A 72,089-nucleotide genomic window follows, 5' to 3' on the forward strand; every position below is an offset into this window, starting at 1 on the left:
ACTTAGTATAAATGTAGATATTTGACTAATATGATTCTTATAAATATTTATACAAAAGCTAAACTTTTAGTATACATTCTAACAAAAGTCATGTCACATGCCCACATAAGATGTCACCCACAGCTACTCATATATATATCTATATCTATATATATATATATATATATATATATATATATATATATATATATATATATATATATATATACCTCTTGTGCCCAACTGAGTGAGCAAGGTGCTAAGAAGTGCACTTAGTTGTCCACAGAATAGTTCATGAGAGATAGCATCATAACACTACTCTCTCGTTATAGGTAAAATAACAATTAATTTTACTATGTTATATGAGCATAATATTGAATTGCGAAGCAAGTGCATAAGTCAAAGAGATGAGCCAAAGAGATTCGTAGATATGAGAATTTTAAAGATAGATATGTGGATATTCAACTGATAGATAAGATGAAAAATAAGGATATTAAAAAGTAAGTATGATTGTATTTATTGAGAAAAAAATTAGAGAGGTAGATAATGACAAATATGATATTAATGATAATAATGATAAAATTTATTTAAATATAGATGAGGATATAGTAAAAGATTAAGTCCAATGATATAAGAAAATTTATGACTGACCTTAATGGAAGAGATTTTTCAAAAAGTATCCAAATGGATAAAGTTATTATTATCGCTAACTGAGCGATTGAAAATTTCTTATTGGTAAATATATTTGCTATATAGTGAGAAGATAATTTTGGAATATTGGTTGTGAAATAATGAATCATTTGTATTTTTAGATTTATCTTAATAGTCGATAGAAAATTTGTATAACATCAAATTGATCTTTTTAAGGATTATTTGGTTCGAAAAGTAAGATACCACTTGTAAAAAAAAATCGCTATCTTATCACTTGAGCTAAGACAGCTTTTCAATTGCGCAAAATAAGATCTCGAAATAAAACACACTTGAACACTCTTATAGTGTATTGTATTCAACAACTCTACCTAATTGCAGACCTTTGAAGTAAACTTTTTCCAAACAACTTCATCGTCGTCCCATCCGATCGACCTAATCAATCACCAGTTCTTCTTTGCTAGTAAGAAGACGTTCAACAAAGAGTCCAATAAAGAAAGCAAGAAGCAAAATGATAAACTGTTTGTCTTTTTTTATTGTTTTGTTTAATGGCGAGGGCCTTTCTTCTTGGATCATTCTTCAGTCTACTCTTCCTATATATTCCCACTCTGTTTCCTCCACGGTGATCGTTAGGACTTTGAGAGAATGTCGACGATGATGATCTTTTTCTCGGCAATTTTCGTCTCTTTGTCGGGTGATTGATCTTTGTTTTTTGATCGCCTCTGTTCCCGGGAGTGGTTGCTGATTTGATTTGGGTGTTCCTCTGTTTTCAGGAGTCGCGGCGGCGGGGAGGTTTACGGTGGCGAACAACTGCCAGTACACGGTGTGGCCGGGGGTGCTCTCCGGCGGCGGCGAGGAGATGCTGGCGACGACGGGGTTTGAGCTGCAGAGAGGTGAATCGCGGACGCTGGACGCGCCGGCGGGGTGGTCGGGCCGCTTCTGGGGCCGCACGCTTTGCGCCGCCGACTCCGCCGGCAAGTTCGCCTGCGTCACCGGCGACTGCGGGTCCGGGGCAGTGGAATGCTCCGGCAAAGGCGCGGCCCCTCCGGCTACGCTGGCGGAGTTCACGCTCGGCGGCGGCGGGGGGATGGACTTCTACGACGTGAGCCTGGTGGACGGGTATAACGTACCGATGCTGGTGGCGCCGCAGGGCGGCGGCTGCAACGCGACGGGCTGCGCAGCGGACCTCAACGCGCGCTGCCCCGCAGACCTGCGGGTGGTGGCGGCGAGCCACGACGGCGGCGGCGGAGAGAGCGTGGCCTGCAAGAGCGCCTGCGACGCGTTCGGATCGCCGCAGTACTGCTGCAGCGGAGCGTACGGGAGCCCCGACACCTGCAAGCCCACGTCCTACTCCGAGTTCTTCAAGAACGCATGCCCTCGCGCGTACAGCTACGCCTACGACGACGCCACCTCCACCTTCACCTGCGCCGCAACCGCCGCCGCCGACTACCTCATCACCTTCTGCCCCAACACCTCAAGGTACACCCACTCGATCAAATCTAAGTCAACGGAACCTTCGGACGCCTCACGGTGCCGTGTTTGACATTTTATATATTTTTTTATCAAAAAAAATTACTCCACCTTCCTTAAAATTATTTACGTATCCTAATATATTATTTGATATCATTCATTGAATTTCTACTTCATTACCCCTATAAAATAATATAATTATCTCATATGATACCTATTAAATTTTAAATCAGTAAGAAAATAAGTTCACATTGTAACAGTTACCAAATTTAACTATTACAATATATGTTATTGGATAAAATGTGAATTGTAATAGTTATAAAATTGTAATAACTACAAGAACAATAAAAAAATCAAAGTTGATCGAACATTATAGCTGAGAATAGCCCAATAATTTTATAGTAGTTGATGGAGTTTGGCATCTTTTGATAAAAAAAAATGACAATTGATACAAAATAAAAGACGTGGGCCATGTTGATGATTAAAAAATGGAATGCTCTTTGATTTTTGCCTCTATATCTATCTATCTACTTGTCGAACTTCGTTGGCATGGTTGATGAATACAATCTCGACGGGCGGCGACGCCATGCAGACGTGGGTGCAGTGGCCACCGGCCCATGCCGGTCCGCAATTTATATATAGATTTATTGCTGTAGTTGCTTGTGGGCGTCAACCAGGATTCTTATCTGATCAATGTTTTTTTATTTATTTTTAATTTTTTTGATTTGACAGCCAGAAGTCGTCGGGCTCGAGTTCGCCGGCGACCAACAGCATGGTGGCCTACGTGGGCGGAGGAGAAACGAGCGGAGCCACCCGATGCATGACACATATGCCGGTCGCGGTCGGGCTCGCCCTCTCCCTTCTTAAGACATGCCTTCTTCTCTTCAGGTAGCGCGGGGCGGCGGGGCGGCGGTCGGCGGTCGGCGGCGGCGGCGGCCGCCTTGCGTTACAAAAACAGGCGACGGCCGCCACCTGTTTTTGTTATTAATGTGGCCGGGAAATGGGATCCGGCCGATGGAGTTGGTGAAGAAATCGGAAATCGGATCCGATGATGGATGACGTCGAAAAGCGACAGGATTTGGGTAGAGCTTTCTGCACTTCCACGGGAGATGCATCAGCCTGCTTGGATCTTAACGGTGGAGCCTGAAAATCATAAGATACAAAAAGTTAATCAAAAATATTATTATTATTTATTTTGTGTTATGTTTTAATTTTTTAAAAAAAATACTATTTAAAGTTTTCGGATATAGATTATAAAATTCAAAATAATAATAATAATAATAATAATAATAATAATATTATTATTATTATTATTATATCATGCACTTCATATTACAAACTTTTGTTTTTTTTTATTGAATTACACTTTTATTTAAAGGATGCTTTTGATTGTTTTTTTTTTAATAGTGGATCAATTGATGGGGGTGAATAAATGATTCATAAGAATTTTTACAAATGAATTTAATTGATCGCGTGTCGACGAGAAAGGAGGCGTGATTTCAAAGCGGAAGAGTTTGTCTGATATCTATATAAATCTTTATGGTAATATGTCTTAGGTCAATTTTTAATAGGTGTGAAAATATTGATGTGATAGAAGTAATTTGAATCGTTAGAGAGGAAGAGTGAATAACGACCTATAAATTAAAATAACTATTTCTCTTGCTAATGATGTAACAATGATATACACATTAAAAATAAAAAATAATCATAAAAGAAAGAGAACACAAAGTTGGTTATAATTCTCAGGCTGTTAGTCCAAGAACTATGAAAGTTCCACTATCTTTTCCTTCTATGAAAATCTATTTGAAAGTGGAGAACTCTCTTACAGCAATGTAGCACAAACGTAGATCATAAAGACACTAAAGAACAAAAATAAAAATATTCGAATTGTGTGTTGTATAAAACTTCAAATTTTAACCCTCTCTTTATGGCCTTTATCTTTAATTTGACGGTTTGCTGATGTGGTACTCTCCGGTTGCTCGGAAGCACTCCGAGTGCCAGTATTCGTCAAACTCAATCCACTCTGGCAACAGTTAGCTAATGGCTTTGGATGACTCCTCACTTTCCGAGCGCTTGAAAGTGCTTTAGGCGCTTGGATTATGTTGGCATGGACGTCATCTTGATCCATTTCAACAACGACTACTATTGGCATGGTGAGAACATCCGGGCGCCTAGAGAGGTTTTGAGCCCTAGACTCTGAGCGCCTGGAAGTGATCTGGGTGTTTATAATGGTCAACTTCTGGATTTGACCAGTTTATGTCTCTTGATCGCCTATATTTGACCGGACACTTGGTGAAGAAGTCCTAGCATGTCAAGATTGATCGGATGCCAGACATAATAGTCCAACATGTCACGGTTGACTGGATGTTGGAATTGGAGACCTTGGACTTAGTTTTAGGCAAGTCAAAGGTGGTAATGAGAAAGAGATTATAATAAGGTAATTATAAAAATCTCTTTCTCATAATGAGATAATTATAATAGCTTTATTGTATGTCACATTTGATAATGAGAAAGAGATTTTTAATGATGAACTTTATTCCATTTTTATTTGATTTTGGTTCATCAATTTAAAATTTTGGTTTTTTTTATTTGGTAAGGGTGGTGGAATGAGTTTTTTTAATAGTTATTTCTTTTAGAGTTGTTGCTTATCTATTGTTTATACTGGTGCATGTATAAATTTTGTGAGAGTTTTTTTATTTTGTGAGAGTTTTTTTAGGAACAGGTGAAATTTTTGACCTATAAATCAATCATGTTTGGTTAAGATTAAGCTTTCAACGATTATGTGAGATTTTTTATTTTTACTTTTTTTTTAATATAAAAATCTAAGGTTACCTTAAATAAGGATGTTTCAATTATAATAATTTTAACATTTAGAATAGTAAAGGAGTTATTTTGGTCATTTACTATTTTTTTTCTTTAAAACATAGGGGGCTAAGTGTCATTTTTTAAATACAAGAGAGAAACTTCTTTTGGATGGAAAAAAATGGGCTTAAAGTTATTTAACCATAATTTTAACATTTAAATAGCAAAGTAAGGGTTATTTTGGTCATTTATTATTTTTTTCTTTTTTTCTTTAAAACATAGGGGGCTAACTGTTATTTTTTAAATATAGGGGAGCAAAAACTGCTTTTGGATGGAAAACACAAGGGGGTTTAAAGTTATTTAGCCTTACTTTAATTTCCTTGAAATCAAGGACAAATGACATTGACTATCAAATAACATCCTAGGTGGATGTTCATAACTTTCAAAATGCTTAGATAGATATGCATGGTCCCAATTTAGGACAAAATCAAAATCTACATCTCACAAAGACTTAAGGTGATTTGTATGTATTTTAGTATACATTAGATACAAGTGGGATGATAGGATGATGAACACGACTCAAGATGTTGATTTAGTGTATCTAGTTGAGTTTTGGTTTTATCAAAACACATAGTTATGTGTACTCCAATCATTAAGAAAACTAATGTACAAGTCATGAGCATTGAGCCCAAAGAACATGGTTGGAAATTGGGTTTGAAAATGTTTTTAAAATACTTTTGGAAAACCTTGGTGAAGACTATCTTTTGATAGTAATCATTATTGAGGAGTTAAACACAAACTTGGAAGAAAACATTGAAGTTTTTACAAGTTTTCAAGTTTGTGTCAATCTTTGAAAATAGGAAGTATTTCCATAGAAAACTATTTTCCCATGATAATATATACTCTAAGTAATGTCTACATGAATTTTCATGATTTTTAAAATTTTATAGAATTTTTAGGGCATTTCTGAATTTCACTGAAATTAGATTTCAGAAATTCAGAAACCCAATCGATCAGCCGATCGATTGGGAAGCCTCAATCGATCAGCCGATCGATTAAGATGCATGTCTTCGCAAGCAGAGCCTCGCTGGATCGATCATCCGATCGATTCAACTTGCCTAGATCGATCAATGGATCGATTCAGAGGCAATTTCTATGAACAGAAGCTTGCGGAATCGATCAGTCGATTGATTGAAATGGTTTCAATCAATTGAGACCCAACTTCAATCGATTGAGACCCAACGTCTCAATTGATTGAAACCCAACTTCAATCGATTGGGAGTGCTGATTTTAGTTGGGAAAAATCTGATTTCAACATTTTAAACCATTTTTAGTCTAGGTAACCATTCCTAACCCCTTGACACACATTTGTATACATTTGGGGGAAATTTTCATGATGAAAATAAGGATGGATTGGTTAAGAAAGACTAAGTTGAAGTTTAGGTTGAGGTTTGGTTTCAATATTGAAGTTTTGAACCTCAAAACTTCTAAATTTGGGTTTCTTAAAGGTTTAGGAATTCTAAGTCATTGTTGGTGCAATGACAGAAGTTTGAAACATGTCTTTAGAGGTAGTTACTTTTTAAGGACATGAAAATTAATTTTTCATACACCTTGGAAGGTGGTTAACTTTCGTTAGCATAAATGCTCAAGGGTGAGCGTTTAAACACAATAGAGAGTGGTTGTTTAGTTGTGTATGCTCAAGAATGAGCATTAGACATAATGAAGGGTACGAGACCTTCATTGTTGGATTGGTTAATGCTCAAGGGTGAGCATTGGAGATAATGAAGGGTATGAGCCATTCATTATGGTGTTGTGAACAATGAGTGAAGTTGTGAATAACAGTAAGTAACTCTTCAGGGGGAGAGTTCTTTGTGATGTGTGCCAATAGGGGGAGAATGTAGGATTTAAGTTAGGCCTGTTGGTGCAACCTTAGGTCAAGGTTGACCTGGATGACCCGACTCGAGTTGACCTGACTCGAGGTATATTTTGATGTTTGACAAGAATAGAGAAGTTGTATTTTGATGTTTGACAAGAATAGGAACTTGGGGGATTATGGGTGCAACCTTTGGTCAAGGTTGATCTGGTTGACCCGACTTAAGTTGACCTGATTCGGGAAAAGTCCAAGTATGGAGACTTGGCACGGAAAAGTCCAAGCAGGGAGCTTGGCACGGGAAAAGTCCAAGTATGGAGACTTGGCACGGAAAAGTCCAAGCAGGGAGCTTGGCACGGGAAAAGTCCAAGCAGGGAGCTTGACACGGGAAAAGTCCAAGTATGGAGACTTGGCACGGAAAAGTCCAAGCAGGGAGCTTGGCACGGGAAAAGTCCAAGCAGGGAGCTTGGCATGGGGAAAAGTCCAAGTATGGAAGCTTGACATGGGAGGTCGGAGAGGGCTCGGTAGCTCGTTCTCTGAACTGGATGGAGTCGGAGAGGGCTCGGTAGCTCGTTCTCTGAACTGGAAGGAGTCGGAGAGGGCTCGGTAGCTCGTTCTCCGGACTAGGTCAGAGAGGGCTCGGTAGCTCGTTCTCTGGACCGGACGTGGAAGTCGGAGAGGGCTCGGTAGCTCGTTCTCCGGACTAGGTCAGAGAGGGCTCGGTAGCTCGTTCTCTGGACCGGACGTGGAAGTCGGAGAGGGCTCGATAGCTCGTTCTCTGGACTAGGTCAGAGAGGGCTCGGTAGCTCGTTCTCTAGATCAGGAAGGCTTTAGGTTTAAGACTGGGTAATTGGATCGGTCTGCTGACCGATCCAGTGAAACAATGGGTTATCTGATCGGTCTGTGGACCGATCAGTAACCACACAGAAACCTTCTGTGAGTTATCTGATCGGTCTGGTGACCGATCAGTAAGAAGGTTGATCGATCCACAGACCGATCAGGGATCGCAACCAACTCTCTGTGAGAGTTGGGATCGGTCTGGGGACCGATCAGCGTAGGGCCTGATCGGTCCCCTGACCGATCAGATCCACCCTGGACCGATCAGGGTGGAGCCTGATCGGTCCAGGTCTAGCCGTTGAGTCACAACGGCTAGATTTCTTCTTTGTCTTCTTCGCAGGTTGATATAAGGTGGAGGGCCTCTACTGTTGGTAATACTTCTTGACTCTTCCTCCTTGCGATCTGAGCTTTGCTGAGCTCTTCATCCCTGAAGCTTCGTGTGAGCTTCCCTCGGCTGAGTTTCCAACTGAACAGTTGCTGCTGTGCTGTGGTTGGCATCCGTGAAGTTGTTGCTTCATCAACAGTCGACAAGAAGGCAAGCAAACTAGTGTTTTTACATTCATATTGTTCTTGGCTTCTTGCTGTATTTCTTGTACTCCGATCTTGCTGTTGCAAGAGAGATTGTGGCGAGGTTTCTCCACCCAGAAGGGGTTTTTATTAGCCAGTTTTTCGGGGTCTCATCCACCGACGGATTGATAGGATTCGTCCACCTTACGGACAACCCGAGGAGTAGGAGTATCATCTCCGAACCTCGTTATATCGTCGCGTTTGAGGTTTGATCTTCTCCATTTTCGTTTCTACTCTTTATTTCCGCTGCGCTAACTCGAATTGTAGGAAGAAACGAGAATTTGGGGTCGGCTATTCACACCCCCCCTCTCTAGCCGCTATCCGAAGGTCCTAACAAGTGGTATCAGAGCGAGGTCGCTCTTCGTCGGATTAACACCCGGGGGAGCACGAGCTAGAGAATGGATCAACTTGGAGAAGACGTCATGATTCCACCCTTCTACGATCGTGACGACTTCGCGTTTTGGAAGGTAAGAATAAAGTATTTTCTTATAACTAACCTAGTAAATTGGAATTGTGTACAAGTAGGTTTTATTCCTCCGGTGGATAAAGAAGGAGAACCTCTCGAAAAGAATAAGTGGACGAAAGAACAAATCCACCAATCCATAATCAACGACGAGGTAACGAAAATCTTTGAATTTTCATTACCTAATGATATCTTGTGTAAGATAGGTAGATACAACAATGCCAAGGAGTTGTGGAACAACTTGGCTAAGTTCCATGAGGAGAGCTCCAATTCAAGTCATGAAGAGGAGTCAAGTGAGCCAAGTAGCTCACATCATGGAGGTATGGAATTAGAAGTTGAGGGCTACTCAACATCTAAGGAAGAAGAGGAGGAGAGTTCTTCTTCACGACTGGAGCAAGAAGAAGAAGCCTCTACCTCCGGAAGGGATGAAGGAGAGAGCTTATATCCATCCTCAACCCTAGGTAACTCAAGCAACTTAATTTCAAGTAAATTATATATAATGTGCTTTGAGTGTAGGGAATATGGGCATTACAAAAGTAAATATCCAAAGAGGATTAGGAAGACTCCACCGACACCAAAAGTCAAGGAAGCCGGAGTCCCGATACGCAAGGGCAAGGAGCACGTGGTGTGCTTCCAATGCAAGCAAATGGGACATTATAGGAGTCAATGTCCAAGGGGAGACAACCTCACAAGGAAAAGAGACCAAGCACATCTATGGGGGGAGCTAAGGCAAACCCTAAGGTATCCTTTAAGGCACATTCTTGCAATTCTAATAAGACACATGCTAGTAGTTTTATTGCAATTGTCAATAATGATAAGCATGATAACCATAGAAACCGATACATGTGCATAGGTGCCAAACATGTTAGCCTAGATAAGGACAATGCTAGAAATGCCAACCCTAGAGTTAACTCATCTAAGGTTAAGGAAAACCTAGATAGGAATCCCAAAACAACTAGACATATGCCTAGGAATACCTCAAAGAAAAATGGAAAATTAAAGCTTGAGGTATTAAAGAAGGAAAATCAAGTTTTGAGGTCAAGACTTGACACTTTAGAAAAGGCTCTTAAGAATTTGGAGAAGTCAACAATAGGGTCTAAGGGTAAAAAATCAAAGGCCAAGGACTTGAGAGGTTTGGGTCACAAACCTAAGTCTCAAGTGGTCAAGCCCACATATCATAATGTTCCATTCGATTATGGAACAAGACCTAGGGCTAGGAAGACCATCACCAAGGTCACAAGGGGAGTCACCCCTAAAGTTGATCTTGATGAGTCCCAAATGACCAAGGCTTTAAAGCCTAGGAGGGTCATTAGGAGGGTTGCTAGGGAAGTCATCCCTAGTGAATATTTAGTGAACCCAATGAGCTCAAATAGGTATTGGGTTCCTAGGAGTGTGATTCCTTCACGCTAGATGGTTTAGGGTGTGCCAACCTTAATTGGATAGGTAGTTAACCTACTCATGGCAAAAGGTGGTATTTTAGGAATTTTTAAGGTGTAATCAAGCCTTGAAAATGAAATTAAAAATTATTCCTAAGGTGATTAGGATGTGCCAACCACATTTGAGGAGTTTTCTAGGGTCAATCTAATTGGCACATAGTGATCTAAAAATCTTTAGTATATGATTTTAGGTCTATTACACTTAGGAATATAGAATTTATGATAAAATGATCAAAATTATCAAAAATGGCAACTAAGGCTAGAATTAGGTATTTTCTATACCTTTATATGTTATTTGCCATACATTGTTTGTCATATGCCATGTCATGACATCATATTTATTTTATTATCATTTGAAATGTCATGATAATGCTTAGGTTAGTTATATGTCATGCCTTATTTAAGTTTCATACTTTATGCCATGACATCATGACATTGGCACATATTTTCACTTATGATATTATTTTATGCCATGTCATCATCTCTTGCATTTATGATCAATTAAATTGATTTAAGGATAGAAACATAATTTGATATGGAGATCAAATTGTTGTTTAGAAAATGCATGAGAACTTAGCTTAAGATGACCTAAACCCATATCTCACATCAAAATTGACTTGGATGTGTTTGATACACCTTAGATGTGTGTGAGATATTAGGATGATGAGTTAGGATCAAGGTGCATAGTTCTTGTACCTAGATGAGCCTAATTCGAAATTGAGGATCATAGGGAAAACTTGTGTACAAGTCATGTACATTTAGTCCTAAGATTGTGGTCCTAAATTGAATGGTTTAAAATCATTTCAAAATTGATTTGAAAAACCTTGATGAAGCTTTTCTAGTGATAGCATTCATCATGGAGCAAGTTGATACAAAGATGGATTAACCTTGAGCTATTTCAAAGTCTTTCGAACTTTGTATCAAGATTTAAAAATGGAAGTTATTTTCATAGAAAATTATTTTTCCATAATATTATATGTCATGAGGAATGTATTCTCAAAATTTTATAATTTTTGGAATTTTCTGTGATTTTTTAGGAGTTTCTGAATTTCGGGAGAAAAATCAGAAATCCTTATCAGAGATTTGTGGACCGATCAGAGGGGATCCTGATCGGTCCAGGGAAGTCTGGAACGGTCACTGGACCGATCCAGGGAAGTGTGGATCGGTCTGGTGACCGATCAGAGCGTGCCAAAATGCTGATTTTCGACTGTTGTCTGAAATTTCAGCTATGGAAGTTGGTGCTTTAGATTTCTAAATGGTTGAAACTCTCCAAGACATTGTTGGTGCAATGGTCAAGGAGGAGTTGACCTTTAGGGGGAGTTTTACCTAATGGTCAAGGGGGAGTTGACCTTTAGGGGGAGTTTTTACTCATCAAGATTTCTGAGGATGAGTGATATGAGATTATCACTAAGTTGATTGTTGATTTTAGTATCAAGGGGGAAATTAAGGGTTTCAATGAAAGGTATGGGACTTTCATTAGGAAGAAACTCTTGACCTTGATTCACTCTTTTTGATGTGTGTCAAAAAGGGGGAGAATGTCCAGATAATGTTCAAGGAAGAACATTGGAGTTTGAGGAGAATGTTCAAGGAAGAACATTGGAGTTTGAGGAGAATGTTCAAGGAAGAACATTGGAGAACTATTGGAAAACCTGAGTTAGGTTATTGAGTTAACCTAACTTGATTATGATTTTTGTCAAACATCAAAAAGGGGGAGATTGTTGGTGCAACCTTAGGTCAAGGTTGACCTGGATGACCCGACTCGAGTTGACCTGACTCGAGATATATTTTGATGTTTGACAAGAATAGAGAAGTTGTATTTTGATGTTTGACAAGAATAGGAATTTGGGGGATTGTGGGTGCAACCTTTGGTCAAGGTTGTTCTGGTTGACCCGACTTAAGTTGACCTGACACGGTAAAAGTCCAAGCAGGGAGCTTGGTACGGGAAAAGTCCAAGTATGGAGACTTGGCACGGAAAAGTCCAAGCAGGGAGCTTGGCACGGGAAAAGTCCAAGCAGGGAGCTTGGCACGGGGAAAAGTCCAAGTATGGAAGCTTGGCATGAGAGGTCGGAGAGGGCTCGGTAGCTCATTCTCTGAACTGGATGGAGTCGGAGAGGGCTCCGTAGCTCGTTCTCCAGACTAGGTTAGAGAGGGCTCGGTAGCTCGTTCTCCGGACTAGGTCAGAGAGGGCTCGGTAACTCGTTCTCTGGATCGGACGTGGAAGTCGGAGAGGGCTCGATAGCTCGTTCTCCGGACTAGGTCAGAGAGGGCTCGGTAGCTCGTTCTCTAGATCAGGAAGGTTTTAGGTTTAAGGCTGGGTAATTGGATCGGTCTGCTGACCGATCCAGTGAAACACTGTGTTATCTGATCGGTCTGTGGACCGATCAGTAACCACACAGAAACCTTCTGTGAGTTATCTGATCGGTCTGGTGACCGATCAGTAAGAAGGCTGATCGGTCCACAGACCGATCAGGGATCGCAACCAACTCTCTGTGAGAGTTGGGATCGGTCTGGGGACCGATCAGCGCAGGGCCTGATCGGTCCCCTGACCGATCAGATCCACCCTGGACCGATCAGGGTGGAGCCTGATCGGTCCAGGTCTAGCCGTTGAGTCACAACGGCTAGATTTCTTCTTTGTCTTCTTCGCAGGTTGATATAAGGTGGAGGGCCTCTACTGTTGGTAATACTTCTTGACTCTTCCTCCTTGCGATATGAGCTTTGCTGAGCTCTTCATCCCTGAAGCTTCGTGTGAGCTTCCCTTGGCTGAGTTTCCAACTGAACAGTTGCTGCTGTGCTGTGGTTGGCATCCGTGAAGTTGTTGCTTCATCAACAGTCGACAAGAAGGCAAGCAAACTAGTGTTTTTACATTCATATTGTTCTTGGCTTCTTGCTGTATTTCTTGTACTCCGATCTTGCTGTTGCAAGAGAGATTGTGGCGAGGTTTCTCCACCCAGAAGGAGTTTTTATTAGCCGATTTTCCGGGGTCTCATCCACCGACGGATTGATAGGATTCGTCCACCTTACGGACATGCCGAGGAGTAGGAGTATCATCTCCGAACCTCGTTATATCGTCGCGTTTGAGGTTTGATCTTCTCCATTTTCGTTTCTACTCTTTATTTCCGCTGCGCTAACTCAAATTGTAGGAAGAAACGAGAATTTGGGGTCGACTATTCACACCCCCCTCTATAGCCGCTATCCGAAGGTCCTAACAAGGCCTTCATTACCTAAAGAGGGAGGTTGCCCTCTAGGAAAGGGAGAGAATGAAGGAAACCCTCATTCATACTTTAGCATGAAAGGAAGTTGAGACTATGAGATTAGCCTAACTTAAAGGTATTGTCAAACATAAAAAAGGGAGAGATTGTTGGTGCAATATCCCTTGAGTCAGGTTGACCAGGTTGATTAAGCTTGAGTGGGCTAAAGCTTGAGTCTTGATGTTTGAGTTTCGATGTTTAACAATACATGGAGATTGTAGATGTAATCGTCTGTTTGGGGAGATTGTTGATACAATTCCCCTCTGGTCAAGGTTGACTAATTAGATGTGAAGAAGAGTGAAGTAAGTTAAAGGGTTGACTGGATACTTGACTGGGAAAGTCCTAAGTGGAGGTTAGCCAGATGTGAAAGTCCCGGTGAGTGAAGTCGGGCAGTGGGAAAGTCCTGGTAAGTGAAGCCAGGTAGGTGAAAGTCCCGGTGAGTGAAGCCGAGCAGTGGAAAAATCCTGGTGAGTGAAGCCAGGTGAAAACCCTAGTGAGTGAAGTTAGGTGAAAGTCCTGGTTAGTGAAGTCAGACATATGGAAAGTCTTAGTGAGTGAAGCTAAGCAGATGGAAAGACCTGGTGAGTGAAGCTAGGCACGTGGAAATCTAGATGGGTCAAGGTTAATCAGACACTTGGTATTGAGAAGTCCAAGTAGGTTAAAGGATTGACCGGATACTTGGCATAAGGAAATCTAAATGAGTCAAGGATGACCAGACATCTAGTGGAAGGAAGTTCAAGTGGGTCAAGGTTGACTGGACATTTGGCACGAGGAGAAAAGTCCAAGTGGGTCAAAGGGATTGATCGAACACTTGGTGAAGAAGTCCTAGTAGGTCAAGGTTAACCGGATGTCAAGCATAATAGTTCAACAGGTCATGGTTGACCGGATGTTGGAATTGGAGACCTTGGACTTGGTTTTAGGCAAGTCAAAGGTGGTTCAATCGATCAACCAATCGATTGAACCGAAGTCCAATCGATCAGTTGATCGATTGGATGTGCGTCGTGAAGAAAGGTGGCCCAATTGATCGGTCGATCGATGGGAGCTTATGTCGCACACACAGAAGCTTTCCCAATCGATTAGCCGATCGATTGGAGATAGGTTGCATTTCTTGCGCGATCACGAGAAAGCCTGAATTGATTAATCGATCGATTTAGGCTATTTCCAGAGAGCACATATGCGCTCTGAATCGATCGACCGATTAATTCAGAGCCTCCCCAATCGATTGAGAGTAATTCAATCGATTAAGATCCGACCGTTGCGCAGGTTATAGCCGTTGCCGAGCGTCTTCCTCCGCAGTTCTTCGAATCCTCTCGAGCAACTACAGCTACGATCTCAGCGTCAATTCTCACGAGCTTCTCCGCCCTTCCACAGCTAGTACTTGAAGGCTCTTGGAGATAAGTGTAGTTACACTTCCAAGGTTCAAGAGGCAACAACAAGCAAAAAGTAAGCAAGAAGAAAGAGTTCTTCTTTGTATTTTCTTTTTGCGCGTGTTGTATTTTTGTTGTGTGGGTTTGTACGACGCTTCTCCGCCTCCGGCTGTGACCAAGAAGGAGTATTTCATTAGTGGAGAGCGAGCCGTGTGTGGATTCTTGAATTAGTCACCTCTTCTTGAGGTGGATACCAAGTAAATCCTTAGCGTTAGCATTGTGAGTGTGTTTTTTGTTGTTTATTTCACTGCACATCTTCGAAGAAGCACATCACAGAGCGCGACGAGCTATTCACCCCCCTTCTATAGCACATTTTGACCCTAACAGCTCCTGCGCATCCCATCAGTTCCTTTCCTGTGTCATCTTTCTCGTTTGCTTGAGTCTTGCGTCATGGCTAGCTGTCTCTGATGCTCCTTAGTCATTGAGTACATGTGTGTTCTGTTAGGATCGATGGTCGCGGCTAGAGAGGGGGGGTGTGAATATCCGACCTCAAATCTTCGTTTCTTTCTACAAGTTGACGTTAGCGCAGCGGAAAATAAAACAAAGAAACAAAGACAAGAAGATCAAACCTCAACACGCAGCGATGTAACGAGGTTCGGAGATGATACTCCTACTCCTCGGCATGTCCGTAAGGTGGACGAAGCCTATCAATCCGTCGGTGGATGAGTCCCCGGAAAATCGGCTAATATAAACTCCTTATGGGTGGAGAAACCTCGCCACAAAAACTTACAACAGCAAAAAGGAGTACAAGTACAGCAAGAAGCAAAATACAATACAACTGTAAAACCTTCGCTTACTTGCCTTCTCTTCGACTGGATGAAGGAGCAGCTTCAAGCTACGCCTACAACAGCAGGAACCAGCCGATGAAGCTCACACGAAGCTTCAAGCAGAAGCGAGCTCAACAAAGCTCAAATCACAGCAGTGAAGAAGAAGAAGCAGAAGCTTCGGACCAGAAGAAGAGTAAGAGGGCCAGACCACTGTAGAAGCCCTCAGCCCTTTTATAGCCTGCATCCACCTGCGAGAAGAACAGAGGCCAAAGACAGCAGAAGAATCTAGCCGTTGTCTCTCAACGGCTAGGGCCAGACCGATCATGCATCACCCTGATCGGTCTGGGGCTGATCTGATCGGTCGTGGGGACCGATCAGGCTCTATGCTGATCGGTCCCCAGACCAATCAGAATGCTTTCACAGAGAGTTGCCCAACTCTCTGTGCGTACCCTGATCGGTCCCGGGGACCGATCAGGCTTCCTGCTGATCGGTCCCCAGACCGATCAGTAACGATCGCTTTCTGATCGGTCTCCAGACCGATCAGGAAACCACAGTATCAGTGGATCGGTCACCAGACCGATCCACGTCTTGGTTTTTGCCCAAACCAAGTCCAAACCAATATCTGGTCAACCTTGACCTCTTGGTACATCATGCTTAGCATCCGGTCACTCCCTTGACATGCTAAGACTCCCCACCAAGTGTCCGGTCAATCCCTTTGACCCACTTGGACTTTTCTCTTCGTGTCAAGTATCCGGTCACTCCCTTGACCTACTTGACATTCTCAACACCAGATGTCCGATCACCCTTGATCCATCTGGATTTTTCCTTGCCCGGCTTCACTCACCAGGACTTTCCAACTGTCTGGCTTCACTCACCAGGACTTTCCCACTGCCTGACTTCACTCACCAGGACTTTCACCTAGCTTCACTCACTAGGGTTTTCACAACTGCCTGGCTTCACTCACCAGGACTTATCCGTCTGCCTGGCTTCACTCACCAGGACTTTCCACATCCGGTCCAGAGAACGAGCTACCGAGCCCTCTCTGACTTCCACTTGCCAAGTTCCCATACTTGGACTACTCCGTGCCAAGTCTCCATACTTGGACTTTTCCCGTGCCAAGCTCCCTGCTTGGACTTTTCACCAGATGTCTGGTTAACTCACCTCGGGTCAACCAGGTCAACCTTGACCACGGGTTGCACCCACAATCTCCCAAGCTTGTATCCTTGTCAATCATCAAGATACAACTTTTCTGTTCACGTCAAACATTGTCAAACATAACTCGTCAAACATCAAAACACAACTCGAGTCAAGTCAACTCGAGTCTGGTCAACCAGGTCAACCTTGACCTAAGGTTGCACCAACAATCTCCTCATTTTTGATGTTTGACAAAACCCATAATCAAACCCATAATCAAGTTAGGTTAACCCGATAACCTAACTTAGGTTTTCCAATGTTCTTCCCTGAACAATCTCTAGACATTCTCCATTCTCCTTTCTACTCTCCCCCTTTTTGACACACATCAAAAAGAGTGAATCAAGGTCAAGAGTTTCTTCCTAATGAAAGTCCCATACCTTTCATTGAAACTCTTAATTTCCCCCTTGATACTAAGGTCCAACAATTAACTTAGTGATAATCTCATATCACTCAAGTCTTTAGGAGTAAAAGCTCCCCCTAAAAGTCAACTCCCCTTGACTAATAGGTAAAATTCCCCCTAAAGGTCAACTCCCCCTTGACCATTGCACCAACAATGTCTTGGAGAGTTTCAACCCTTTAGAAATCCAAAACACCAACTTCATTGCTGAAATTTCAGAAATTTCAGACAGCACAGTCGAAACTGGCACGCCCTGATCGGTCACCAGACCGATCAGGTCTTCCCTGGATCGGTCACAGTGACCGATCCACAACTGCCTGGACCAATCAGACTCCCTTCTGATCGGTCCACAACCTCTGATTTCAGTTCTGAATTTCCTTCCGAAATTTAGAAACCCCTACAAAATTCCAGAAAATTCCAGAAATTATAAAACTTTGAGGATACATTCCTCATAACATATACTATCAAAGAAAAATAGTTTTCTATGAAAATAATTTCCATTTTCAAATCTTGATACAAAGTTCAAAAGTCTTTGAAATAGCTCAAAGTTAACTCATCTTTGTATCACTTTGCTCAATGATGAATGCTATCACTAGAAAAGCTTCATCAAGGTTTTTCAAATCAATTTTGAAATGATTTTAAACCATTTAATTTAGGACCACAATCTTTGGGCTAAATGTACATGACTTGTACATAAGCTTTCCCTATGATCCCCAATTTTGAATTAGGCTCATCTAGGTACAAGAACTATGCACCTTGTTCCTAACTCACAATCCTAATATCTCACACACATCTAAGGTGTATCAAACACATCCAAGTCAATTTTGATGTGAGATATGAGTTTAGGTTAGCTTAATCTAAGTTCTCATGCATTTTTCTAAATAATAATTTGATCTCCATATCAAATTGTGTTTCTTATCCTTAGATCAATTTCATTGATTATAAATGCAAGAAATGATGACATGACATAAAATGATATCATAAATGAAAACATGTGCCAATGTCATGATGTCATGGCATAAAGTATGAAACTTAAATAAATCATGACATTTAACTAACCTAAGCATTATCATGACATTTCAAATGATCATAAATTAAATATGGTGTCATGACATGACATATGACAAACAATACATGGCAAATAACATATAAAGGTATAGAAAATACCTAATTCTAGCCTTAGTTGCCATTTTTGATAATTTTGATCATTTTGCCATAAATTCTATATTCCTAAGTGTAATAGACATAAAATCAAATACAAAAGATTTTTAGATCACTATGTGCCAATTAGATTGACTCTAGAAAACTCCTCAAATGAGATTGGCACATCCTAATCACCTTAGGAATAATTTTCCATTTCATTTTCAAGGCTTGATTACACCTTGAAAATTCCTAAAGTGCCACCTTTTGCCATGATTAGGTTAACTACCTAGTCAAGTAAGGTTGACACACCCTAACTCATCTAGCGTGATGGAATCACGCTCCTAGGAACCCAATACCTATTTGAGCTCATTGAGTTCACTAAGTATTCACTAGGGATGACTTCCCTAGCAACCCTCCTAATGACCCTCCTAGGCTTTAAAGCCTTGGTCATTCGGGACTCAACAAGCTCAACTCTAGGGGTGACTCCCCTTGTGACCTTGGTGATGGTCTTCCTAGCCCTAGATTTTGTTCCATAATCGAATGGAACATTATGATAAGTGGGCTTGACCATTTGGGACTTAGGTTTGTGACCCAAACCTCTCTTGTCCTTTGTCTTTGGTTTTTGACCCTTAGACCCTAGAGTTGACTTCTCCAAATTCTTAAGGGTCTTTTCTAGAATGTCAAGTCTTGACCTCAAGACTTGATTTTCCTTCCTTAATACCTCAAGACTTGATTTGTCATTTTTCTTTGAGGTATTCCTAGACATATGTCTAGTTGTTTTGGGATTCCTACCTTGGTTCTCCTTAACCTTAGATGAGTTAATCCTAGGGTTGACAGTTCTAGTATTTTCCTTACCTAGGTTAACATGTTTTGCTCCTAAGCACATGTATTGATTTCTAAGGTTATCATGCTTATTATTGTTAACAATTGCAACAAAACTACTAGCATGTGTTCTATTTGAATTGCAAAAATGAGCCTTAGAGATTACCTTAGGGTTTACCTTAGCTCCCCCTATAGACGTGCTTGGTCTCTTGTCCTTGTAAGATTGCCTCCCCCTCGGACATTGACTCCTATAGTGTCCCCTTTGATTGCATTGAAAGCACACCACGTGCTCTTTGCCTTTGCGTATCGGGACTCCGGCTTTCTTGACCTTTGGCGCCGGTGGAGACTTTCTAATCCTCTTTGGACACTTACTCTTGTAGTGCCCAAATTCCCTACACTCAAAGCACATTATGTGTAATTTGCTAGAAATTAAAATGCTTGAGTTACCTAGGTTTGAGGATGGATGAAAGCTCTCTTCTTCATCCCTTCCGGAGGTAGAAGCTTCTTCTTCTTGCTCCGAACTTGAAGAAGAACTCTCCTCCTCTTCTTCTTTAGATGTTGAGTGGCCCTCAACTTCTAAATCCATTCCTCCATGAAGTGAGCTACTTGACTCACTTGACTCTTCTTCATGACTTGAAGTGGAGTTCTCCTCATGGAACTTTGCCAAGTTGTTCCACAACTCCTTGGCATCGTTATATCCACCTATCCTACACAAAACATCATTAGGTAAAGAAAATTCAAAAATTTTCAATACCTCATCGTTGACTAGGGATTGGTGGACTTGTTCCTTGGTCCACTCCTTCTTCTCTAGGGTTTCTCCTTTCTTATCCATCGGAGGCTTGAAACCTAATTGAACACAACTCCAATTTTCAAGGTTAGTCATAAGAAAGTACTTCATTCTTACCTTCCAAAACGCGAAGTTGTCGCGATCGTAGAAAGGTGGAATTGTGACGTCTTCTCCAAATAACTCCATTCTCTAGCTTGTGCTCCCCCGGGTGTTGATCCAACGAAGAGCGACCTCGCTCTGATACCACTTGTTAGGATCGATGGTCGCGGCTAGAGAGGGGGGTGTGAATAGCCAACCTCAAATCTTCGTTTCTTTCTACAAGTTGACGTTAGCGCAGCGGAAAATAAAATAAAGAAACAAAGACAAGAAGATCAAACCTCAACACGCAGCGATGTAACGAGGTTCGGAGATGATACTCCTACTCCTCGGCGTGTCCGTAAGGTGGACGAAGCCTATCAATCCGTCGGTGGATGAGTCCCCGGAAAATCGGCTAATATAAACTCCTTATGGGTGGAGAAACCTCGCCACAAAAACTTACAACAGCAAAAAGGAGTACAAGTACAGCAAGAAGCAAAATACAATACAACTGTAAAACCTTCGCTTACTTGCCTTCTCTTCGACTGGATGAAGCAGCAGCTTCAAGCTACGCCTACAACAGCAGGAACCAGCCGATGAAGCTCACACGAAGCTTCAAGCAGAAGCGAGCTCAGCAAAGCTCAAATCACAGCAGTGAAGAAGAAGAAGCAGAAGCTTCGGACCAGAAGAAGAGTAAGAGAGCGAGACCACTGTAGAAGCCCTCAGCCCTTTTATAGCCTGCATCCACCTGCGAGAAGAATAGAGGCCAAAGACAGCAGAAGAATCTAGCCGTTGTCTCTCAACGGCTAGGGCCAGACCGATCAGGCATCACCCTGATCGGTCTGGGGCTGATCTGATCGGTCGTGGGGATCGATCAGGCTCTATGCTGATCGGTCCCCAGACCGATCAGAATGCTTTCACAGAGAGTTGCCCAACTCTCTGTGCGTACCCTGATCGGTCCCGGGGACCGATCAGGCTTCCTGCTGATTGGTCCCCATACCGATCAGTAAGCTCACAGAGGCACACTGATCGCCTTCTGATCGGTCTCCAGACCGATCAGGAAACCACAGTATCAGTGGATCGGTCACCAGACCGATCCAGGTCTTGGTTTTTACCCAAACCAAGTCCAAACCAATATCCGGTCAACCTTGACCTCTTGGTACATCATGCTTAGCATCCGGTCACTCCCTTGACCTGCTAAGACTCCCCACCAAGTGTCCGGTCAATCCCTTTGACCCACTTGGACTTTTCTCTTCGTGTCAAGTATCCGGTCACTCCCTTGACCTACTTGACCTTCTCAACACCATATGTCCGATCACCCTTGATCCATCTGGATTTTCCCTTGCCTGGCTTCACTCACCAGGACTTTCACCTAGCTTCACTCACTAGGGTTTTCACCTGGCTTCACTCACCAGGATTTCCAATCTGCCCGGCTTCACTCACCAGGACTTTCCAACTACCTGGCTTCACTCACCAGGACTTTCCCACTGCCTGACTTCACTCACCAGGACTTCCCCACTGCCTGGCTTCACTCACCAGGACTTTCACCTAGCTTCACTCACTAGGGTTTTCACAACTGCCTGGCTTCACTCACCAGGACTTATCCGTCTGCCTGGCTTCACTCACCGGGACTTTCCACATCCGGTCCAGAGAACGAGCTACCGATCCCTCTCCGACTTTCACTTGCCAAGTTCTCATACTTGGACTACTCCGTGCCAAGTCTCCATACTTGGACTTTTCCCGTGCCAAGCTCCCTGCTTGGACTTTTCACCAGATGTCTGGTCAACTCACCTCGGGTCAACCAGGTCAACCTTGACCACGGGTTGCACCCACAATCTCCCAAGCTTGTATCCTTGTCAATCATCAAGATAAAACTTGTCTGTTAACGTCAAACATTGTCAAACATAACTCGTCAAACATCAAAATACAACTCGAGTCAAGTCAACTCGAGTCTGGTCAACCAGGTCAACCTTGACCTAAGGTTGCACCAACATGTTCTTCTAAGTTTCTGTATACTTAGACACATATTAAAATACCACAAGTATCTAGCTTAAACTTATTTGACAACACATAAAAATACCAATAAAGGTTCTAATATTCTTCCTCTTTTTGATATTCATCAAATTAAGTTTAAATTAGGGTAATCATAGTAAATAATTATAATGCAAATAAACCATATCTCCCTGCATATATGCCTAATTTTCATTTCTCCCCCTCGTGATAATAACAAAAGTTGGGATTCTAAAAAGTTCTCCCTTTATTTGAAAATTGATAAAAAAAATTGATAAAAAATATCTTAGAGGAATAGAAAATTCTGAAATATTTATCAAGTATAAAATTCAATATTTCCTATCATAGAAAATTAGTTTTATCAAAAAAAATAATTCTTTTTCATTATTTTATAATTTCAATACACATATTTTTCTAATAATAATTTTAGAAATATTTCCACATGTCTATAAATCATGAAATTTTACCAACTAATAGAAAACATTATATCTTTTCATAGAAAATATTTTTCATAAAATATTTTTATGCAATAAAATATTTTGATATTTTTTTGATTTGGCCTCTAGAGTTTATAAGATTACATTTTTGGTTCTCCATACCATAATCCTTGTTCATTAAATTTTATTCTTTCATTCTTTAACTTCATATTTAGATTATTTGTACCAATTGAAAAAAATTATAATGCAAAATTATGAGTTTCTATATGTTCCCTTAATTTTGTATTTTCATCCTTAATCTTTTCAACTTCTTCCTTAGAGCATGAATTTTCTAATTCAATTTTAATCCTTCTTAATTCCATGCATTTATTTCTAACCTTACATAATGATCTAGAAAGTATTTTAATAGCGTTGTACAATTGATTTAAGGACAGATTATGTACCTCACTTATCGTGTCAGATTCGTAGGTCGAGACTCTCGCTACACTATTGATTTCTTCACTTGAGCTTTCTGACTCTTCTTTTTGATGAGTTGTCATTAGTACAAGACCAGCTATATACTCAACCTTTGAATCCTCTGAAAATGAGGTTTTGCTCCAACTTACTTTTAACATTCTTTCATTGGGGTTCGCCTCATCTTTTTATTGAACTTGGGGTAGTTATCTTTTATGTGATCCTCCTTGTCTAAGTACCTTACTTTTCATTTTTGCCTTTCCTTTAATAGTTTTGATGCTGGTCTGCTATCAAAATTATTAGTTTTTAAAAATTTACCTATTTTTCTTATCAAGTATGCTTGTTCATCTTCATTATTTGAAGATTCTAAATCTATCTCTCTTCTTTGCTTTTAGAGTTATGTTGTTATTTAGTTTTTCTATGTTTTTAGATCATGTACATTGAGATTCGTGTAATTTTAAGGTCGAAAATAATTTTTCTAAAATACTTACCTCTAAGTTCTTCGAGATGTAATAAGAATCCTCCATTGATGTCCACTCTTGGATTATTGAGAATGCATATATGAGAGCATTATGATTTGAAACCATCTCTCCGAGGTTGTTGAAATCAGTGATTGTCTCTTTTAGCTTTGCATGTAGTTGCGCCACCGTCTCTCCCTTCTCTAGTCAGAGATGAGTTAGTTGATTTCTCAGCAAATCTCTTCTACCTAGCTTTATTTCTGAGGTCCCCTCGTTAAGTTCTAGGAACTTTTTTCAGAGGTCTTTGGCTGAATCGTAGAGGCATATCCGGTTTAGCTCTTGTACGGATAACACATTAAGAAGATGGAACTTTACCTTACCATTTGCCATGAATTCATCTCATTGCTTTTTATTCCATCGTCGTTCATCGATTTCTACTCCATGCTCATTCTTGGGCATCTTGAAACCATGTTTTATACATAACATAATATCAAAATATGTTTTAAAGAATACCTCTATTTTTCTTTTCTATTTAGTGAATTTCCCCTCGAACTTTGGTGGATGGATACTTGATCCTGCCATTCCTCCCAATCTAGTTACTTAGTTAGCGGTTAGTTGTCCCCTTAGAGTGGTCTAGTGGCTAGTGCATAAAGTGCTACCAACTTGAGATTTGGAGTTCAAATCTCAATATAGCCGAGGTAAATGCCTCTCTCATGTGTCAGTCACTATTCTAAGGGCTAATAGCCAGCTATAATTTACCTCCTTCATGTTAGCCCTGGGATGGATTGGCGGGGGCACTGGGGGCTAACACAGTTACCTTTTGCCAACTTAGTCAGCGGTTAGTCCTTCTGAGTCGTGTTGCTCTGATACCAATTGTTAGTGTGGTGAAAGTCATTCGAATCGCTAAAGGGGAGGGGTGAATAACGACCTGCAAATTAAAACAACTATTTCTCTTACTAACGATTTAGCAAAGACACACATACATTAAATACAAAAGGCAATCATAAAAGAAAGAAGTTTACTTAGTTACAACCCTCGGGTTATTAGTCCAAAAATTATGCAGGCTCCACTATCTTCTCCTTCTACGAAAATAGATCTAGAGGTGGAGAAGCCTCTTACAGTAATGTAGTATAAGTGTAGATCATAAAGACACTAGAGAATAAAAACATAAGTATTTAAATTGTGTGTTGTATAAAACTTTGAACTTTAGCCCTTTATGATTTGACGGCTTGTTAGTTTGTTGATGTGACACTCTCCAGTCACCCGGAAGCATTCCAAGTGCTTGTATTCATGAAACTCAATCCACTCTGGCAACGGTTCGCTCACGACTGTAGATGGCTCCCCACTTTTTAGGTGCTCGAAAGCACTCCGGATGCCTAAATTCTGTTGACATGGATATAATTCTGATCAATTTAGGTAACGGTTATTGCTGACATGGCGAGAGCATCCGGATGCCAAGAAGTGATTCAGACACATAGAATGGTCAACTTTTGGACTTGACCAGTTGTTGTCTCCTAGTCGCCTATATGTCTACCCGATTGCCTAGATAAACTTTGTCTTGATTGCTTGTGTAGTCTTCATCCAGCTTCTCATTCCTCGGATGCACCAAGCCCTTCCGGTTCACTCCCGTGATTTCTTCTTGCTCCACTAGAGTACTCTTCCATAACTCCTCGTATCTCGGATGCACCGAGCCCATCGACTCCTTTCACGTGTCATCTTTTTCACTTGCTTGCGTCTTTTGCCATGGCTAGCTGTCTTCGATGCTCCTTAGCTATAGGGTATATGTGTGTTCTCCTAAGTTTCTGTATACTTAGACACACATATTAAAACATCACAATGACCTAACTTAAATTTATTTGACAACACATCAAAATACAACTAGTGATTATATGCATCATTGAGTGTTTGACTTTATTGTGAATACAATTAAAATCCCATATTAGAAATATATAGAAAAGATTATAGATTTAAAAAGATAAAATATATCTCTATTAGTATGAGACCTTTTTGTTAGGACCTTCGGATAGCGGCTAGAGAGGGGGGGTGTGAATAGTCGACCTCAAATTCTCGTTTCTTCCTACAATTTGAGTTAGCGTAGCGGAAATACAATGTAGAAACGAAAGTGGAGAAGATCAAACCTCAAACATGATGATGTAACGAGGTTCGGAGATGATACTCCTACTCCTCGGCGTGTCCGTAAGGTGGACGAAGCCTATCAATCCGTCGGTGGATGAGACCCCGGATAACCGACTAATAAGAACTCCTTCTGGGTGGAGAAACCTCGCCACAATCTCTCTTGCAACAGCAAGAATGGAGTACAACCAATAGAGAAAGAAAACAAGAACAATATAAATGTAAAAACACTTTGCTTGCCTTCTCGTCGACTGGAGTTCAATGAAGCAGCAACTTCACGATGTCAACAGCAGCTGATCACCCAGTCGAGGGAAGCTCACACGAAGCTTCAGGAATAGGGAGCTCAGCAAAGCTCAGATCGCAAGAGTGAGGAAGAAGAAGGTTGTTTCGAGAGAGATTTATTTCTTCTCCTGTAGCAGCCTTATATCCTGCACCTGCGAAGAAGACAAAGAGCAACACAGAAATCTAGCCGTTGTGTCGCAACGGCTAGGCCTGGACCGATCAGGCTCCAACCTGATCGGTCTGTGGACCGATCAGGCCCTAGGCTGATCGGTCCCCAGACCGATCCCCATACTTGTTCTCGTTTCTGATCGCTTCCTGATAGGTCTGTGGACCGATCAGTAGGCTTCCTGATCGGTCTGTGGACCGATCAGTAGGCTTCCTGATCGGTCTACAGACCGATCAGATAACTCACAGTGACCTCTGTTTGGTTACTGATCGGTCACCAGACCGATCAGATAAACCTGAGTATCACTGGATCAGTCTGCTGATCGATCCAATGCCCATGTAGATTTAGAGCTTCTCATCCCTAAATCCTAAGGTCTTCCTGGTCTTGAGAATGAGCTACCGAGTCCTCTCTGACCTAGTCCGGAGAACGAGCTACCGAGCCCTCTCCGACTTCCTCATCCAGTCCAGAGAACGAGCTACCGAGCCCTCTCTGACCTAGTCCGGAGAACGAGCTACCGAGCCCTCTCCAACTCTGTCTGGTCCAGAGAACGAGCTCCCGAGCCCTCTCTGACCTAGTCCGGAGAACGAGCTACCGAGCCCTCTCCGACTTCGTCCGGTCCAGAGAACGAGCTCCCGAGCCCTCTCTGACCTAGTCCGGAGAACGAGCTACCGAGCCCTCTCCGACTTCGTCCGGTCCAGAGAACGAGCTCCCGAGCCCTCTCTGACTTAGTCCGGAGAACGAGCTACCGAGCCCTCTCCGACTTCGTCCGGTCTAGAGAACGAGCTCCCGAGCCCTCTCTAACCTAGTCCGGAGAACGAGCTGCCGAGCCCTCTCCGACTTCGCATGCCAAGCTTCCATACTTGGACTTCTCCCGTGCCAAGCTCCCTGCTTGGACTTCTCCTGTGCCAAGTCTCCATACTTGGACTTTTCCGTGCCAAGTCTCTATACTTGGACTTTTCCGTGCCAAGTCTCCATACTTGGACTTCTCCGTGCCAAGTCTCCATACTTGGACTTTTCCGTGCCAAGTCTCTATACTTGGACTTTTCCGTGCCAAGTCTCCATACTTGGACTTCTCCGTGCCAAGTCTCCATACTTGGACTTTTCCCATGCCAAGCTCCCTGCTTGGACTTTTCCGTGCCAAGTCTCCATACTTGGACTTTTCCGTGCCAAGTCTCCATACTTGGACTTTACCCGAATCAGGTCAACTCAAGTTGGGTCAACCAGGTCAACCTTGACCAAAGGTTGCACCCACAATCTCCTAAGTTTGTATTCTTGTCAAACATCAAGATACAACTTTTCTATTCTCGTCAAACATCAAAATACACCTCGAGTCAGGTCAACTCGAGTCGGGTCAACCAGGTCAATCTTGACCTAAGGTTGCACCAACAATCTCCCCCTTTTTGATGTTTGACAAAAACCATAATCAAGTTAGGTTAACCCAATAACCTAACTTAGGTTTTCCAATAGTTCTCCAATGTTCTTCCTTGAACATTCTCCCCAAACTCCAATGTTCTTCCTTGAACATTTTCTAAACATTCTCCCCCTTTTTGACACACATCAAAAAGAGTGAATCAAGGTCAAGAGTTTTTTCCTAATGAAAGTCACATACCTTTCATTGAAACCCTTAATTTCCCCCTTGATACTAAATACAACAATCAACATAGTGACCATCCCATATCACTCATCTTGACGAATAAAAACTCCCCCTAAAAGTCAACTCCTGCTTGACCAATAGGTAAAACTCCCCCTAAAGGTCAACTCCTCCTTGACCATTGCACCAACAATGTCTTGGAGAGTTTCAACCCTTTAGAAATCTAAAACACAACTTCTACAGCTGAAATTTCAGACAATCAGTCGAAAATCAGCATTTTGGCACGCTCTGATCGGTCACCAGACCGATCAGAACCCCTCTGGATTGGTCACCAGACCGATCAGACTTCCCTGGATCAGTCCAGTGACCGATCCAGACCTCCCTGGACCGATCAGCATCCCCTCTGATCGGTCCACAAAGCTCTGATAGGAATTTCTGATTTTTCTCCCGAAATTCAGAAACCCCTAAAAATTCACAGAAAATTCCAAAAATTGTAAAATTTTGAGGATACATTCCTCATAACATATATTATCATGGGAAAATAGTTTTCTATGAAAATAACTTCCATTTTCAAATCTTGATACAAAGTTCGAAAAACTTTGAAATAGTTCAAGGTTAATCCATCTTTGTATCAACTTGCTCAATGATGAATGCTATCACTAGAAAAGCTTCATCAAGGTTTTTCAAATCAATTTTGAAATGATTTTAAACCATTCAATTTAGGACCACAATCTTAGGGCTAAATGTACATGACTTGTACACAAGCTTTCCCTATGATCCTCAATTTAGAATTAGGCTCATCTAGGTACAAGAGCTATGCACCTTGATCCTAACTCATAATCCTAATATCTCACACACATCTAAGGTGTATCAAACACATCCAAGTCAATTTTGATGTGAGATATGAGTTTAGGTCATCTTAAGCTAAGTTCTCATGCATTTTCTAGACAACAATTTGATTTCCATATCAAATTGAGTTTTTATCCTTAAATCAATTTAATTGATCATAAATGCAAGAGATGATGACATGGCATAAAATAATATCATAAGTGAAAACATGTGCCAATGTCATGATGTCATGTCATAAAGTATGAAACTTAAATAAGGCATGACATATAACTAACCTAAGCATTATCATGACATTTCAAATGATAATAAAATAAATATGATGTCATGACATGACATATGACAAACAATATATGGCAAATAACATATAAAGGTATAGAAAATACAATTCTAGCGTTAGTTGTCATTTTTGATAATTTTGATCATTTTGCCACAAATTCTATATTCCTAAGTGTAATAGACCTAAAATCATATACTAAAGATTTTTAGATCACTATGTGCCAATTAGATTGATCCTAGAAAACTCCTCAAATGTGATTGGCACATCCTAATCACCTTAGGAACAATTTTCAATTTCATTTTCAAGGCTTGGTTATACCTTGAAACTTCCTAAAATGCCACCTTTTGCCATGATTAGGTTAACTACCTATCCAAATAAGATGGGCACACCCTAAACCATCTAGCGTGATGGAATCACGCTCCTAGGAACCCAAAACCTATTTGAGCTCATTGGGTTCACTAAATATTCACTAGGGATGACTTCCCTAGCAACCCTCCTAATGACCCTCCTAGGCTTTAAAGCCTTGGTCATTTGGGACTTATCAAGATCAACTCTAGGGGTGACTCCCCTTGTGACCTTGGTGATGGTCTTCCTAGCCCTAGGTCTTGTTCCATAATCGAATGGAACATTATGGTAAGTGGGCTTGACCACTTGAGACTTAGGTTTGTGACTCAAACCTCTCATGTCCTTGGGCTTTTGCTTTTGACCCTTAGACCCTAGAGTTGACATCTCCAAATTCTTAAGAGTCTTTTCTAAGGTGTCAAGTCTTGACCTCAAGACTTGATTTTCCTTCTCTAATACCTCAAGTTTTAATTTGTCATTTTTCTTTGAGGTATTCCTAGGCATATGTCTTGTTGTTTTGGGATTCCTATCTAGGTTTTCCTTAACCTTAGATGAGTTAATTCTAGGGTTGGCATTTCTAGTATCATCCTTACCTAGACTAACATGTTTGACACCTAAGCACATGTATCGGTTTCTATGGTTATCATGCTTATCATCATTGGCAATTGCAATAAAGCTACTAGCATGTTTCTTATTAGAATTGCAATAAAGTACCTTAAAAGATACCTTAGGGTTTGCCTTAGCTCCCCCCATAGATGTGCTTGGTCTCTTGTCCTTGTGAGGTTGCCTCCCCCTCGGACATTGACTCCTATAATGTCCCCTTCGCTTGCATTGGAAGCACACCACGTGCTCCTTGCCCTTGCGTATCGGGACTCCGGCTTCCTTGACTTTTGGTGCCGGTGGAGTCTTCCTAATCCTCTTTGGACATTTACTCTTATAATGCCCATATTCCCTACACTCAAAGCACATTATATGTAATTTACTTGAAATTAAGTTGCTTGAGTTACCTAGGATTGAGGATGAACATAAACTCTCTTCTTCATCCCTTCCGGAGGTAGAGGCTTTTTCTTGCACCAATCTTGATGAAGAACTCTCCTCCTCTTCTTCCTTAGATGTTGAGTAGCCCTCAACTTCTAATTCCATACCTCCATGATGTGAGCTACTTGGCTCACTTGACTCCTCTTCATGACTTGAATTGGAGCTCTCCTCATGGAACTTAGCCAAGTTGTTCCACAACTCCTTGGCATCGTTGTATCCACCTATCTTACACAAGATATCATTAGGTAATGAAAATTCAAGGATTTTCGTTACCTCGTCGTTGATTGTGGATTGGTGGATTTGTTCCTTCATCCACTTCTTCTTCTCGAGAGGTTCTCCCTTTTTATCCACCGGAGGAGTAAAACCTACTCGTACACAATTCTAATTCACTAGGTTAGTCATAAGAAAATACTTCATTCTTACCTTCCAATACGCGAAGCCGTCGCGATCGTAGAAGGGTGGAATCGTGATGTCTTCTCCAAGTAGATCCATTCTCTAGCTTGTGCTCCCCCGGGTGTTAATCCGACGAAGAGCAACCTAGCTCTGATACCACTTGTTAGGACCTTCGGATAGCGGCTAGAGAGGGGGGGGTGTGAATAGCCGACCTCAAATTCTCGTTTCTTCCTACAATTTGAGTTAGCGCAGCGGAAATACAATGTAGAAACGAAAGTGGAGAAGATCAAACCTCAAACATGATGATGTAACGAGGTTCGGAGATGATACTCCTACTTCTCGGCGTGTCCGTAAGGTGGACGAAACCTATCAATCCGTCGGTGGATGAGACCCCGGATAACTGGCTAATATGAACTCCTTCTGGGTGGAGAAACCTCGCCACAATCTCTCTTGCAACAGCAAGAATGGAGTACAACCAATAGAGAAAGAAAACAAGAACAATATAAATGTAAAAACACTTTGCTTGCCTTCTCGTCGACTGGAGTTCGATGAAGCAGCAACTTCACGATGTCAACAGCAGCTGATCACCCAGTCGAGGGAAGCTCACACGAAGCTTCAGGAATATGGAGCTCAGCAAAGCTCAGATCGCAAGAGTGAGGAAGAAGAAGGTTGTTTCGAGAGAGATTTATTTCTTCTCCTGTAGCAGCCTTATATCCTGCACCTGTGAAGAAGACAAAGAGCAACAGTAAATCTAGCCGTGTGTCGCAACGGCTAGCCGACCGATCAGCTCCAACCTGATCGGTTCTGGAGTCTCTGATCGGTGCGGACGGATCGGGTCGATCGGTCCCCGACCGATCCCCATACTTGTTCTCGCTTTGATCGCCTCGATAGGTCCGTGGACCGATCGGTGAGCTTCATGATCGGTCTGACCGTCGATAACTCACGCGACTGTTTGTTACCGATCGGTCACCGCACCGATCGATAAACTCGAGACACCGATCGGTCTGCTGACCGATCCAATGCCCATGTGGATTTAGAGCTTCTCATCCCTAAATCCTAAGGTCTTCCTGGTCTTGAGAACGAGCTACCGAGCCCTCTCTGACCTAGTCCGGAGAACGAGCTACCGAGCCCTCTCTGACCTAGTCCGGAGAACGAGCTACCGAGCCCTCTCCAACTCTGTCTGGTCCAGAGAACGAGCTCCCGAGCCCTCTCTGACCTAGTCCGGAGAACGAGCTACCGAGCCCTCTCCGACTTCGTCCGGTCCATAGAACGAGCTCCCGAGCCCTCTCTGACCTAGTCCGGAGAACGAGCTGCCGAGTCCTCTCCGACTTCGCATGCCAAGTTTCCATACTTGGACTTCTCCCGTGCCAAGCTCCCTGCTTGGACTTCTCCCGTGCCAAGTCTCCATACTTGGACTTTTCCGTGCCAAGTCTCCATACTTGGACTTCTCCGTGCTAAGTCTCCATACTTGGACTTTTCCCGTGCCAAGCTCCCTGCTTGGACTTTTCCGTGCCAAGTCTCCATACTTGGACTTTTCCGTGCCAAGTCTCCATACTTGGACTTTACCCGAATAAGGTCAACTCAAGTTGGGTCAACCAGGTCAACCTTGACCAAAGGTTGCACCCACAATCTCCCAAGTTTGTATTCTTGTCAAACATCAAGATACAACTTTTGTATTCTCGTCATACATCAAAATACACCTCGAGTCAGGTCAACTCGAGTCGGGTCAACCAGGTCAATCTTGACCTAAGGTTGCACCAACACTTTTGTGTAGAGTCGAAAAATAAATCCATGAGGGCTTAGACCTAAAGTAAATAATATCATACAATTGTGGAGATATGTAAATTCTTTTGATCCTAACAAGTATCAGAGTCATGGTCCAGACAGGATGTCATGTGGGATGACCTCAAACGAAGTTGAAGGGAGATCCATAGTAGGTCAAAAGTAACTGGATATTTGAGGAGAGATCCGGACTCTAAAAGTAATGACGATCCTTCGTTTGAGGGGAGAATTGTTGTAAATACAATCAATGTCCCACATTGAAAATACATAGAAAAGATCATGAGTTTAAAAAAAGATGAAAGATATTTTCATTAGTATGTGACATTTTGGATAGAGCCTAAAAATAAATCCATGAGGACTTAGACTCAAAGTAGACAATATCATACTATTGTGAATATATGTGGATTATTTTGGTCCTAACATGACATCCCTATGCAAAGGATCATTGCGCTAGGACAAATGCCCCTGTAATTTATCCCCTTCCAAAGTGTGTGGGGTCGTCCTAGAGAAGCTACTAAGGTCAACTTCACTTTTTTACTGCAATTAGAAGAGGAAGATTTTACAATGAGACCTCTTACAATACGAGGAAGATCCAACCCCCAGGGTATAGCAGAGTTGATTATCACATGGCATGTTTACATAATTGAGCAAGGTCGAATCTCTGTAAAGATAGAAGAATTATCCTCTCATGTGATGACTAATTTTGATTTCCTGATTTACTCCCTCCTAATGGGGTAGGACAGTTGTAGAGGGCCACCAGGGTGACAGATTTTACTTTGTCAATTGGAAGATAAGGGTTGCAACGACAGTCATAAGATTGAGTTGACTGACTTTGATTTGAGTAGACTAGAAATATGATCCATTAATAGATGACTTTGTAATTGAATCGACTAACAAGGTGTTGAATTGATTTGAATGAATTTAAGCCTGTTAGATGCTAAGTTGATTGAAGAATAATTGTTAGTAGATAGGGGTTTTTTCTTTATCAATATTTTAGTCAACTAATGAAGATCTAAATCACGAATTAACAAAATAGATAAGGTGAAACTTATCTAGTAAGAAGAAAAGTTTATCTAAATTTGTTTCCCTCTTATTAGTATACCTTTCTTCTCTCTAAAATAATTCAGATATTTGGACTTCACCTAATTAATCCTAAAAGTAAACGGTCTTTCCTGTTAGTTTGCCAATCGAATAAACACAATTTATGCACTCTCGACCTTCAAAATAATAGATTTTTCCTTCAATTCCATATCCCTTTTAATTTAATGGATTTTTTATGTGTTTAAATATTCTACTCTTTATTTATTTGTAAAATTTCTCTATCGCCATTACATCATCACTCATCTTCTATTTTATTGAACACAAAGTCATGTTTGCTTTGTATTACTCATCTTCTATCTATATATTTATAAACCTTTCCCTCCTCTCTCAAGTCAGCTCCCACTTGATCATGCTGACAGTGATTCTACTTAGTCATCTTAAAACTAGAAAATTTTCAAAATAGAGAACTTTCCACCATCGAATGAAAAGAGAAAAGGTTTCCCTGGTCTCAGACAGATTCACAATGCATAAGTAACTCGAGACAGCCTGATAGTATGTGCGAATAGGACTGTATTAAGAGTTGGTTAGTCGAAGTAGGTGTTTCAAAGTTCCTAATCATCTTGCTCAATTTTTCTCAGTTATGAAAGAATCCCTTTCCTCCGAATCACTGAGGATAAGCACAGAAGATCTGCTCTTTAATGGTGCACTGGAGTATTCATTACACAAACAAGCATAAGTCAGATAATATCATAACGCATTGTTGCCTACAGACGATCAGAGTAGAAGTATCGTAAAGCTGAATATATGAAACCTTTGCAAATCATCTGCAAGGTAATTTATAACAGGCTATCGAAACTTCAGTTTAAACTTTGCCACGAAGATCTCATCCATCCACAGCAGTCATGTTCACTGAGCATAATCCCTGCAGGTAGGCAGCCACCTGCACATAAGAAATTAAAACCGAAAGAAACATTAGAAGAGATGCAAAACTAAAATGAAGCACTTCGAACAAAAAAAGAGTAAAATGGAACAATAAATTTCTGCAGAATATCATCGAGGTGACGACTTTGGAATACTTGTTTGGAAGTTATAGAAAACCATCAAAAAGAATCCACAATTAACAATAAAGTAAATCAACCACTGTGTTAGTATTTTGTGCAATTCAATTTATGCCCTACACAGTCCATGAAAGACTAATACAGGAAATTTAAGATAAAAAATTTCAGAGAATATTTTAATATGAAGTTTTAAGAGAATGGGAGCAGTTTTGCAGATTTGATGATGTATGAGCAATGATTTAATAACTGAAGTTAAAAAAATTAAAATGAAACATTTATGTCAAATCTTTTTTTTTCTTCTCTTGAATGGAGCAAATAGGGATATCATTGCTAATTCAAGGATCGAAACAATCATACTTGTGTCCGCATGAGATGTGGCCATCAGAATGCTATTGAATCTCAATCATAGGTTTATAGTAGTGATGCTCGCATCCACATGAGGTTGTCACAAAGAGTGGAGAAAAGCAATAAGACATAAAGTAGAGGCTAGTAGTGGTGGCACCACCCTTTGTTGGAAAATCAAAGTTCTCTGTTGTAGTTAGGTCTAACCACATACTTTGATTTTTGGCAAAACACTTTAAGTTATGCATTTGTATTTGATGATCAAGCTTATGTGATTGGGGAGATAATGATCAAGCTTGAATAATCGACTTATGGATCGCCTGTGGAGCCATATGGAGCTTCGACATCAAGGAATGTTATCAAACTTGGAGGTGGACCCAGAGATCTAATGCATTGTTATGTAATATTTTGGGTTTATTTTGAGTAGAAATATTATAGCGATAAAATTTACCTTTATAAATAGGACTGATATCTAATGAGCTTCAACCTAGTTGTTATTGTTAGGCGATCTAGTTCTTGGGTGGTCTTAACCAAATACCTGTTCAGGATAGAGGATAGAGGATAGAGGTATGGTAGATTGACAATTTTTAGTAGACCACCCTAAGGGTTGGTCAACCTAAGAAAAGTGGTAGGTCGATCCTCACAGAATAGAAGTTAGATCAACCTATAGGTTTTGATAGACAAACCTAAGTTAATTGAGGCAATCTGAGTGTTTTGTTAGGCTGACCTAAATCAAAACATTGAAGTTCCAATAGTTGAAAAATCAAAGTTAGAACGACTTGTAACTTTTGATAAGGCAACCTAGGAAAAACAAATATGATCATTGAAACTGAGTGTAAAAGTCCTTTTAGTGGTTCTTTTAGCATAAATGCTAACATGAAATCATCTCAAATCTTATTGAAGTGCTAAAAGATCACCAAGGGGCTTAGAAATCCTAACCAAAGTTGTATCCTTATCAGTTAAAGCTTCCTCGGATAATTTCTTCTCACCTAGGGTTAAGTTTTATCTATATGCTGAGGCAAGGTGAGGTAGAAGTTGATTTTATTTTGTATACTTTTTGCATATAATCTAGAAAGTGTGGTTGCTTCTATAGGGGATCTAAAAGCAATCATTATAGCTTGTATCTTTTGCTAGAAGGTTTCTACTTTCTAGCAACAAGGACAAAGGACAATGTGTAGGTAGGAGTCTGCATAAGTATGTTGGAAATCAGACTTTTCATAGTTGGTTGTACGTTAAGAAGAAAGTATAGACTCTATGCAGAGACCTTATAGCGACTGACAACATTAGCCAACAAAAGCAAGAAGATGCTTTCTCCTTTGTCTCGAGCGCTTTGGGTGGATTTGGTTGAAGTTGTTGAAGCTTATGCATAAGGCAATTTAGTTCTAGCATAGAACATGCTCAAGAGTTGCACGAAGAGTCTGCTCAAGGGCACAATGTCTTTGAAGGGGCATTAATAGTCAGAGAATGCTTGAGCAAAGGAGGGGATTGTGAGGTCTCAAAAATCCAACATGTGGATGTTGGGTGGGATGATATTGTATCTAGGAAATTTTCTCATACACTTGGGAAACATGAAGTCAGCAACAAAAACAACCTCCCCCTTAGAGGATTATCCTTTTGGAAAATCATAACCTAGAAAGGGAGGCTTTCATATCATGAAAAAAAAATTGAGAAAGGAGAATATTGTATTGTTTTTGTTATGAAATAGCCATTACATAAGTCTATATACAGACTCACAATAATCCTCTTAACTTTATCAATACTAATATGAGACCAAACAAAAATATTCTATTGCTTTTGTTATGATATAACCATTAAATAAGTATATAGACTACTCATAACAAGACTTTAAACCTGGAAGTACTAATATGAGACTAAACACACTAGACCAATACCCTTATTAATATAACATCTCTGACAATTTATCAAAAGACATTCAACTACAAGAATATTGGTCAGTACACATTATGCAAAAACTTAAGTGTTTCTTACATTAGCTGAATCCTCTATCATTATCCATTTAATCCACAACTATAATAAATAACTTCCAAGATTGGCATAAAAATCAAGGCTAACCAAAGAGATAAGGCTCCAAAGAAGATGGGACTTGGAAACATCAACTACCAGTCATGAAACACACGCCTAATTTTATTTATACAGATGAATTATAAATCTTGGTAGATAACAGAGGAAAAGTAGTAAATTACAGACATGAAAAAAGTAAGATATTGTATGGAAATCCTTATGATTTGTGCTTTTTGTGAGCATTAAAATGGATTAAAATTTTTGTTTTCACACATAAGAACCAAACTCTTAACATACTACTGGTAAATTTTCATTGTGAAGCATGTATTCAGCAAGCTTCAATAAGATATTTGTTGAATCATAAAATGTCCAACTAACTAATTGGGCATTCAAAGTTCCTACAAGCTCTGATCATGTATAACTCCTGAAATCCCAACCCGCTCATCATTCCAATCAACTGTTCACAGCAGTTTCTTCTATCTACATCAGCATGCTTATAAGTCACACTTGATTCATCAAGCACTAACAGAGACCGAACTATAAGTTCACCTTGTGCCGGTGGTTTCATGACAATATTCGTATAGCAACTTATTTTCTAGCAAGCATCTACAATAGGGAGAAGCTGCAAGACAGATACTACGATGGTAGAGCTGAAATGAACGAATCCAACTTCAACCCTAGTTATCTATCGTGTCAAAGGGAACCTAAATTCAACCAGGGAAATAAAGAAAAAGGAAGACTAGTAACCCTAAAATTCAAATTTTTAACTACCTGAAAAAAATAATCGAGCTAATAGATCACTTGCAATAACGGTCTGCCTTCTTCTTGACCCTGTCGTCGAGAGCCTCCTCCACCGTGCGGGCGGCCGTCCGGGACTTGTTGGCTGGATCGTAACCGAACTTCTTTGTCTCCACCGGGAATAGCTCCTCGTACTTCATCTTCTTAGCCGCGTCGATCGTGTAGACATCTCCCACGGACGACGCCGCTACTTCCGCCGGCTCACCCCCATCAGCGGAGATAGCTGCGGAAGGGTCCTCCTCAGCGTCACCCACCGCTCTCTTCTTCTTCTTTCGCTTCTTCTTCTCGGCACCAGCAACGTCGCCGCCCTTGAAGACGAGCCGCCCGGCCTTCGCCTTCTTGTACACGTCCGACATCTTGCGGATGTTCTCTGCCTCAACCGGTCACCGATTTGTAATAAAGAAGGAAAATTCACATATGCCCCCTTAGTGTTTTACCTTTTTTTAAAATGCTCCATTTTGATATTTACGAATAAATTTGTTTCGCCCCTTATAATCTACCAATCATTTCAAAATCAAGAAAATACCAAAAATATTTTCAAAATCTTTCTTTTTACTAATAAATCATTAATGTTGCTATTTTACTTAAAAGTTCTTCCTTGTATTATTCTTTTGTTAGACGAATTATCAATTGAGATGTGGATTGACGATCGACAAGTTAGAGTGGAGACTGAATATGTACTTGTTTGTATTAGAGTAAGTACAACGACATAAGAATAGATCTACTACATAGGATGGTTGATAATCTATTAGGTAGATCACTTTCACAACCTCACTAAATATCTCCTTGGATGAGGTGGAAAAATTCCGTACAAAAAGTATATCTTCTTGTAAAATAAAGACATTTGAGAACAAGAAAATATTAGTGGGTAGATGCCTTCTAGTAACTCTTGGTCGTCTAAATCACACAAGGCTATAGGATTTTTGGGATCACTTACAAGAGAATGGGATTCTTTCTCAATCAACTTCTCTCGAAACTCCACGATGAATAATGCTAAACTACCTCTTAATAAGTGGAGACGCACACTAGAAATAATGACATTTTCCCAGCAAAGTGCTCCTAAATTATGTTGAACACCCCATATAAGATATGAAAGGAAGAATTCGACTCTTTCTGACTCGAGTGTTTGATATTGTTTCGTATATGATCTTGTCCGAGAGCTGAGTCGATAGACGCTGAGGATATGACACTCCTGTTAACTGGTCGAATACTTCGAAGGTATAGATCTCCCGTTGCCGTGGACCCGCAAGCACAATGCCGAGCCGGGGGTGGTTCCCCGGCGATGACCCTCCGATGCTCAAGTAAGATCTTCGGAGGAAAGAAGTAGAGCAAAGAGGAAGTGAAAACTGTAGTTACAATAAAGAAGTGAGCATACCTCCGTCGAAGTCTGGGGGTCCTTATATAGGGCTCCCCAGATGCACGTGCACACTCCTCAAAATATACCTGGAATGGATGTATTAAAAAAGTGTGATTGACGTCATATCTTAATAACACGAGCATATCCCTGACGTGATAGTGGAAGCTTCTACCGTACGATTCTGTCTGACCATGCTGCCGACCGTGCCACCTGTCGGCGACACTAGTTCCTAAGAAGATATCGCTAGTTGCTTCTTTTGTCCTTTACCGGGCTGAGTGGAGGAACCGCTCGACTAGTGCCTTTCGGGCGTGCCACTTGTCGGCGACACTGGTCCCTAAGAAGATATCGCTAGCTGCTTCCTTTGTCCTTTATCGGGCCGAGCGGAGGAACCGCTCAGCTAGTGCCTTTCGGGCGGCCCCATAACCGGGCCGAGCGGGATGTCCGCTCGGCCAATCATCTTGTTGTCCCGGCTTCGTCTCGCCGAGCGAAGAAACCATATCTGCCAGGTCAAGGCTATGTTCCCCGTTCGACCGAGCAGGGGGCCGCTCGACCCTCGTTCCTCCCTGCTAGAGCCATGCTTGAGTCTTCTGAGCGTCGAAAGCTCGACATCAGGCCGAGCTGTAATGCAGAATCGGATACACACGTCCGCTCAACTGGATACTCATGGCGTTGACCGTTGACTTTGGCCTCCTTTGTATCTCAAGACTTTCTGCAGGATGAGAACCCCCTCATACCGCCGGATCAGTGTATGTTAAACTTGTAATTAGTATCATACTCCAATCTAAACTAGACAAGTGTTTATTTGTGAAATATCTTAGAAAAATTAAAGACGATATATGAGACCGTAACAAATAAGCACATTAAGACCTACAAAGAAGCAATACCAGACATGAATTTTGAGAAATAATCTGCATCCATAAAGCCGGAAGCATGCATGTCGACAAACGGGTTGGCCCATCTAAAAGGATTATTCCTGTTAGGCACAAGTGGATGTTAAAAAAACAAAGAAAATCAGCATGAATAATAATATACAAATAGAACAAAATGGCAATTATTCCACATGAAGCAAACTTTTCAAGCATCTAAATAGCATGTGCTTACACCACTCACCAAAGAATTCAAGAAAATTTCAAACACAAATTCTGTGAAGCTATGGAACGACATTAGAAACATAAAAAACAGAATACTGACGACACACGACAGACTGATTCAGTTTTATTTACAAAGATTTATTCCCCGATTATTGAGCATCCAATGTGAAATTGTATTTGTTTCTGGATTATGATGTTCTCCACTGCAGCTCAACTTGCACGCAACCGTTTTTAGAATCGATAAGATGATATTTCTCATTGATTCTCTTGTTGTTGACGACATCTGCAAGGCTGATGACCACATATCCCAATATTTCCTGAGAAGGAACTAAATATAAGCACAGCTAGAAAACAAATATATCTTGAAGCGTGATAAGAACTATTTATCTCACTACTAATATGAATTTGTATTGTAAATGCAATTGTCTTGATAGATTTGATTTCTAATGATGTGCATCACACTATCCAGATAAAATAATATTGAAATGACTAACCCTGAAAAAGCATATAAAGTATATAACCACTTTTTATAAGCTTCATTGAAATTTCTCTTCTTTAGTACGAATGCTGTTACAGCAAGAGTTGATGAGATCTCCATCTTCCTGCGAGATGGCCTACATCTTCCTGCGTGCTTTGCCCAAATAGGTTTGCCAGAGAAAGGAGGCATGCAATATCCTGTCTGTCTTAACTTCCTTTCAACACTTGCTGATATACAGGTTTCACGCAATAATGCATGAATGATGACAAATTCCAGCAAAACAATAAGTGCTTCTAGTGGGACTTATATATGTCATTGTGGGAAAAATATTTGAGACAAAAGCCAACACACCTGCTTGAAACACTGGATGGGTCATTGTGGCTGCCTTCAACTACTAGGCAGATGTAGATTGAGATTCTACTATTTGCACCCTTGAATCCATCCAAGTTGCAGAGCAGCCTTCCCAAGGCTAATCTTCGAAAGTGTATTTTATGAGGTTGACAGTTACCTTCAAAAGTGTATTTCACAACTCTAGTGAGGTTGATGGTTATAACACTCCCCATATAATAGGCAACCACCTCCATTTTTCCATTTAGAGGAATCCTACACCACGTCCCTTGTAAGATACGGAAAATTTAATAATAGGTGTTATTGGAGAAATAATCTTATTAGATTTTTTTGGAGATTTTTAGAAATTTTTTAAGATTTAAATAGAGTACGTATGACATGTTTAAGGGGATGAATCTAACGGGTAAGGAGAAAGCCTGTTTGATATCCCAATTAAAGTGGGAGTTGATTGATTTTATTAACCCAAAGTTGGATTAATTCACTTAAGGTATAAATAAAAACCCTAAGTTTAATTTTCTCCTCATTCCCTCTCTCGATCCCTATTTCTCCCTCTGCGATCTCCGCCCCGACACACACCAACACCCTCTTTCCCGATTTCACCTTCTTCTCTTTCCCCTCTCTTGGTTGCAATCGCGCCGATCACTGGCAATTGGGCATCGACGCCAATGGTCACAAAGGGGCAGATATCACGCCTCCGCCGCCTTCACTGCTCATGTCGCTTCTGATCTGCTGCATCATCGAGCGTCAGAGTCAGGATTCTTCGCAGCTGCAGACACCACCTCTTCCTCCCGACTACAGCCGCAGGCCACATCTCCTTTTCATTACCGGTGTAGATCCACCGATCGCCACAGACTCGTCTAGCTGTCTCAGCCCCGAGTCACGGCCTTGCACAGGCCAACCTTCGACCGAGAGGTGGGGGGAATCGGAGCCCTAGCTCCCGTTCCTCGTCGCAACACCTGTTCACCTTTCATACCTCACGATCGTGTCCTACACGGTGCTCGGCTCAATGACACCATTGTTGTTCGATGATCTAGGGTACTTGATCGGACTTGAAACTTGGAGAGAAGGCTGATCATCAGAGCATTGTCTTCTCTGCGGGTTCGAAGAGGAGAGCGCAAGTTCTACACAGTGACCTCTAGGATCTCCGTCGATCGATAGTGGTTCCGAGTGGGGAACTCCTTTCTCTACGTTGCTGCATCAAGAGCCCTTCACCAGGCAGCCGTAGATAAAATTAGGGTAAGCTATGATGGTTTTGGAGTGATTAAGATTATGTGAATTGGTTTGGAATGTGTGCAGTTATTGGATCAGCTATTGTAGCTCCAGCTCTGCTTCCGACAGCAGCTTCATAGGATCTTCCTTGAGCGTCTATGGGTTTGAGTGGTTTCCTCTTCATCGCAACAACCTCTGGTTTCTTCACCGACTGCTGCAGTTCTGGATTGAGGTAAGATATGTATAGAATTGGATTAATAGTAAATTAAATCCATTGTTTTGTTTTACTGCATTAGATTGATTCTAGTTCTGAAATTGGAAGTGTTAATTGTGAGCAAAGGATTGGCTCATTTCTGGAATTGAGGTTATTAATCTGTGTAGCTTGGTTAATGAGTGATTAGTAATTTTAAGACATGGATTAAATGATGGTGTTTGATGAAATCATTAACTAATTGGATTTGGTAAGTGATTCATGATAGTTATTTGATTTAATGATTGTTATCTGGAGCATAGAATTGATTATTAGATGTGGCGGTTTGATTTTTTTGATTAGATATGATTTATGTATAAATCTAATCTAATGAGGAGAATGGATATGAAGTCAAAAGGGGATTAATTGAAGTTAATCATTAGTTAGAGTTAATTAATGATCGTATTTCAATTGAGTTACCTTAAATAGGTTTGGGAATTTGATTTAGCTATTTAATTCATATGTAATTAGCTAAATCTGTATTTTTATGTAATTGCAGGACTTTGATTCGAGACGCGTGTCTCGACGTGGGATTGGTTGATCAATAGATAAAGACAGGTATTTCTTCCTTGGCCTCTATGTAGTTCCTTGAACTTAGTGCATGGTTATTATGTGATGGATTAGGTTGCTTTACCTTAAATCGTGTTCATTTGCTATTTTTCCTGCTTGAAACTTATGTTTGATCTTTGAGGTGATCTAATCATATCATATACGATCTCGACTCTTGATATTCATACTCTTGTGTAAACACATGTAGAGTATTTATTGTAGGGATATTTGGTTGATTGAGTTAACGAGCTGATTATGCATATCTTTGTTAATTGTACACATGGTTGGTATGTGTTGTAGAAGTCACGTAATTGACTGTCCATTTGCATGTTGTATTTGTACATGTCTAGTGTTTTCTATTGGAGGATACATGTTGATTGGACCTATATTATGTTGTATGTGTCTGGTTGTGATATTGGAGGTATCATGTTGATTATATCTACGTTGTAGAGTGTGTACGTGTATGGTGTGTATATGTCTGGTGTTTCTACTTATTGTACTTGTTGTTTAGTAGACACCAATTGGATTTACCTATACATATAAGTGTTAGCTGGATCTTTACACTGGTTGTGTTTATGATGATTGAGTTGTTGCATTGATGATGATTGTGTTGATGTCATGATTATTTATCATGTTCATCATTCACGGCATACTGACGACCATTATCTCCCTTGTGGTGTGAGAGAGCCGTCAGTCATATCTAGCGCAGCACACTCGGCCACTCGTGGGTAGTGGTAGTTGGAGCAATTGCCGCTGTCCTGTCTTGCTCACTAGGCCGCTCTGTAGTACTCTGTCCGCCTCGACCACTCTTGAGTAGTGGGTCTGGAGGGTTCAGTAGTTAGGGGGCTTGTGATGTGAGTAGTCAAAGACCCTGATGCTATATAGCTAGATAACTACTTAGCAAACCGTCAGCCTCGGCCGCCTTATAGCGGTGATGGACTGGAGGCTAGTACAATTGTCACAGACCCAAGCCTCTCGTCCATAAAGGGGTCGTGGTGTCTGGAGAGGTGGCGGGGGTGACCATGTGGCATGCATACGCATTTGCATACGATACGCGGTGCATCTGTGGAGATATATTTGCATACATGCCTAGTAGATACTAGTTGTATGTGATTGTGATGTGTTGCACTTATTTGAAATATGATTGTTGCATATGGTTGCCATGCTGCATACATGTCATTTATTATACATATAAACGTTGTGATTTATATTGCTCAGGTGTTACAAGTAGATCTGTTGCTGATTCCCGGTGACTACTGTTCATTATTACCGTATGTGTCGATTCCAGATTGGGTATGTGCTCATTATGTCAATATGGTTATGTGTATTCATTATGTCAGTAATGATCATTATACCATGTGTGTTAGATTGGTAGTGGTATGTGTGTTTATTGACTATGTCAGTATATGATCATGTTCTTATTTCTCTATTGAGACTGTATACTTTGATCTGCATTGTTTTATATAGACCATGCACAATCTTGTCTATTACCCGCTGAGTGACCCACACTCACCACCCCGTTTGTATCTTTATGTTTTCAGATAGCAGATAGATGATTGTGGAGTCGCTTGGAGTATCCTGCCTGCTGATCCTATGTCACATCAGAAGACGATTTTACTTCGCTCTTGTTTTCTTTCATATATTCTTTATTGTTTTGGCATTGTATTGGTGTTTAGCCATGTGGCTATTTCATTGTTTTTGGTGTTGTATTGTGTTTAAGCCGTACCAGCATGCATTGTATCTATTTGGCCTATGTGGACTTTTCTTTTGTTTTTCGTTGTGTTTTTTTAGTACAGCCGTGTGGACTGTTTAATATATATAACTGTGTGGTTGTGATTATTTTGTTCCAGCCAAGTGAGCTTGTGTATATAACTGCGTGGTTGTGTATATTCCAGCCGTGTGGGCTGATGTATATATGATTATTGTCATAGTTATAGGGGAGATGCTGTCCATTTGCCGGACTCCTCTGGGGCGTGACATCCCTTGATCCTAAGGGAAGAAGCCTAGGACTCTGTTAAAGTATATGGTATAAGTGGGGCTTCAACTTGACATTCAACCCCTGTTCCTCCTGAACAGGAGCATAACATTATTTTGATTAGCTGAATAGTTAGTCTCTTGATAAAAAAAGCATAATATGACATGATATAAGTGCATTCACTTTGTCCGAGGTCATGCATATGCTGATGGAGTATGACGATGAAGATTGACAACAACCAAAGTGCTAAGGTCGACAACAAATGAGGATTGATGTAACAGATTGAGCTTTGGCACCGAAGATTGCCTTGAGGGCGCCTGAGAAGTGATGATGGTGTAGAGAGCATTGAGTACAAAGAAGAAACTAGGTAATCTATGTACTTCACTATTTTTCCTTCATTCCATTGCTTTTTCCTACTTTCGAGAGGAAGCATCTAGCCAACATAATCAATCCCCACTATGGCTATTGGTTTCATTACTTCAACTTAGGCAAAGTAAACAAGTATATTCATGTTGATACTAACATTGGTCTCTCCTTCCCCACAAATTTGAATCCCTTTCCCTAGGAGTACCATGCAGAAGTTTCTTAGTGCAACATATGCTTTTTTTTTATTGAAATAAAAATCCCATTAGACAATAATCACAAAAGAACATAAAAAAAAAGGATATGGTAGATGAATGTATTAGGCATTTAGCCCAATAAAGGATAAATTGAGAGAAAATTAGTTGAGATATTAAAGGCATTATTCAAAATGCAAAATGAATATGGCGGTACCTTAGAGTGGATTCCAATACTTGGTGGTCGACTAACAACCTCGACATGCATTTTATCATTTGTCGGTGGTTCCTCACAAACAAACTGAAATTCCTCATCCCATCGCGGATCTCGATTTTTCTTGATGCACTACATTAAACAAAAAAGAAAGTTAAATGGAATTAAGATTGCAACATGCAATATGATCAACCATTACAAAACATTCTTCACCCACAGTACCTTAGTTTTCTAAATAGAATTAAGAGTGCAACATTCAATATGATCAACCATTACAAAACATTCTTCACTCATGGTACCTTAGTTTTCTTCATCTCTCCTCTGAACAGGATCTGAACATAAGGATTTGTGTGATGCTTCCCTTCAAGATCTTGAGCTTCATGGATGATAGCCACAAGCAAACCACCACCTGCTGGAGTGCCTTCAGGCGCCTTCTCTACTTCTCCTTCTTCATCAGTTATATCATTTGAAACATCCCCTTCCTTGAATGGCTTATAGGTGACTTCTACAACAAGCTGTCCACGTAACTTGTCATTTTGAGGATCATTAGTATCCAAGTTTTTGAGCAAGTCAAGAGTTAGCGTTTTTGTCTCATCAGGGGTAAGATCTTTCAGTGGGATAACATTCAAACCCATCTTTTCATGTTTCCCAACCTGGAGGAGAAATAAACATTAACATCACATATAAGCAAAAAAGTAGATATTCGACTAAAGAGATGAAGGTATACCTGTTCCCAGTCATAGACACTAAGTTCTAGAACTTGAGATTCTGGATCCTTAATAACAAACTTGAATTCCTCATTCCACTCAGGATTAAGATTGCTACGTTTCACACTGGTCTTCTTTGCTGGCAGATTATCATCTGCAAGAGTTAGCTTTACATATGGATCTGACTTACCCAAAAAATCTTTTTTCTTCAATTTCATTGCTTGGACAACAGTCACTTCCAAAATGCCAACAGGCTTCTTCAGAGCTCTGCAAGATTGACATGAAAAGGCACTCAGTGTTGGCAGTTAAATGAGGCTGACAATGATTATAACTAATAAGCAGAATCTTGCTTCCTACTTTGTAGGGTCCATAATTGGGACTTCTAGTGTTTTAGGCCATAGGTACATGCTTGCAACTTGTTTCTTTATGGTCTCCTGTAGATCAATAAAGAAAAAAGTATGTCGGGAAAGGGAGAAAGAAGGCCGCCACATATTAAAAACAAATCTGAACAGATTTGAACAAAAGCACATGAACAGCAGTTTATAGAAGATTTATTTCATACATTGTTAGCCTTGATTACAAGTACCAATCAATATTAGTTGACATGACTGAAACATATTGTTTGAGCCACCAATTAATATGGATCTTATGTTGGCAAGAGCAGATGTTATTGTGTCACCCATTCCAACAAAATTTCATATCGTATCAACTGAGATAGGACTTGTCTTGGTTAGTACTATCCAAAACTGACTGTTCCATAACTCATTCCTCAATTCTGCCTACCAGTCACAGGGAGAAGATAAAACCCTGTAAGAAGAGAGGAGACGGGAAGGACCAATCAGAGCACCAATACGCCAATAGCATCAAAGAGGTGACATCATAGTTAGAGAAACTATCCACATCCTATGCTTATGTGTCTTCCAGTTCTAGTTGTCCAATCCAAGTCTATCTCCTAGTGGTTAACCAAGATAAATTTATGGACACAAAGAAATTAATTCTAATACTAGATATTGTGGAAGCATTATCTAATCAAAGTCAGCAATTATGGGGTTGATCTCAGAATGCTAAAATATGTAATGCTCCATCCGATGCATGCATAGCATTCTTGATATTAATAAAGTATAATTATTAGCTGAGATACTTACATTTTTATAAGATGTGTTCTAAACTTAATTGTTATACATTTATATTTTGGAAGTATGCAAGATAAGTGGAAGAGAATTATAGATTAAAGCTCATGTGAGTAGATCGTGACACACTTTGAAGCATGCTAAAGCATGTTGACGGTCGGTAAGGTCCAAAACTAAAATCATATAACTTTGGCACGGAACAAGACTTTAGACCTTGGTGTTAACATCTACTAGCAAAAGGGGAAAAAGTATGTATGGGTATAATGACAAAAACTTATGAGACGTAAATGGTAATCTTCATGAAATGTTGCATACAATATTTATATCTTTTGGATGTGTGAACATGAAACATGGCTCATGTCCTTCTACTTGCAAGATTAGATCAATATCTTGAATTGAGGTAGGTATGAGCATCATGCATTTGGATATTTTCCCAAATTTCAATTATAAGTGTCATATCAAAATGACATAAGAATACGGAGGTGAAAGAAAGTTTTCAAGCAGATTCGTATTATTCTATGAGATAAGAAAAGTGATTCAAACATAGTAAACAATTTCCAAGATTGTGATTATAAACAAAAAAAAAAAAAAAACAATGAACTGTAACTCTGTAAATTTTAAGAACAAAAATGAAAATAAATAATAATAATAATAATAACCTGAACAAATCTGTAAAGACCAGGTATTGACATAACATCAGCTCCTAGAAGCTTTAATCCAAAATCAACATGTGGCTGCATGAGACTACAAGAGATTAAAACTTGAAGGATGTAGAGAAACGGATGGAAAAAAAACAAATATTTTCCTCACGCGTACCTTCTCCATGAGTGATACAAGAATCTTTGCGAAACAAGGGAAGTTGGGGACCAGAGGCTTTAATGTAATCCGTGGAATCGCAAAGACTTGCAAGTCTAAAACCTAAAATAACTTAAAAGTGGGGAAAACATCAAGTCTGAACATCAACTATGAATTATGTATGATTGGCGAAAAAAAAATGATACTACATTTGGTTGAACCTAAATATCCAGACCTGTGCTGTTGCTTTTAATCCAAATGCCTTAACCACAACAGTCACATTAGGGTTTCCAGCCCACTTCAATAATGGTTCCATGATCAATTCCTTTTCATCAGTAGTGTAAACTTTCATTCCTGAAAAACAATGATAATACATATGCTAAGGGCAACCAAATATCAATTTTTAAAGTATTATGATAATAAAATTGCAGCGCAAAACCATTACTGAAGTTTCACAAAAGCAATAGTTCCAATGAACTAAAGCAGCTAATGCACACTCAAGTTCCATCAGTCAGATAAATCCATGATAAAATTCACATGATATGACGTGGACATTTATAAAGTATACATGATACACTCTTAGCTTCAAATGTACTACCAAAGTCCATTTCATAATTTTCTAGAGATCCAATGTGAGATGATGTGCTATTGCTGGTACTATCATAAAAGGGACTAGATTACCTAATAATTTAATATCAGAAAAAAAGCAAGTTTAGAAAATAAGTAACAGTGAGATAAACTCTAACCTTGAAGGGTAGGTGGCAAACAACCTAGGGTGAGGGTTTCAAAATCAACTGAGTCAATTTTGTACTTGGCAGTATTCTCAGCAATAATTGGTTTTGCTATCTCCTTTGCAGTTTTGCAGATTGCCTGCAAAGGCACTAGTAACATGATTACTGAATACAGAAATCCCATCACGTACAAAAAATACATGGATTATTTTTTAGAATTGTAAGGGCACTCACCTTGTCAAGATAAGGCCACATATACTCTAGAAACTTGTTTAGCCAGTCAATCTAAAAGGAAAATGATACTAAGTTTAGTTTTGAAAGTGAATGTCAAAGAAATTGCCAACAGAACACGGAACACAAGTAACTAATGGTAGAGAGAAAAAATCTTCTAACTCGATCAAAATCTGGATTCTTCACCCATAAAGGAATTTCCGGAAATATTTTCTCCAATGCGGTCAAATCATATTCAACAATTGGCCGAATTTCAGGATCCTGAGAACATGAATGTCAATAATGAGTATGACAAAATGAATCAAAGCTCATATTCTATTGAGTTTTCCCTCCCAGTAGTATAAACCGCCTTTATATCCACACCTATTATACTCTCTCATGTGTAAGTCACTGCTATTTTAAGCTATTTATTCATTGTTGAAAAATTACAGATCTATAATGTAAAGACAGAACATATGAAAATATCCCATGGCCTCCTATTAGTTTATTCGATCCTCGAAACATTCCTCATTCAAGAAAAATTTCACCACGAAGCTTGACAGCGTTAGATAGTTCGACAATGACACACAGCCTACGGAACTCGACACAGAAGCCAAATTCCAGATTCGATCTAAGACGAGCGGAACCAAAGTTAACCGCACCTTGACATCGGCGGGCTGGAAGTAGATGAACAGGTAGTAGCCGACGACCAACCCGAAGGAGATTCCGCATCCAAACCCGAAGAACCCCAACACCGTGCCGAAGAACCCCATCGTCCCCTCCCTAATCCACAGCGCCACACGAACAGCCACAAAATCAACTATAAGTAACTACAAAATCAAGAAGGGAGGAGAGGAGACGACCTCACCTTCCCGGAGTTGAAGCCAGAGATCACCCAAATCGCCGACACAGCATTCCGATCCAAACTCCGAACGGGGGAAGCAGAGAAAACAGTTGGAGAGAGAGAGGAGGAGGAGGATATAAAAAGATCTGGATGGTTTGCAGAGGTGGATTTATTAGGGCGTCCGCATAGAGGAGTGGAAGGGGCAGGAGAGCGCGCGCGCGCCCCACTCTCTGGTAGTGTCGGTAACGCTTGATGGTGCGGCCGCTGCATGGCGTTTGAAAGCTCTGGCTGTTACTTCCACAGCCACACACTCGCGTGCTCTATTATTCCCTAACCCCCGCTTTCATTTTAATAAAAGTGTGTTAATCATGGTTCGGAAAACCGAACCGGAAATTAGACCGTACGAGTTTTGGGTTGCTGGTTGAGTGGGTCCCATTGGACTTTGACATTAATCTAATTAACTGTATTGATTAGACACCGAGATTAGATCAATTAAGATAATAAATTATTGCTTGGCCAAAAAACTCAAGATAATCATGAGATATTCAATAAAAAAAATGCATATATTCATTTTTTTTATAATTTAGAGGTTGGAATTTCAAACGATTAATTTATAGAAGATAGACAGTACGTAAATCGGAAGTATGATTTATACATGTTCAAAAGTTAACATCCAAGATATTCATCATATTTAAAATTCAAACTCCCATTCACTTATTGTTTATCCAAGTGTCTGCCTTTAATTACCACCAAAGACCTGAAGTGATTATGATAATCACTATCATCAAGTATACCAATAACATTATTCATACTCTCAATACTACTTCACGGGTTGTCCCTATAAGTTGTTATAAATGGTTTATGTAGCAGTGTTGTCATAGATAAATCTGAGGTCATCTCAAATGATACGGAATATCTCATTAGTTGTCATATCCTTATATGTACTATTATTATTATTATTACATTTGTCATATCCTTATATGTACTATTATTATTATTAGACAGAACTCCATGAGAGAATTTCTAAAATGATAATTTCATCATTTTACTTTTTACTTACTACGTGAGTTATGTACATTAAATTCACTAATATTGTTCCAAATGGGGGAGGAATTTTTTTTTTACTATACAAAACCCAAAAATAACTTAGAATTAATTAATAAAAAATCTATTTGATTTTGACACCAGTACTTATTTGTGCCCATATGGCCAATCTAGACTTTTAAGTTAATAGATTTGATCAATTTTAGATAGAGTAAAGTAAAGAAAAATCTTCAATCATAATTTTAATTTTACATGCAATCTTTACTCATAAAAAACTTTATTTTTCATTCCCTTTATGTAAAGTTTTATTTGCTTCAACTCCTTCATGTAAATATTATTGTCTAATTGCCCTTAAGATTTCTTAGGTACAAAAGGTCAAAAATAAGTATAATTTCTCTTATAGTCAGCACTTTACACTAGAATCGAGTATAGTTTCTATTAAATTGAGCATAATTTTTTTTTTCCTATTTTAATATAATTCCTCCTAAATTCAATACCATTTAAAGAAAATCTAGTATATTTTCTATCCAATTAAGTATCATTTAAAGAAAATCTAGTATATTTTTTTATCTAATTGAGTATCATTTAAAGAAAATCTAGTATATTTTCCATCCAATTGAGGTGAAAAAAGAATCGTGCTCAATTTGATATAAAATATATTAAAATGAGTAATTCCTCTTAAAGTCAACACTTTATACTAGAATCGAGTATATTTTCTATTAAAATTGCCCTTCATATTTTTTACGTATAAATAGTCTAAAAATGAGTATAATTCATATTAAATTCAGCACTTTAAACTAGAATCGAGTATATTTTCTATTAAATTGAGTACGATTTTTTTCCTACTTAATATAATTCCTCCAAAATTAAGCATCATTTAAAGAAAATCTAGTATATTTTCCATCCAATTGAGTACCATTTGATAGAATTCTAGTTTAATATACTGAATTTAAGACAAATTATATTCATTTTTAGATTTTTTATAATTAAAATATCAGGGGCAATTAGGTAAATATATTTGACTAGAGAGTGGAAACAAAGATTTGTTCCAATAGGGACTGCATGCAAAATTGTGTTTGCCAATGGGGATTGAATGCAAATTTTCCCTAGATAGAGTAAAGGTATGTCTTTAGATTCTTTCTATCCGTTAGTTATTTAACGGTCAGTTATAAGTTGATCTCGTAATTTATATTTCTTCATATAATCTGAAAACAAGCTGTGATAGATGTTATAAACATAATCACCTTTTATTATAATCTAGCTAGACTTTTAAATTGTCCTATGATATGGTGGTAAGCGATAAAAGGATTCCTATGCTGTAAGGGTTTGAAACTCATGCTAGACATTTCTAAACATCCGCAGAGTTTGAACCACTGATGATATTGGATGTCATACCAAGACCCACTTGCGTTTTTAAAATTTATCTAATGGTTAATTTGAGACTGAATAATCCATATTCAAAATTAGTTGGACCTAAGTGCAGATACTAATATTGGATAAAATAAAATAAAATAAAATCTTGACTTTTATTTTTTTTTTATTTTTTTACTGTATCCTTTATAGATCTTACTCACTTTTGCAACAATGACTAGAGCTATGATGCCGTGATAGGATATTCAGATTGTCACTCAGGCATCCGTTGTTCGATCTCTAGCTATGATATATTTGTAGGAATTTTTCCTCCAAATAAAGGGTGCAATCAAAAGATGTTGGGCTTCTGAACTGGTCGTCGTGTACACTTTCCAATTAACTTTGATGACCTATAGAAAACTTCCGTGGACCAGACTGATTTTACTTTTACGACAGCGTTTAGTCTCTCAACTCAAAGATTGTAGGCGAGTTGTTTGTTATAAACACTCGGGTTAATATTGATTTTATGGTAGGCTCGAACTCGGCTGGAATGGCTAAACTTTATAGTTCCTCCAAACCTATTCAGATAATCAAAGTCCCCAAGTGGGAGAATACAAACAATGCCACTTCCTGTTCATTTTCCAGACAAACTTCAGCTTCAAATAGAACATACGACATCGACACAATTGAGAGGCTAGTCTTGTTTCGAAAGGCCAAAAAAAAAACAGAAACAGGTCAAGAATAGGACCACCTATGGGCTCGCGGATTGTGAGCTTGTCGATCATTTAAATCTGAATCATGCTCCGGAAGGGTGTTCGATGATTGGCCTTCTCGAGAAATTGAACACTATATAAACGGAGATATCGTCACGGGCTTTTTGCTAATGTATGGAAAGTTTAAATTCGTCTAATAATACTATTAGGAGCGGTTTAACCTTATCACTCTTGCCTTCAGAAGCATAATCTCATATTCACTGTGCTATAGAGATATCTAATAAGGCAAGTACAGTGGCAAAATATTTAGGGGAAAGGACTAATATAATATTTAAGCATTCTCCGATAGACATATCAAAAGGAAAGGTAGTCTACTTGACTACTTCATTGTCTCTTTTATACGAGACAATGGATAAGTTTTATTAATTTGCATCTAGGGTTTTCAACTTCTTGTTTTTTTTTCTCTTAAATTTTAATAAAGTTATATTTTATTCTTAATTATTAATTTAATATTAACTAACCCAATGAAATTAAACCGTGATGGTCCTAAAACATGGAAGATAAAAGGTAATTTAAAAAATTTCAGGCTAAATTAAAAAACTTTATTAGGAGAAAAATAGATGGATCGTTCCTAGGACATTTTGTTAGAAATGTGAATGGAATAAAGAGATGGAGATGAAGATATTCTATTGTACATGAATTTTTAGTCCCGCATTAGAAGTCTCTTGGCTTTATTGTTGTTTAAATTATGGCATATACATTGATATTGTAAACATATGCATGGGGAGAAACTCTCTCACATGTGGGTGCGCAAAGATGGGTGTACAAAATTTTTCCAAAAGAATGAATCAATATTTTGTCACCTGAATCTCTTTTTATTACTTGCTCAAGAGTAAATTGACATTAATAGCGACTTAAACTCATTAACGATGATTTCGTAACGTCAGCGAGAGGAAGAGCAGGAAGTGAATCATTGTCCACCTGTGTTCTCCCACAAAAACTCTCTCAGTCGTGCACCTGCTCGACAGAGCTACTCGTGATAACACTCAGGTGCATATTCAGTTCACCGTAATCGACCCATGCTTGGTGGTGATCACAATTTTACTATTGTATTCTAAGAAACAGACAACCTAAGATAGCCTCAAAGCACAATCAGAGGTGGGGCGAATCTGTTTTAAGGAAACTTCATTGAATGCAGTCCTCAGTTTCATCTTCTAGACTGGTTTCATCACGACTCGGACATCCAAACCAGCCTTGCTAGTAGCTTGAGATTATCTACTTAGGTAATCTCAACAGATAAATTAGAATTAATTTTGTGTAATTTCAATTCAGTAATTTCCCCCAATATCTATTGGAGCAATCCTAATGGTCTGTGCGACCATGTGTTTTGGTGTTTGGGCAAAAAGTTTAAGTTAGGTTCACCCTTGTATTTGATATGTGTATGTGAGTGTGCAGGTTTGCAGGATACACATATGACTTAGTTTGGTGGCTTCAGGTCCAGTGAAGGATGGACCATCTGAGGGACTGTGGACAAGGCAGCAAGGACAAGGCCCGAGGGAAGCGACTTCGAGGCATACGCGAAGGATGATATTGGGGATGAGCCTAGGGACGAGAGCCAAAGGAAGTAGGCTTGAAGGCAAGAGGTTAAGGCTGCAAAGAAATGTCAAGTGAGTCGTAAGGTGCTACTTGGAATTCTGTTCTATTTCCCTTGTTAAAAAATTTGTACAAGAACAGAACTTTTCCTAGCAGCTTATGTGCTCTACAGAAGTTAAACTTGGATTGCAAATGAAACTTAACATTTTTAATCCAAGTTGTTCTTCAGAAGTTAAACTTAGATTGAAAACGGAACTTAACATTTTTACTCCAAATTCAACCCATGTGTTCTTCAGAAGTTAAACCATATTACAGAAGTTGATTAAATATCTATCTCAAATATTGACTTCCATGTTAAACATGGCGAGACACTCGACCTTCTTGGGTATAAGATCATCCACCACTTTCTAGACAAAGTCTTTCAAAGAAATTGAATATTTAAACTTCTTACAGTAACCTTAGGTTTAACTATAGAGACCACAATAGAAACACAATCGAAACACAAAATCGATAGCCTCTTGTGTTGGTATTTCAGGATCCATACAAAGAACACAAACTAATTATGCAGCGGAAACAAATAATTAGTTATATCTTTCTTTGCAACTAAAGACCTCTTGATCTTCTGTTGTATTCCTCTCCTCCTCTTAGACGTCATGTGAGCGACGATTTACCAAGATGAAATCCACCCGAACCTTCTTCTTTGCCTACAAGTTTCGGCCACCCAAGGAATGCCAAAATAGGAAACTTCCTTCTCTTCTTCTTCCCCTCCAAGCAAACCGGCCACAAGAAGATGGAGCTTGATGTGTCGTCGGCCTTAAGAGAAGAAAACAAAGGGAGAAGAGAAAGAGAGAAGGGTCGACCACCAAGGAAAATAGAAGAGGGAACTTTTGGTTGTGTTCTACCATAAGGTACCATCTACCTCTCTTTTATAATCCTTGGTGAATGTTAAAAAGAAAAGTTTTAAACATAATTAAAACTTCCTTTTAATTACAATTATGGCAAAAAAGGAAATTTTAATAATAATTAAAATCTCTCTCTTTTAAGTTTTCTATTGTGATGGCACCAAAAGGAAAGTTTAAAATTAAGAGAGACAATTACATCTGAAATTGAATCTATCTTGCAAAATCACACTTGGAAACTTATGAATCTTTCTCTAAGAAGTAAACCACTAGATCGCAAGTGGATCTTCAAGAAGAAAATAAAGTCAGATGACACAATTGATAAGTATAAGGCTAGATTAGTAATCAAAGGATACCGACAATGAGAAGGTCTTGATTACTTTAATACATATTCTCTGGTGTCGAGAATAACTTTCACTAGACTGTTGTTGGTTATTGCCGTGGAACCTAGAAATATATCAAATGGATGTAAAGACAACCTTTCTAAACAAGAATTTAGAAGAAGAAATCTACATAGAGCAACCTGAAGGATTTGTTATATCAGGATAGAAAAACAAGATTTATAAATTGGTGAAGTCATTATATGACTTGAAACAAGCACCAAACCAATGACATGAGAAATTTGACAATGTAATGAAGGAATGTGGATTCAAAATCAATGAATATGATAAATATGTATACATAAAAGTCACAGAGAATGATTATGTTATCTTGTGTCTATATATAGATAACATACTTATCATTGGGTGTAATGATAAGATAATCAAATCCATTATAGATTTGTTGAACTCAAGATTTAACATGAAAGACATGAGTCTAACTGATGTGATTTTAGGAATCAAAATTATTAGAACAATAAAAGGACTTATTTTAGTCAGTCCCACTACGTGGACAAGATTCTTAAGAAATTTACTAAAGGTGATACTACATTGGCATGAACGCCGATAGATACGAGCCAACATCTATCGAAGAATTGAGGAGAAAGTATCTCTCAAATAGAGTACTCTTAAGTGATTGGAAGTCTGATGTGTTAGTGCAATCGACCTCTAGGGTTTCGATGCTTGACAATATGACCAAGGATTGACCCAAACAAGATTTGATGTTTGGGAGAGAGAAGTCTAGTTAAGACTAGATGACTAGCAAAGGTAAGTTCTAACCAAAGGTTAGGCAAAGTGGATGTCCTGGTGAGTGAAGTCGGGCCCTAGTGAGTGAAGCTAGGTGGTGGAAGTCCCGGTGAGTGAAGTCGGGCCCTAGTGAGTGAAGCTAGGTGGAGGAAGTCCTGGAGAGTAAAGTCGGGCAATGAAAGTCCTAGTGAGTGAAGCTAGGCAACCCTAGGGAGGTAACCCTAGATTTACTGTACTATTTTTATCTATTGTGCTAACTCAGTGTTGCTAGGTCGACGAGCTGACCGGGTAGTTGGCACGAAGTCCAGACGTGTCGACGGGCTGACCGGACGTCTGGCAGGTAAGTTAAGGTAAGTCACTAGAGGGGAGTGACTTGGTGAGGACGTGTTCTCGGTTAGGGAACTTACTCATCTATCCAACTTAGATCCATTTCGGAAATCAAAGTTGAGATCGTGACTAGATTCTGGTCTCGATGAGATGAAATCTAATTACTACTCAATTTTACTGTAATTGTGTTAACTTCTGTTTTGCAGAGTAGTTTAGCTATCATTTTGCCTCAGACTAACTCTTTCTTGTAGGAGAAGGACTTTCTGGAAAAAGGTGGTCCGGCGCCCGGTAGGCAAATTTTATCTCCGCAAGTCATCACAATGTGGAGCTCGCTGGTTGACTATGCTACATCACAGTCCAGGCGCCCGGAAGGGATCCGGGCACCCGAAGCCTCCTATATAAGGAGGGTGAGCCCTGAAGCAAAGAACAACAATGACATCTGCTCTACTGCACTGTGCTCCTGCGTCGCTACAAAGCTCCTCTGACAACGTGCTGCCAAGAGTTTTTTCTTCCTTTATTTTGTGTTGGTGCGGTTAGCACTAACGGTCTAACTCAGGTTTTGATGAATGACAAATCGGGTTAAGTTAGGTTTGTTGTGATCTAACACTCTGACCGAGTGTGCAGACGAAGTCCAGACAGGTCGACGGGCTGACCGGATGTCTGGCATGAAGTCCAAGTGGGTCGACGGGCTGACTGGACACTTGGCGAGAAGTCCAGCTAGGTCGACGGGCTGACCGGATAGCTAGCGAGAAGTCCAAGCGGGTCGACGGGCTGACCGGACGCTTGGTGGGAAGTCCAGACGGGTCGAAGGGCTGACCGGACGTCTGGCAGGTAAGTAAAGGTAAGTCACTAGAAGGGAGTGACTGTGAGGACGCGTTCCCGGGAAGGGAACATTAGGCGTCGATCCGGCTTAGATCCATTTCGGATCTCTAAGTCAAGATCGTGACTAGATTCAGGTCTCGGAAAGACGGAATCTAAGTCATACTTTTTATGTCAAACTTATAAACTGTGCTAACACTCTGTTTTGCAGGATACACATTATTCATTTGCCTCGGACTAACCTTGTCTTGCAGGAAAGCTGGTTTCTGGAGAAAGGTAGTCCGGGCGCCCGGGAGGTGATTTTTATCCATATCGCGTGTCACCACGTGGAGCTCGCTGGTTGGACCTGCCACGTCTCACCAGGGTGCTCGGAAGGGATCCGGGGTGCCCCGAGCCTCATATAAAAGGAGGGTCAGGGGGGAGCTTCAAACATAATTGAAAAAGAGAGATCTTTTACTGCTTGCTCTGCTGCTCTGCGCTCCTGCGACGCTAACAAAGCTTCGACAACGCGCTCTTTCTTCTTTGGTTAATTTTCTTGTCGGTATCGCTTTAATTTTCATTAGCATTTCAGCACTTAGTTCGTAATAATTTTTCAAACTGCTAGTGATTGCCCACCGAAAGCACCCTTGTGTGCGGGCCTTGGAGTAGGAGTCGACACAGGCTCCGAACCAAGTAAAACTGGTTTGTGTTAGCGTTGTTTTTCTATTTCCACTGCGCATAACTCTTTTCGAACGAATTTTTTAATCGATATTCACCCCCCCTCTATCGAAACTTCACGATCCAACAAGTGGTATCAGAGCAGGTACCGCTCTGATTTGGTGCAACCACCAATCAAACAAGGGGGGGATTTTCTTTTGTTTTTTTTTCTCTTTTCGCTTTCAATTTTACGTTTAATTCCAAACTGATACTATTATCTTTTTGGAAAGTTTTCTCGTTGCAATTAAATCTAAATTGGTGCAACACCAATTTAGTTCCTTTATTATCTTTTAGTTCCTCCCGCACTGCTAATCCAAGACCAAGTCTTGGGAATTTGCTTGTCTATTTTTTTTATTGTGTGCAGGGATTAAAATGTCTCAGCTTGAAGGCTTCAGCACAGTACGACCTCCCCTTTTCAACGGGGACGATTTCCCGTACTGGAAGAAGAGAATGGAAGTGTATCTCAAGACGGACTTCGACCAGTGGATGAGCGTCACCAGACCCTACAAAATACCAGTAGACAGTTCCGGGAATCTACTGGATCTAGAAGATCGGACATCAGACCTAAAAAAGAAGGCATCAACAGAGAACAAGGTAATCAACACCCTACAATGTGGATTGACTAGAGAAGAACTAAACCGGGTCGGACCACATAAGAATGCCAAAGAGCTGTGGGACAAACTGATCGAGCTGCACGAAGGAACCAGCGACGCTAAGGTAACAAAAAGGGATTTACTCTTAAATAAAATATTTAATATAAAAATGCAGGAAGGGGAAACTACAAGTCAGCTACACGCGAGGATCAAGGACATCCTCAACGGGCTCCACGCGATAGACCATCAAATAGAGAACCGGGACCTAATAAGGTATGCACTGAATGCGTTTCCACGTAATAGTTTGTGGGCATCTATTGTGGATGCCTACAAAATTTCTAAAAATTTATCTAAACTTAAATTAGACGAATTGTTTTATGAATTAGAACTACATGAACAAACTAACGTCGGGGCCGAGAAGGGTGTACTTTGTTTGCAGGTTCCTCCAAGGAGAAGATAAAGAACAAGTCTGAACCTGAAGATGACTCTGATCAGAACTCTGAAGATGAAGAGAACCTGGTGAACTTGGTAAGGAAAATGTTCACCAGGAGGAAAAGGAGCTTCAGCAAAAAGGACCTTCAGAGGATCAATTCTCCAACCGACCCGAGGAGCGTGACATGCTTTGGATGCAACAAAAAGGGCCACTACAAGAACGAGTGTCCGAAATTGAAAAACGAGAAACGAAGGACGGCCAAAAAGAAGGCTCTTAAAGCAACGTGGGACGACACTTCCTCGGATGAATCGGAAGCCGAAGAACAGAAGAACAAGAGTTACCTCGCGCTGATGGCCCGCGAAGAAGAATCGGAGGAAGAATCGGAAGACAGGTCCGAACCCGAATCGAGCCACGAGTCCGTACTCGTTTCCGAAGGTTCCGAAGAGGTATACCAAAATTTAAATAAGAAATTTTTTAAAATTATTTCTTGCTTAAACAATAAATTAGTTAAAATAGAAAAAGAAAATGAGCTGCTTTTTGAAGAAAATCAAAATCTTAAGGAACAAATAAAAAATTCAAATCCAACTCAAGATCTAACACTTGAGGAGGAGAATTTATCACTAAAAAATGGAATTAATAATTTTAAAGAAATGTTAGAAAAATTCACAACAAGATCCAAAAACTTAGATTTAATATTAAATAATCAAAAAGCAATATATAATAAAATCGGACTTGGCTATAAGTCAAGCTCAAATAAAACATTCAAGTCATTAATAACCCAACACAAACCAACAAAACAAGCTTGGGTTCCGAAAGCGTGTTTAATCACGCAGGTAGTGTTGGTGCAACCTTAGGTCAAGGTTGACCTGGTTGACCCGACTCGAGGTGACGTGACTCGAGTTGTATTTTGATGTTTTGACTTGGGAAGATTGTCGGTGCAACCTTAGGTCAAGGTTGACCTAGTTGAGTTGCATGTGGATGTTTGACACTCGTGAGAGAGTTCTATTCTTGATGTGAGACAAGAATAGATGTTTGGGAGATTATTTGTGCAACCGTAGGTCAAGGTTGACCTAGTTGACCTGATTCGGGAAAAAAGTCCAAGTATGGAGACTTGGCACGGAGAAGTCCAAGCAGGGAGCTTGGCACGCGAAAAGTCCAAGTGTGGAGACTTGGCACGGGAAAAGTCCAAGTATGGAGACTTGGCACTGGAAAAGTCCAAGTATGGAGACTTGGCATGGAGAAGTCCAAGCAGGGAGCTTGGCATGAGGGAAAGTCCTAACTGGGATGTTAGGCAGGTGGAAAGTCCTGGTGAGTGAAACCAGGCAGTGGGAAAGTCCTAACTGGGATGTTAGGCAGTGTGGAAAGTCCTGGTGAGTGAAGCCAGGCAGTGGGAAAGTCCTAACTGGGATGATTAGGCAGTTGGAAAGTCCTGGTGAGTGAAGCCAGGCAGTGAGAAAGTCCTAACTGGGATGTTAGGCAGTGTGGAAATCCTGGTGAGTGAAGCCAGGTAAAAGTCCTGGTGAGTGAAGCCAGGCATTGGGAAAGTCCTAACTGGGATGTTAGGCAGTTGGAAAGTCCTGGTGAGTGAAGCCAGGCAGTGAGAAAGTCCTAACTGGGATGTTAGGCAGTGTGAAAACCCTAGTGAGTGAAGCTAGGTGAAAGTTCTGGTGAGTGAAGCCGGGCAAGGGAAAATCCAGATGGATCAAGGGTGATCGGACATCTGGTGATGGGAAGTCCAAGTAGGTCATAGGAGTGACCGGATACTTGGCACGAAGAGGAAAGTCCAAGTGGGTCAAAGGGATTGACCGGACACTTGGTGGGGAGTCTTAGCAGGTCAAGGGAGTGACCGGATGTTAAGCATGATGTACCAATAGGTCAATGTTGACCGGATATTGGTTTGGAAGGTTTGGGACTTGGTTTGGGCAAAAACCAAGCTCTGGATCGGTCTGCAGACCGATCCAGCGATACGTTTGTGTATCTGATCGATCTGGTGACCGATCAGATGACAAACAGAAGGTGATCATGGTTCTGTGGGCTTACTGATCGGTCTGGGGACCGATCAGCTTGGAGCCTGATCGGTCCCCGGGACCGATCAGGGACGCGTGGGATCGGTCCGGGGACCGATCAGATTCCACACAGAGAGTTGGGCAACTCTCTGTGAAAGCTTTCTGATCGGTCTGGGGACCGATCAGCACAGGGCCTGATCGATCCCCACGACCGATCAGGAGGTTCCCTGATCGGTCCATGGACCGATCAGGGACGGAACAGAAGCGAAGGCTTCTTCCCTGATCGGTCCACAGACCGATCAGGGTTCTAGCCGTTGCGTCGCAACGGCTAGTTTCTTCGCTGTCTTCTTCGCAGGTATAAAGGGGTCGAGGGCTGCTGCTGCACAATAACTCTTCTCTTTCCTCCTTAGAACTTCTGTTCTGCTGCTGAAGTTTCAGCTTCGACTGAGCTTTGTTGAGCTCACTTCCGAAGCCCCGCGTGAGCTTCTTTCGGCTGAGTTGCTTGTTGGCATTCGTCCGTGAAGTTGTTGCTTCCAGGACTTCAGTCGACGACAAGAAGGCAAGCGTGTATTGTTACATTCATTGTATTTACTTCTTGTATTCTCTTGTACTCTTAGCTTGCTGTTGCAAGTGATTGTGGCGAGGTTTCTCCACCCACAAGGAGTTGATATTAGCCGGTTCTCCGGGGACTCATCCACCGACGGATTGATAGGGCTCGTCCACCTTACGGACACGCCGAGGAGTAGGAGTATCATCTCCGAACCTCATTACATCCTTGCGTTGAGGTTTGATTTCTTCTCCTGTTTTCTTTCTGCATTTAGTTTCCGCTGCGCTAACCCTAGTTTGTAGAAAGAAATGCGAGCAATTGGGGTAGGCTATTCACACCCCCCCTCTCTAGCCGTACGAAGAGATCCTAACAAGTGGTATCAGAGCGAGGCCGCTCTTCGACGGATCAACACCCGGGGGAGCACGGGCTAGAGATGGATCTCTATGGAGAAGATGTCACGATTCAACCCTTCTACTAGTCTCACGACAACTTCACATATTGGAAGGTAAGGATGATGTATTTTCTTAGGATTAATATGTTAAATTGGTTTTGTGTACAAGAAGGGTTTTCCCCTCCGATGGATGAGGAAGGAAAACCTATCAAGAAAAAGGAGTGGACGAAGGAGCAAATCCACCAATCAACCATCAATGATGAGGTAACGAAAATCATTGAATTCTCTTTACCTAATGATGTGTTGTGTAGGATAGGTGGATACAATAATGCCAAGGAGTTGTGGAACAACTTGGCCAAACTCCATGAGGAGAGCCCCACTCCAAGCCATGAAGAGGAGCCTAGTGAGTCAAGTAGCTCACATCGTGGAGGTGAGGAATTAGAAGTTGAGGGCTACTGAACATCTAAAGAAGAAGAGGAGGTGAGTTCTTCTTCAAGATCGGAGCACGAAGAAGAAGCTTCTACCTCCGGGAGGGATGAAGAAGAGAGCATCCATCTATCCTCGACCCTAGGTAACTCAAACACTTTAAGTTCAAGTAAATTTCATATAATGTGTTTTGAGTGTAGGGAATTTGGACATTACAAGAGTAAATGTCCAAAGAAGACTAAGAAGACTCCACCGGCGCCAAAGATCAAGGAAGTCGGAGTCCCAAAACGCAAGGGCAAGGAGCACGTGGTGTGCTTCCAATGCAAGCAACGGGGACACTATAGGAGCCAATGTCCGAAGGGGAGGAAACCTCACAAGGACAAGGGATGCACATCGATAGGGGGAGCTAAGGCAAACCCTAAGGTATCTTTTAAGGCTCATTCGTGCAATTCTAGTAGGATACATGCTAGTAATTTTATTGCATTAGTCAATAATGATAAGAATGTTAATACTAAAAATCAATACATGTGCTTAGGTGCTAAACATGTTAACCTAGATAGGGATACTACTAGGAATGCTAACCCTAGGATTAACACCTCTAAGGTTAAGGAAAACCTAGGTAGAAACCCTAAATCAACTAGACACATGCCTAGGAACACCTCAAGAAAGAATGACAAATCAAAACTTGAGGTATTAGAAAAGGAAAATCAAGTCTTGAGGTCAAGGCTTGATACCCTAGAAAAGGCCCTTAAAAATTTAGAGAAGTCAACTCTAGGGCCTAAGGGTCAAAAGTCCCAGGACAAGAAAGGTTTGTGTCACAAATCTAAGTCCCAAGTGGTCAAGCCCACTTACCACAATGTTCCATTCGATTATGGAACAAAACCTAGGGCTAGGAAGACCACTACCAAGGTTACAAGGGGAGTCACCCCTATAGTTGACCTTGATGAGACCCAAATGACCAAGGCTTCAAAGCCTAAGAGGGTCATTAGGAGGGTTGCTAGGGAAGTCATCCCTAGTGAATATTTAGTGAACCCAATGAGCTCAAATAGGTATTGGGTTCCTAGAAGCATCTTCTCTACCCCATAGATGGGTTAGAGAGTGTCAACTCTGATTAGAAGGGTAGTTAACCCAACTTTGAGGAAATTGACACTCAAGGAGCATTTTCAAGGTTTTGAGAACTTTTGAAAATGAAATGGAATTATCATTTACTCCTTTGAAGAGTTAAATGTGCCTAAAGATTGGAAATTTTATTTTTAATCTCAATTGGCACAATTTGGGAAAATCTAGAGAACTCTCGAGGAAAAATGAAACATGCCAAGTTTTGAGGATAAATTTGATCTTTAAGTGGCATGAATTAATCTAGAGTTCAAAAAGTGTCAAAATTAGGATTTTGGCATTTTAGGGCAATCAAGGGTTAAATTTTAGGTTAGCAAAGTGGTTAAGGATACTTAGATAGGTAATCTAGGTATATTTATTTATGCTAAATCTTGCCACGATTGTTTGCCCTCACATATCATGACATCATGTTTAGTTTCATTATCATTTGAAATGTCATGATAATGCTTAGGCTAGTTTATATGTCATGCTTTATTTAAGTTTTCAAACTTTATGCCATGACATCATGACATTGGCACATGTTTTTACTTATGATATCAGTATATGCCATGTCATCATCTCTTGCATTATAATCAATGAAATTGATTTAAGGACAAACATATAATTTGATATTGAAATCAAATTGGTATTTAGAAAATGCATGAGAACTTAGCCTAAGTTGACCTTAATCCATATCTCACATCAAATTGACTTGAATGTGGTTTGATACACCTTAGATGTGTGTGAGATATTAGGATCATGAGTTAGGATCAAGGTGCATAGTCCTTGTACCTAGATGACCCTAATTCAAGAAATTAAGGATCATAGGGAAAGCTTGTGTACAAGTCATGTACATCTAGCCCTAAGATTATGGTCCTAAATTCAAATGATTTTAAAAGCATTTTAAAATTGATTTGAAAAACCTTGATGAAGCTTTCCTAGTGATAGCATTCATCATTGAACATTGTGATACAAAGTTGAGTTAAACTTAAACTATTTCAAAGTTTTTGAACTTTGTATCAAGATTGAAAAGTGGAAACTATTTTCATAGAAAACTATTTTTCCTTGATAGTGTATGAAATGAGGAATGTATCCTCAAGGTTTTATAATTTTTGAAATTTTCTGGAATTTGTTGTGAGTTTCTGAATTTTGGGAGAGAAGAAATCGGAAACCGCCTGATCCAAGGTTGGATCGGTCACTGGACCGATCCAGGGAAGGCTGGATCGGTCTGGGGACCGATCCAGAGGGGTCCTGATCGGTCCGGTGACCGATCAGGTGTGCTGAATTTCGACTGTGGTCTGAAATTTCAGCTGTGGGAGTTGAGTTTCGGGTTTCTAAAGGTTTGAAACTCTCCAAGACATTGTTGGTGCAATGATCAAGGGGGAGTTGACCTTTAGGGGGAGTCTTACCTAATTGTCAAGGGGGAGTTGACTTTTAGGGGAAGTTTTTACTCCTTAAGACTTTTTGAGGATTAGTGATATGGGATTGTCATTACGTTGATTGTTGAGTTTAGTATCAAGGGGGAAATTAAGAGTTTCAATGAAAAGTATGAGACTTTCATTAGGAAGAAACTCTTGACCTTGATAAAAGGGGAGAGTGTTCATTGGAGAATTATTGGAGAACCCAAGTTAGGTTATCGGGTTAACCTAAGCTAGGGGAAGAATGTCAAGGAATGTTCGAGGAAGAACATTGGAATTCTTTTTGATGTGTGTCAAAAAGGGGGAGAATTATTGGAGAACCCAAGTTAGGTTATCGGGTTAACCTAAGGGGAGAATGTCCAGAGAATGTTCAAGGAAAGAACATTGGACATTGGAAGATGGTTGGAAAACCTAAGTTAGGTTATCGGGTTAACCTAACTTGATTATGGGTTTTGTCAAACATCAAAAAGGGGGAGATTGTTGGTGCAACCTTAGGTCAAGGTTGACCTGGTTGACCCGACTCGAGGTGACGTGACTCGAGTTGTATTTTGATGTTTTGACTTGGGAAGATTGTCGGTGCAACCTTAGGTCAAGGTTGACCTAGTTGAGTTGCATGTTGATGTTTGACACTCGTGAGAGAGTTCTATTCTTGATGTGAGACAAGAATAGATGTTTGGGAGATTATTGGTGCAACCGTAGGTCAAGGTTGACCTGGTTGACCTGATTCGGGAAAAAAGTCCAAGTATGGAGACTTGGCACGGAGAAGTCCAAGCAGGGAGCTTGGCACGCGAAAAGTCCAAGTGTGGAGACTTGGCACGGGAAAAGTCCAAGTATGGAGACTTGGCACTGGAAAAGTCCAAGTATGGAGACTTGGCACGGAGAAGTCCAAGCAGGGAGCTTGGCACGAGGGAAAGTCCTAACTGGGATGTTAGGCAGGTGGAAAGTCCTGGTGAGTGAAACCAGGCAGTGGGAAAGTCCTAACTGGGATGTTAGGCAGTGTGGAAAGTCCTGGTGAGTGAAGCCAGGCAGTGGGAAAGTCCTAACTGGGATGATTAGGCAATTGGAAAGTCCTGGTGAGTGAAGCCAGGCAGTGAGAAAGTCCTAACTAGGATGTTAGGCAGTGTGAAAATCCTGGTGAGTGAAGCCAGGTAAAAGTCCTGGTGAGTGAAGCCAGGCAGTGGGAAAGTCCTAACTGAGATGTTAGGCAGTTGGAAAGTCCTGGTGAGTGAAGCCAGGCAGTGAGAAAGTCCTAACTGGGATGTTAGGCAGTGTGAAAACCCTAGTGAGTGAAGCTAGGTGAAAGTCCTGGTGAGTGAAGCCGGGCAAGGGAAAATCCAGATGGATCAAGGGTGATCGGACATTTGGTGATGGGAAGTCCAAGTAGGTCATAGGAGTGACCGGATACTTGGCACGAAGAGGAAAGTCCAAGTGGGTCAAAGGGATTGACCGGACACTTGGTGGGGAGTCTTAGCAGGTCAAGGGAGTGACCGGATGTTAAGCATGATGTACCAATAGGTCAAGGTTGACGGATATTGGTTTGGAAGGTTTGGGACTTGGTTTGGGCAAAACCAAGCTCGGATCGATCTGCGAGACCGATCCGTGATCGTTGTGTATCGATCGATCGGTGACCGATCGGATGACGAAGGTGATCATGGTTACGTGGGCTTCTGATCGGTGCGGGGACCGATCGACTTCTGATCGGTCCGGGACCGATCGGGGGCCAGCGTGGATCGGTCCGGGACCGATCAGATCCGTCCTGGAGTCGGTCAACTTTGGAGTTGCTAGGGACCGATCAGCCCAGGGCCTGATCGATCCCCACGACCGATCAGGGTTCCCGATCGGTCCATGGACCGATCGGGGACGGAACAGAGCGAAGGTCCCGATCGGTCCACAGACCGATCAGGGTTCTAGCCGTTGCGTCGCAACGGCTAGTTTCTTCGCTGTCTTCTTCGCAGGTATAAAGGGATCGAGGGCTGCTCTTGCACAATAACTCTTCTCTTTCCTCCTTAGAACTTCTGTTCTGCTGCTGAAGTTTCAGCTTCGACTGATCTTTGTTGAGCTCACTTCCGAAGCCCCGCGTGAGCTTCTTTCGGCTGAGTTGCTTGTTGGCATTCGTCCGTGAAGTTGTTGCTTCCAGGACTTCAGTCGACGACAAGAAGGCAAGCTTGTATTGTTACATTCATTGTATTTACTTCTTGTATTCTCTTGTACTCTTAGCTTGCTGTTGCAAGTGATTGTGGCGAGGTTTCTCCACCCACAAGGAGTTGATATTAGCCGGTTCTCCGGGGACTCATCCACCGACGGATTGATAGGGCTCGTCCACCTTACGGACGCGCCGAGGAGTAGGAGTATCATCTCCGAACCTCGTTACATCCTTGCGTTGAGGTTTGATTTCTTCTCCTGTTTTCTTTCTGCATTTAGTTTCCGCTGCGCTAACCCTAGTTTGTAGAAAGAAACGCGAGCAATTGGGGTCGGCTATTCACACTCCCCCTCTCTAGCCGTACGAAGAGATCCTAACAAGTAGGACTCAATCAATACTACATACCTAAAGAAAAAATATTTTATATAAACTCGAACAAATCAAGTCAAAGACCAAGATACAAACCTAAACAAAAAAAATTTAAAATCTAAACATAGTAAAACTCAACAAAATGTAAACTATCACCAAGTAAAATATAATTACAAAAGAAATAGACATAAACCAAGAACAAAATTAAATTAAATGACCATTAATTCAGGGGGAGGCTCCAGAATAGCTAGCATCTCCAAAACTAACCTACCTGGCAGGGTAACCCTAACTAACCTACCCAACAGGGTAATTAGGATTAGTTAAAAAGGGTTCAAGTTTAACTTGAAAAATGGTACTGGTGAAATATTGGATGATAGTATGTTAGGGAAGCTTAGTCTATGCATGTCTAGGAAGATATGGTTTCGACCAGGTGCATTTGGCTAAGTGGAACTGACCGAAACTACCCTTTATGAATCCTAACCAGTTAGACCAAGGTTTTGTACTAAGTTTAGTGGATAGAACTATCTGGAAAACCTCGAAGGCATAGTTACTTTAATGATGTCCGAGTGACTCACCATAGCCCAGAAGTTTATCCAGAGAACGCCTATTTGTTGAACCCAAAGTCAAACCTGAATCTAACACAAGTTAAAAACAAACTCTAAAATTGAGTCTAATTCATCTCACAAAATCATAGGATTCCCTGATTGAAAACATAGATTGGGTGAGATGACTAAGAACATCAAATTAAAAATTAAAAGTAAATTAAATTAAAATTAAAAATTTATTTTAAAAATCAAAACGTATTTGTTTTTAACTTAAAAATTTATTTTAAAAATTAAAACTTAATTTTTTTTAACTTAAAAATTTATTTTAAAAATTAAAACTTATTTTTTTTAACTTAAAAATTTATTTTAAAAATTAAAACTTATTTTTTTTAACTTAAAAAAATATTTTAAAAATTAAAACTTAATTTTTTTAAACTTAAAATTTTACTTTAAAAATTAAAACTTATTTTTTTAACTTAAAAGTTTATTTTAAAAATTAAAACTTAATTTATTTTAACTTAAAAATTTACTTTAAAAATTAAAACTTAATTTATTTTAACTTAAAAATTTATTTTATTTTTTTAACTTAAAAGTTTATTTTAAAAATTAAAACTTAATTTTTTTTTAACTTAAAATTTATTTTAAAAATTAAAACTTAATTTTTTTTTAACTTAAAATTTATTTTAAAAATTAAAACTTAATTTTTTTTAACTTAAAAATTTACTCTAAAAATTAAAACTTATTTTTTTAACTTAAAAATTTACTTTAAAAATTAAAACTTAATTTATTTTAACTTAAAAATTTATTTTAAAAATTAAAACTTATTTTTTTTAACTTAAAAATTTATTTTAAAAATTAAAACTTAATTTTTTTAACTTAAAAATTTATTTTAAAAATTAAAACTAAATTTATTTTAATTTAAAATTAAAACTTAATTTTTTTAACTTAAAAATTTATTTTAAAAATTAAAACTAAATTTATTTTAATTTAAAAATTAAAACTTAATTTTTTTAACTTAAAAATTTATTTTAAAAATTCAAAATTTATTTTAACTTAAAAATTTATTTTAAAAATTAAAAATTTATTTTAAAAATTAAAAATTTATTTTAAAAAATAAAAACATAAATTGTTTTTAACTCAAAAAAAAATTATTTTAAAACTTAACTTTTTTAAGTCTACCAATTAAACTAACCCTAATTCCTACCTATTATAGGAAAATAAGTGGATTTTGGATAGTGGTTGCTCCAAACATATGACTGGAGATCACACAAAATTCACTCATCTCACATACAAAAGCCTAGGAACAGTTGCCTTTGGGAACAACGACAAACTCAAGGTAACTAGTATAGGTAACATCGAACAAAAAATTGACTTTATAATTACAAATGTTTTACTTGTTGAAAATTTCAAGTATAATCTTTTGAGTATTAGTCAACTGTGTGATACTAGGTATAAGGTTAGGTTTTTATCTACAGAATGCTTAATCAAACACCTAGACAATCCTAACATAAGCCTAAAAGGGTTTAGGAAAGACAACATCTATGCGATTAACTTAACCACTTCTTCAATTAAGTGTTATTTAACACAAAAAGAAGAAACCTGGTTATGGCATAGAAGAATGTCACATACAAACTTCAGAAATATAAATAGACTAAATGGACTAGTTAGAGGACTACCAAAATTACCTAACCTTGACTCAACCATATGTAATGCTTGTCAACAAGGTAAGCAAACAAAACCTACCCACAAACCAACTAATGAATCACAAACCAACTCAATCTTAGAATTGTTACATTTAGACTTATTTGACTCCCATGGAGTCAAATCAATAAATGGAAGTCTATATTGTCTAGTTATAATAGATGACTATTCTAGGTTCACTTGGGTAAAATTTTTAAAAAATAAAGATGAAACTTTTGAAATTTTTACAAACTTTTGTAAACAAGTTGAAAATGAAAAGGACCTTAAAATTAAAAGAATTAGAAGTGATAATGGAGGAGAATTTAAAAATCATAACTTTAACAAATTCTGTCTTGAAAATGGCTACCATCATGAATTTTCGTGCCCTAAAATCCCCTAACAAAATGGGATTGTAGAAAGAAAAAATAGAACATTACTTGAGGTCTCTAGAACAATGTTAAATGAATACAACTTACCTAAATATTTTTGGGCAGAAGCTGTTAGTACAACTTGCTATGTACAAAACAGAACAACACTAAACAAAACTCATAACAAAACATTTTTTGAAGTTTATTACAATAAACAACCTAATATAAAATACTTTAGAGTGTTTGGGTGCCCAGCGTTTATCTTAAATACAAGAGAATATTTAGGAAAATTCACCTCCAAGGTTGAAAATGGAATTTTCTTAGGATACTCCCTAAATAGTAGAGGCTACAGGGTTTACAATAAGGTTACCTTAAGAATTGAAGAAACCACTAATGTGAAATTTGAAGAATCCAAACAAAACCTAGAACAAATACAACATCAATCAAGTGAATTTGTTCAAGAAAATAATAACTCTGAAGAAACCAACCAAATCCTAAGTCATGAAGAAGAAGAACAACCTCAGGAGAGTCAACCCCCTAGAACAATAAGAGTCAATCCAAATCATCCAACTGATCAAATAATTGGTGATCCAGATCTTAGGGTTCAAACTAGATCTTCCTTTAGAAACCTAAGTCAAATATCTTTAATCTTAAAAATTGAACCCAAAACCATAGCCGAATCACTACTTGACCCAGACTGAGTCATAGCTATGCAAGAAGAATTAGCTCAATTTGAGCGTAATGAAGTTTGAGACTTGGTACCACCACCCAAGAATAAGAAAATAATAGAAACAAAATAGGTATTTAGAAACAAACTAAGTGAAATAGGTGAAATTACTAGAAATAAGGCCAGACTAGTTGCTAAGGGGTTTAGTCAAGTGGAAGGACTTGACTACGATGAAACATATGCCCCAGTAGCTAGACTAGAGTCCATTAGGATGTTACTAAGTTATGCAGCACACAAAGGGTTCAGACTATACCAAATGGATGTTAAGTCAACATTCCTAAATGGACTAATAAAAGAAGAAGTCTACGTAGGACAACCACCTGGGTTTGAGAGTCTAGAACACCCTGATTAGGTCTATAAATTGAAGAAAGCCTTGTATGGACTTAAGCAAGCACTCAGGGCTTGGTATGAAAGACTAACGTCTTACCTAATCTCTAAAGGATTTAACCAAGGTCAAATTGACCCAACCTTATTTGTCAAATTAATAAAATAAGATATTTTTATAGCACAAATTTACGTAGATGACATAATCTTTGGTTCAACAAATTCAGAATTCTTAGATGAATTTACAAGTTTAATGGAACACGAATTTGAAATGAGTCTAGTAGGAAAATTAACCTACTTTTTAGGATTACAAATCAAACAGACAAATGAAGGTAACTACATTTATCAATAAAAATATACTAAGAAATTACTTAAAAAATTTAGAATGGAAAACACCAAAGAGATAAAAACACCTATGGCAGTAAACACAATCCTAGATGATGATCCAAATGGGAAACTAGTTGACCTAAAATACTATAGGAGTGTCATAGGTAGCTTACTATACCTAACTGTAAATCGACCGGATATCTTGTTTGTAGTCAGTATGTGTGCCGGATACCAAACCTGTGCTAAAGAATCTCATTTGACTCAAGTCAAAAGAATCTTTAGATAC

The 72,089-nt window shown here is 39.8% G+C and overlaps 3 protein-coding genes across 4 annotated transcripts; 1 reads left to right on the forward strand and 2 right to left on the reverse strand.

Moving 5' to 3' along the window:
* The first annotated feature begins 984 nt into the window (after nucleotides 1–984).
* Nucleotides 985–3,344, forward strand: LOC122056767 (thaumatin-like protein 1b). The gene is made up of 3 exons (XM_042618870.1): nucleotides 985–1,321; nucleotides 1,401–2,106; nucleotides 2,830–3,344. Exons 1-3 carry the CDS (start codon nucleotides 1,273–1,275, stop codon nucleotides 2,987–2,989), a joined length of 915 nt encoding a protein of 304 aa, XP_042474804.1. The 5' UTR covers nucleotides 985–1,272; the 3' UTR covers nucleotides 2,990–3,344.
* A 30,558-nt stretch (nucleotides 3,345–33,902) lies between these two features.
* Nucleotides 33,903–37,798, reverse strand: LOC121967087. Its single transcript, XM_042517098.1, has 2 exons — nucleotides 37,378–37,798; nucleotides 33,903–34,124 (listed from the first exon to the last, which is right to left on the reverse strand). Exon 1 carries the CDS (start codon nucleotides 37,758–37,760, stop codon nucleotides 37,404–37,406), a length of 357 nt encoding a protein of 118 aa, XP_042373032.1. The 5' UTR covers nucleotides 37,761–37,798; the 3' UTR covers nucleotides 33,903–34,124; nucleotides 37,378–37,403.
* Nucleotides 37,799–39,774: 1,976 nt separating this feature from the next.
* LOC121967088 (synaptotagmin-2-like) lies at nucleotides 39,775–50,134 on the reverse strand. Of its 2 annotated transcripts, none has more exons than XM_042517099.1 (13): nucleotides 49,869–50,134; nucleotides 49,668–49,788; nucleotides 49,189–49,287; nucleotides 49,030–49,080; nucleotides 48,811–48,934; nucleotides 48,300–48,418; nucleotides 48,086–48,187; nucleotides 47,929–48,003; nucleotides 46,497–46,573; nucleotides 46,160–46,406; nucleotides 45,732–46,085; nucleotides 45,436–45,564; nucleotides 39,775–40,169 (listed from the first exon to the last, which is right to left on the reverse strand). In XM_042517099.1, exons 1-13 carry the CDS (start codon nucleotides 50,117–50,119, stop codon nucleotides 40,041–40,043), a joined length of 1,878 nt encoding a protein of 625 aa, XP_042373033.1. In that variant the 5' UTR covers nucleotides 50,120–50,134; the 3' UTR covers nucleotides 39,775–40,040. The 2 variants fall into 2 exon arrangements, with proteins under 2 accessions (XP_042373033.1, XP_042373034.1); XM_042517100.1 differs by having other exon boundaries at nucleotides 49,874–50,031.
* Nucleotides 50,135–72,089: the final 21,955 nt, after the last annotated feature.

This window comes from Zingiber officinale, chromosome 3B, assembly GCF_018446385.1.
Source record: "Zingiber officinale cultivar Zhangliang chromosome 3B, Zo_v1.1, whole genome shotgun sequence".
In the NCBI taxonomy this organism is placed as follows: domain Eukaryota; kingdom Viridiplantae; phylum Streptophyta; class Magnoliopsida; order Zingiberales; family Zingiberaceae; genus Zingiber; species Zingiber officinale.

What these genes read in the sequence shown, in the direction of transcription:
- LOC122056767 (XM_042618870.1), top strand. Translation starts at nt 1,273, where the DNA reads ATGTCGACGATGATGATCTTTTTCTCGGCAATTTTCGTCTCTTTGTCG. An exon ending in AATTTTCGTCTCTTTGTCGG is followed by an intron (nt 1,322 to 1,400) that starts GTGATTGATCTT and finishes CTCTGTTTTCAG; the next exon opens with GAGTCGCGGCGGCGGGGAGG. An exon ending in TTCTGCCCCAACACCTCAAG is followed by an intron (nt 2,107 to 2,829) that starts GTACACCCACTC and finishes TTGATTTGACAG; the next exon opens with CCAGAAGTCGTCGGGCTCGA.
- LOC121967087 (XM_042517098.1), bottom strand. Translation starts at nt 37,760, where the DNA reads ATGTCGGACGTGTACAAGAAGGCGAAGGCCGGGCGGCTCGTCTTCAAG.
- LOC121967088 (XM_042517099.1), bottom strand. Translation starts at nt 50,119, where the DNA reads ATGCAGCGGCCGCACCATCAAGCGTTACCGACACTACCAGAGAGTGGG. An exon ending in GTCTTTACAGATTTGTTCAG is followed by an intron (nt 46,574 to 47,928) that starts GTTATTATTATT and finishes ATTGATCTACAG; the next exon opens with GAGACCATAAAGAAACAAGT. An exon ending in GTGTCTATGACTGGGAACAG is followed by an intron (nt 46,086 to 46,159) that starts GTATACCTTCAT and finishes TTTCTCCTCCAG; the next exon opens with GTTGGGAAACATGAAAAGAT.